Source organism: Panthera onca, chromosome E3 (genome assembly GCF_046562875.1).
Source record: "Panthera onca isolate mPanOnc1 chromosome E3, mPanOnc1 haplotype 2, whole genome shotgun sequence".
Lineage (NCBI taxonomy): Eukaryota > Metazoa > Chordata > Mammalia > Carnivora > Felidae > Panthera > Panthera onca.
Window position 1 is genome coordinate 220,952 of NC_138354.1, and position 71,613 is coordinate 292,564.

The following is a 71,613-nucleotide window of genomic DNA, read 5'->3' on the forward strand; positions in this document are numbered from 1 at the left end:
TGGCGGGGAAACTTAAATTAGCCCTGTAAGGTAAGATAACGAATGCAAGGCAGGTTGTAAAGCTGCTGGGGTGGGTGCAGGAGGGGCTCTAGCTCTTGAGTGGGCGTGGGTGAGGTCAGGCTGTGTGAGGAGGGGTCACTTGGTTGATGGGAAGGAACCGGCCAAGTGCAGACCTGGGGAAGGAGCACCCACTAGAGGCACAGCACATGCAAAGGTCCTGAGGTGGGAATTGTACGGTGAACCTGAAGAGCAGCAAGGAGAGCTGTGTGGCTGCAGAAGGAGACCAGGTGGGGCAGGGGAGGCATGGAGTGCAACCCCCAGGTCGGGGGGGATCATGCCAGACGCTGTAAGCCTGATGTCAGCACCTGACGTCAGCATCTGCACAGCGTTGACGACAATTTTGCAGCAATGAAAACAGAGCAGTTGCTTTCCAGTGTGGATGGGGAGCTCACCATGACCTGGGACTGTCCTGAGTACTTAACAAAGACCTTCTCATATGACTTCCCCGTAAGGAGGCACAACAGCGACCCTGTTTTACAGAGGAGGGAAGTGGGGATGACGAAGGTCAAATGATTTTCCCATTGACCCTCGGTTAACAAGTGGTGGCGTCAGGATCTGAACCCACGTTCGCTGTTACCCCTGCCCCACACCGCCTACATCTCGGCTCGAACACCACTAGTGATGAGGAGCCCTTTCCCTTGCCCCCTGCAGCCCTGATGGGGTCACGGCATCTGCTTTAGAGGAGAGCCCCCCTCCCTCAGCTCTGCTGTGGTGCAGACACCAGGTGAGCTGACAGACAGGTGGGTGTGGCTGCGCAGCGCTCTGGGCAGCACAATTCCCGGGGAGGTGGGACCTCCGCCTTGCCCAGTTCTGGGGGCACCCTCCGTGGTGGGCACCGTGTGATGCTGCCCTCTGTGCTTGGCGATGCGGTGGCCCGTGCCCAGCACAGCCAGGAGCAGGAGGGGAGGCAGAGCTGAGAGCTGCTTCCCCTCGGGGCTGTCGGGCTCGGTGGACTTTGCCGTGGGCACCCTCCAGCCTCGCAGCGTGGCCAGAACTAGTGGTCTGTGATGGGCAGTGTTGGCTCCCTGGCCCCCCAGGTGACACCTCAGACGCTGATGGTCCAGGGTGAGTGCACTGTGCACCCAGAGGTTGAGGGACAGCTGTGAGTGGAAGGGATTCTGAAGAGCCATCTTCCCTGTAAGAGAGGACATAAGACAGCCCCACTCCTATCTGCCCTCCTTGGCCCCCACTGGGAGGCTGGTGTGACAGACAGCATGCCCAGAGACCTGCACACCCCAGGCCACGCAAGGCAGAGCTGGGCAGCTGACTGCACTGTGATTCTCAGCTCCCACGTCTGGCCACACTTCCCATGACTACACACGCCGGCGGCAATCAGACACACAGCCACTGGCACCTACAGGTTCCAAATCGCCAAGGGCCAATCTGAAGCTAAGTATGATCAGAAACAGCAGAAAAGGACTGATTGGCGGATTCACAGACACTAGGGCATCAAACGGCTTCCAGGGGGAATGCTAATGTTGACAACACCATCCATCCATCAGAAGTGTGGACGGAGACACTGCTGGGTTTGTTCTGGGCTCTGGGGCGCAGCCAGCGGCCAGCGAGGCATCCCTGGACACCCCACCCTGATGGAGATCACCAGGCCCAGAAGAGTGAGATCGCACACCCGCACTCACGGCTCGCGCTCATTCACGGCTTAGGTACGGGCACATGTGCACACACAGCTAGCACAGACCCAGGGGCCATGTCACCAGGAGCCTGTTGGGGACAGAGGACCTCTAAGCCAATGAGATAGCCCAGTAGAGACCAACTCCCCGAGATGTCATGTCTGAGCTGCTGGCACTGGAATGGAAGGTCACTCTTGAGGACTGGAGGGGACCTTTTGAGAGCCCTGGGTGGCTCCTGGGAGCTCACTCGTCTCCCAGGAGTGCGCTGTCCGGACTGGGTGCAAACCCACAGCCCCGGGGACAGGTGTGGCATTCCCCCTGCTCCACCCCGGTGGCCACCCCACTTCCATAGCTGGGGTTGCCTTTGGTGCCCTCCACCTGAGGCTGCCCCAGCCCAGCGAGGCTCGTCCTGGGTGTCCAGCTCCTTCCTCTGCGTCCTGGGGAAACTGCAGGTCTCATCTCATCGTCTCACCTCTGAACTGCTCCGAGGCTTGCAGAGAGCCTGATCGGTGGCTTAGATGGCAGAGAGAATGTGGACGCTCCAAAAGACGGATCCCTCATCTGGCAAAGAAAAAACGCGAAAACACCAATGTGTTCATCCATTCCAGAACCAGAGGGCCATGACCGCAATCCAACTCCGTTCAAGAACACAAATTGATGACATTTATTTAGTACCGTTTCTTGAGTACTCACAATGAACTCATTGCTTTGTAACTCTCTACCAATGACTATAATATAATCTGTCCTTCTTGCCAGCCTCGTCAAGCAGGTGCTGTTGTACTTCAAGCAGACGAAGAGTCTGGCGTGCTGAGAGCTGAAGTGACTCACCGAGGCCTGACCTACCTCTGATGTGGGGTCCAGGGATGGGTGTTGGCCCTCCGGACTTGCAGGGCCCACCGAGAGACAAGCCTTGGGTTTGACTCACGCCGTCATACGAGGATGAGCCAGAAGCGTCAGGCCCTCCAGGACGCACACAGCTAAGCCCAGTAATCACTTAACATGATGAAGATATTAGAGTTTGAATCCAAGTGATAGAGACTGGGTCCCTGCCCCAAGGGGCTTAAAATCTAGAAGAATTACAGAAGTAATCCAAAGTGTCGTCAGAAAGAATGCTAAGAGAAGAGAAGGGAGAATCTGAGGCTGGACGGGATCCTCCCTGAACTGCGCCAGACGGGGTGGCTGGAACCTGGGGTTCTCCCGGTAGAACGGAACCTCCCCCGTCCATGCACCCTGGGAACGGGCTCGAAGGATGAGGCCAGGGCCAAGGGGAGCTGAGGCGCCTCCTTAATCAGTGAAGAAGACACCTTCACGAAGGTGCATGGCAGGTTTGCGGCCGATGGAGGCGGAGGCTGGGCTGGAGCCCACCCCACCTCTGTCGGAGCTCCTGACCACCTGAGGCCTTGTCCTCCCTTCTGATAAAGGACGGGTAAATATCGTCCTGTGGAGAGAATCCATGCTATACTTTCTCAGGAGGGATCGAGGGTGGAAGAGGACACAGTGAACGCACATGCTCACAAGGGTCTGGTACAGCAAGCCTCCTGGTGGAGGTGAGTGGGAGGAGTCCCTTCTCCCAAGAAGATGAGAGACCGGTTTCAGGCGGGTCTTCCTGGAGCGTCTGTCCTGCTGGGACTAGAGTCAACACTCTAGTGTTGAAGCAGGAAGACGCGAAGATCGGGCGAGCAGGACGGGCAGAGTCTGAGGCCCACGTGGAGAGGCCTTGCTGGCACCCTCGATGCAGGGATGTCAGCCCAACGGTTCACACGCGACTGTCCCTTCTCTGGTGCCATGGGGCTCGTGGCCCAATCCCACCTGTGCCACACTCTTTGTCTCATTCCCTCAGCTTCCACACTCCAAGCAGCTGCTCAGCGGGCCCTCCAATCTGCCCCTTGGCTGAGCATTTGCACAGACAAATCTCCAAAAGCTACACATGCCCTGGGGCCACCCCAGGGGCTCTCATGGACCGTGCCCTGTGTGTGTGCCCACAGCGGCTCTCCCACCTAAAAGCCACGGGATCCCCTGGCAGCTCCATACCGAGAGACTGCAGGGAAGTGTCAGGTCCTGTGTCCTTTTCCACCTTGTTTCCTACCTATCTGGGACTAACCACATGGGAACCAAAGATGTGTGAGGACAAAGATGTCCACGGAGATGAGATGAGGGCATTCAGGAAGCCTGGGCAAGAAAGGGCATCACAGCCGAAGAGACAAACACCAGCTTCCGTGAACACAGTGAGCGGCACGTTGCCTGCCTTTGCTGTTGGGGCAAAGCAGGACCTGGCAGGAAGTGAGCAGACGAAAGGTATCCATGGGAACCCTGAAGAGCCCAACTTCCCCCTGACCAGACAGTCTCCCAATCAGATGCACTGCTGACCACGGCGTGGTCTCCTTCTCCCATGCTTCACGACCCTGTCTCGCTTTCCACAGTGGTAATTGATCTTTGTGATTTGGCCTTGATCAATAAAGGCCATGGAGGAGATTCATACGTTCAATTTTCACAAAAGGGCAGAAACAAGCAGGGATCTGTGCAGAGCTTTATTTGGACCCTTCTAAAGGAAGCAAACCCATCAGAGGAAATACTTGCACTCCAAAATAGATCAGCAATTTCCTTTTCCCTGTGGGATTTACGTTAGCAAGTTTGCAAACGGAAAATGCATTCGCAACCGCCGGAGTCTTTACAGCACTCAGCTGGGAAGTGGGATGTTAATCCTGTCGCTATTTTAAAACCTGTCTCAGGGTTGGGAGTACCTGCCTGAAATCGTCTTGGACTTAATTCTGCATGACGATGTAGCAAAGCGTGTCAGGAAGAGAAAAGGAGAAAATGCTGGCGAAGGAGAAGCAGTCCTAAGAGGGAACCAGAGTCAGGCTGGGCTCAGAGAAGCAGGAACCACGGGGCTGGAGGCTGCAGCCAGAGGGGGGTGGACGTGGGTGTGGGTGTGGGTGTGGCTGTGCTATCCAGAGAGACCACAGGGAAGCTGAAGCATGACAGGAAGCACAGGGCTGTGATTACAGCCCCTGGGGCCCGGCGTAGACGAGGCCTTGTGGAGGCTGCTCCTTGTGCCGGGGTGACATCTGCCCTGGGCATGATCTCTGGGTGGCTTGGCACATGGCCAGGCACCGCCCCACCCATCCTTTGCCTTCTCCCCATGATGTCTGGGACAGATGAGGAACCAAGGAAGTGAGGGCATACGGTCAGCCTAGAATAAAACCCAAGACCAATGCTATGGTTGCCTTCAGCACATTCACACGTGTGCACACTCACACACACTCACACACGCCCACATGCAGAAACACGCCACATTCACATCACATTCAGGCCCACATGCTCCATCCCACGCTTCTGGGTCTGCCCGCATGTGCACTGGGCACAGCCCGGGCCCGGCTCACAGGCCCGAATAGAACCCGCCACAGGTGAGGGTTGGGTTGGCAGTCCGGGCCACCTGGGTGTCCTGGCACTGCTTACGCACCTGCCTCCTTCCCCGCAGGAGCTCATTACCTTCTTTTTCCACCAGCATTCTCTGCCCCTCGTCATCCAGGCCTGTGGCTGGACATTGCCCTGGGGCGAATGGGCCGTGTTGGGTGAGACTGAGGGGAGGGCAGCACGCACCCCCTCTGCTCCACGAGGGAGACTAGTCCAGCTGAACCCCTCGAAGGCGCCCTGCCTCATGTAGCCCATTTCAAATTCTAGCTGCTGTGATCGCCAAGAAACCGGTTTTTTAAAGAGCTGAGCTAGTTACTTTTTACGCTTCTGTAGAAGTTCTGTATCGCAGAGCAAATCAGAGTTGGCTTTCAGTGGCATCTCCTCCCTGCAGAGAGATGCCTGGTCCACCAGCACCTGTCACCATTTCTTCTGACAGGGAGCACTGCTGAACGGCGCTGGATGGCCGGGTGAGCATATGGCAGCTGCTTCCAGCGTGGTGCTTGAACAGCCACGTTTCTGCTGACGGCATGAAGCAGAAAGTGGGGGAGATGTTCATTTCCACTCCTATACTCCGTTGGGTTTGGTCGTGGGAGGAAGTGTCTCTGTTCCTTGCTTCCCCTACATGTGTACTTGCACTCGGTCAGTCACGCCACAGTGGCTCAGTAAGTGGCTCTCTCGTGTGCAAATGCCATGCCGGGCCCCGGAGACTCGTGGGAATCACGGCGCCCGCATGGTCAGACACACGGCTCCATTCAGACAGAGCAGGATCCAGCCCAGAGCAAGGCCACATGCTCCTGGGAGGCTGCAGAAGCCTGTCGAGCGGTCAAGACCAGAGGCTGGGGGTCCCAGCTCCACCGCTCACCCACCGCGGGGTCCCCAGCTGCACCACTCTGTTCAGGTGGCACTGTTGATACCAACCCGCTAGGACTTCGTGAAAACCGCTGCTTGTCTGGAGTCTAATGCTCAGCGAGCAGCGACATCACCGGCCCTCAGAGGCGCCGAGAGGGAGAGCGGCCAGCGGAGATGGTGCCCCAAAGACTCGGGCTCCAGTGGCAAGTGGCTGAGCCACGAGGGGCTTCCTGTCCGAGCTGCCCCCACAGGTTCCTGAGGCCATGTGGTCATCTCCTTCAACCACACATGCTGGGAAACACGTCAAGAGGGTCGTCTGCAGGGGCGAAGCCTAACCTGGACAAAGGCGCTCTCATGGCCACACGACAATGAGGGAAGAGCCTGAATTAGGCAGTGACCTAACTTATTCCAGTGCCGTTAGAAGAGCCTTGTGTCTACCCTCTGACCCGGGGGACCTCTGCATGAGGGCCCCCGAGCTCACCACGGGCAGGCCGGGTGTGAGCACCAGCTCCTGCACCCCAATGACCTGCCACCCACCAGTGGTGCCAGCCGAGAGGGCCCCAATAGACCCCGCAGTGCAGCAAGACTGGTGGTCACCTGGAAGCCTCCCTCTCAAGCCTTCCCCACCCCTACCCAGAGCCAGGTGAGCCAGATCTGGGCCTACAGCAGGGACGGATGGGGAATCAGCGGACGGGGTCTGTTAGGGACCCTGGGAAGTGTAGTGAAAATCACCTGTTCCAAGTTTGGTTTCCAGGAGACGTGCGCTGGCTCACGCGTTCCTCAATTCCCTATTTGTTCATTCAGCGTATTTGTCTACACCAGACTCGAAGATCATGCAGGGTTCGTGGTCAAACCCCCAAGTCTCCCAGAGTCCTGCTGCCGCCCTAGGCTGCGGACTCCCCTTGAGGCCCTAAGAAGGCCTCAGTAGATCCCGGACCGCCCAGCACTGCACTCAAAGTGGGAACCCAGCCGTCACCAGACACCCCTGCTCAGGGGGACCTGGCCCCACCCACAAGAGGATCACACATCCACCGTCCCACAGCCTGTGAAAGGTCAAGACTGCTGACAGGCAGCATGGGAAGCAACGGGTGCCTCCCAACAGGCCCCTGTGGGTGACCATTAGAAGCGAAGCGGCCCCCAGGGGGTTTGGTGGTCTTCCCAGCTGGAGGGTGGAGCCCCAGTCATCCTTGTCGGCCCACAGAGCAAAGGCCTTCACTGGGGAGAGAGCAAGCCCGAGTTTTGAACATACCTGAATGGGTTCTCCTGCAGCGTAACCAGTCTCCCAGCTCTGGTCCTGGAGCAGCCCTCTGGAGAGGCCCATGCAAAGTTCTCAGCTGGCTGCGTTCGGCACCCCAAGGAACAGAAGCAGAAGGGCCTGGCTCTCACTTAGCATGTTTCCTCCCAAATCCTTCTCACTGATTTTACCCAACTTAAGGCCTGAAATTTTACATCAAATTCCAAGAAGCTACTCCTCTGTCCTTGCTTTCTGCTTATGTATTTGTTTCCCGAGGCGCCCAGGCCACCTGCTTGTGAAGAAGGAAGGGCAAAGGGGTGAGCAGCGCCTGGTGGGAGAGGAGGGGGAAACTCACATTAAATCTCAAAGCCCTGCACCCTTGCCTGGAGCTTACACTGTATCTGACCCACAATCGATTGTCAGGCTGCTGCTCTCTTCCCTTCTGATTGGCACATACTTGGTTCTCACATTTCCCAGGATGGGATTCAGGTGTCTCTGCCTCGTCCCCGATGAGGGAAGCTGGTGGCTCTGTCCTGGGATAGGATTCAGGTGTCTCTGCCTCGTCCCCGATGAGGGAAGCTGGTAACTCTGTCCCGGGGTGGGGTTCAGGTGGCTGCACCTCGTCCCCGATGAGGGAAGCTGGTGGCTCTGTCCCGGGGTGGGGTTCAGGTAGCTGCACCTCGTCCCCGATGAGGGAAGCTGGTGGCTCTGTCCCGGGGTGGGGTTCAGGTGGCTGCACTTCGTCCCCGATGATGGAAGCTGGTGGCTCTGTCCCGGGATAGGATTCAGGTGTCTCTGCCTCGTCCCCGATGAGGGAAGCTGGTAACTCTGTCCCCGGGTGGGGTTCAGGTGGCTGCACTTCGTCCCCGATGAGGGAAGCTGGTGGCTCTGTCCTGGGATAGGATTCAGGTGTCTCTGCCTCGTCCCCGATGAGGGAAGCTGGTAACTCTGTCCCGGGGTGGGGTTCAGGTGGCTGCACCTCGTCCCCGATGAGGGAAGCTGGTGGCTCTGTCCCGGGGTGGGGTTCAGGTAGCTGCACCTCGTCCCCGATGAGGGAAGCTGGTGGCTCTGTCCCGGGGTGGGGTTCAGGTGGCTGCACTTCGTCCCCGATGATGGAAGCTGGTGGCTCTGTCCCGGGATAGGATTCAGGTGTCTCTGCCTCGTCCCCGATGAGGGAAGCTGGTGGCTCTGTCCCGGGATAGGATTCAGGTGTCTCTGCCTCGTCCCCGATGAGGGAAGCTGGTAACTCTGTCCCGGGGTGGGGTTCAGGTGGCTGCACTTCGTCCCCGATGAGGGAAGCTGGTGGCTCTGTCCCGGGGTGGGGTTCAGGTGTCTCTGCCTCGTCCCCGATGAGGGAAGCTGGTGGCTCTCAGCATCTGAAGCCCAGGCGGGGTGGGCTGTGGGTCTGAGCGGGGGCCCTCCCTCACCTGGTGCTGGATGCGTAGCAGGACGGGGCAGGAGGGGCAGGGCTATGTCCCCGCTGCCCTGGGCTGAGACAGCTGCTCCCTGGTCCACAGGCTGTGCCCTCAGCCCGAGGCTCGCAGCTCAGACTTGCGCCCTAGCCTCTGGGCTGGTCCCGGGTGAGGGAGGGTGGTCTGCTTCCCGCTGGCCGCAGCCGCCCTCAGACTGGAGACCTGGCAAGTCAGCACATCAGCTGCTTCTCGTCCCCGTGAGCCGTGCGACGCTGCCCTGCTGGCACAGAGCTGTGGACACCAGGGAAAGCGTCCGGACCTTCGATGTGCCCAGGTCCTGTCTGCCGCTCCCTTCACGCGAGTAAGGCAGGATGCCACGGAGAAGGCCAGCGGGGCCACACCAAAGCCTTCACCCTGTTAACAGACCCTCGGGGCCACAGGGCGGCAGAGAGGTGACCTGATGAGAGACCGGTCCAGTCCCTGGGCGCCGCTGGCTCCACTGGGCTCTCATCAGCCTGGACTGAGGAATCACTCTTCTTGCAAAAGCCTTGGGGGATGGGCTGGCACTTGATGTCTTAGGAGATGAAAGAGGCAAATGCTGCCAATTACGTATCACACAAACACACGAAGAAGGCCTGTCAGCACACAGGGCAGGCTGCAGAGTTCGTGCACCACCCCTGCCCCCCGCCACCAAGGAGGCGCTTCTGTTTTGCTGTTTTGACAGAGGGTGGCCGAGTACCAGCCCTGCGGACTTGAACCCTGGAGGGTCTGTCGGGACCAGGGGCAGACCCCACCAGCCCTGCACGACCTGTGGGAGCAGAGGGCAGGGGTCCGGAGTCTGTTCTCCAGTGATTCCCTCGGAGTCCTCTGTCCCCTTGAGAACTTTCCGTCTGGCCGATGCAGAATGTCCACATCCCTGGGGGTTCTGACCCAGGCCCTATGTCCGGGCCCACAGCAGGCTCTGCTGCCTCCCAAAGGCCCTGTCCTGCTGCTCAAAGTCCCCCTGAGGTCACCTTCTTGTAGACTAGCCCTTTGAGGCTCCCCTCTCCATTGCTGATGAAAACCTGGCCACCAGCGATTTCAGCAGGAGCCCCGAATGGCTTTTTTGGAGCAGAGGTTTGAGTAGGGCCTGGAGAGGGGGCAGGAGTCCCCGAGGAGAGGGGCAGCTGGACACGTGAGCTCTGGGGCTGCACAAGGAACCGCTCCCTCCTGCTGCCCCGGAGCCCACAGGGCCCAGTTCTCACCTTGTTCTGGGGATCCCACCCAGCAGAGGGTGCCATTGGCCACGAGCGAGCAGTGACTGCTGCTGTCTCTGCCTGAGGGCCTGTGTCTGCATGTATCTCTGTGTATGTGTCTGTGGGTATCTAGGTCTCTGTCCTGTGTGTCTGTCTGTGTCTGTGTCTACTTGCTCACGGGACAGTCAGAAGCCACAGCCCACGCCTTTCTCTGTCTGGCCTACTTTGGGGGCCACAGGGAGGTCAGTGTCTTGGAAAATGAGCCCCAGAGGACCTCTGACTCAGAGCCACTTCCTCCTGCCCCCACCCGCCCCCAAGGCTGGGAACACAGGCACCCACAATGCAGACCCACAGCCTGACTCACCCACCTGCTTGTGTCTAGCTGGCTTGGGTCCCGGGAAGGGCAGTCGAGGACATGGGAGGGAGCCGTGAGGAGGCGGATCCCAGGGTCCCTCTGCGCCCAGGGACCTTGCCGCCTTGGGGCCTGCAACACCCTCTCTGCCCAACGCCCTGATTGCTGAGAGGAGAGGGGTAAACCGTGGCTCCCCGGGGCTGACGCAAGTGCGGCTATCACTTTGTGTCCGCTCCTTCTGGTGTGAGCGTCTCATCTTGAACTCCCCCCTCACTTTCTTTAAGGTGATTTTCATTGACTGGGTTTTTAATGTATTCCAAAGTATTAGTCTCTTATTTTATAGTTAGAGCTCTTCACAGTGTATTTAAGAAATGCTTACTCCAACGTCGCGAATAACTCACTGACACATTCCAGGCAAAGTTTTTGAGAGCACCCCTGAATTTATGCCATGGGTCCAGGTGTGGCTGGTTCTGTGTATGTTGGGAAGCAAGGGTCCTATTTCTTGTCCCACAGCCAGCGATTCCTCTCTTCTTTCCGGAGGGAAAACCCCGCAGGAGAAAAGGGCAGTCAGATCCAAAAACATCCTTGGAGAAGGACAAAAGGGCTCCCAGGCCAAATGTCCACCCTGGGCAGGGCCCCACGTCTGGGGAGACGTGAAATTCTCCAGAATGAATTCCGTGTGGGATTGGATTGATTTCAATCCACTGTTATCCGAAGGATAAACATGAGAAACTCTCTTCCGGGGGTGAGTGTGCAGTTTTCACAATCAGCTAAATGCCATGGATGCCAGACTTTGGTGGTTTTTGTTTCCTTCCACTGTAAAGGTCAGAGCAGGGGACTGTGGGCCCCAAGCTGAAGAGAGGTGTGTGTTTCTGTATATGCATGGGTGTTTGTGTGTGTGCGTGTGTGTGTTGCATGACCCTGTGTTTGTGCGTATGTGTCTCCCTGTGACGGAGCTGATGGCAGAAGGGTTTCCGCTCCAGACCCCGTTAGGCCCCTTATCCATGAGTGTAGAGACACCGGCCCCCACATCTGTGTGCCCGGGGGAGGGGGTGCGGTGGGGAGTCAGAGGGCGACCCGGGGTCTCACATGGAGCATCTGCTCCCAGAGCCACGCGGTTTTCCTTTTGGAGGCAAACCCCACCTCCCCAGCCAGGAATCCGGCTCTGGGGGCTTCACCCTGGGCCCAGCACCTTCTCTCTTTTAGAAGCAGGAGCGAGTCCCAGGCCCGGGGAAGGAGCAGCCTGTCTCATGCAGGTGTAATGTCTACCCCACGCATCTTTTCCCCAGCTCCTCGGGAGGTCCGGGTGTCCACGCGACTGCTCCCCTCCCTCCCTGGCACCCTCTCCCCTCCAGGACAGCCTCACGGGCCAGTCCACCCACTCAGGGCCTCCTCCACTGTCACTCAGGCGGGAAGATCCAGGGTGCTCTCCCTTCCTTTCCCCCTTGCGTGGGCCCTGCCTTCTATGTCCCAGAAGGGCTCCTGCAGGGTAGCTTCAGGCTGACGTCTGGCTCTGCCATTCCCAGCAGCTCATCCTCCTCTCTCAGGTGGGACACATAACACCTGCCACAGAGGGTAGCCTTGGGGGCAGGTCTCCCGGACGGGGGGACATGCAGGCACACATCCCCAGGTCGTGGGCAAAACCCCTAAGTAAATGCAGAGGAAAGAAGGGATGTGTGAGTTAACGGTTGTGGGCCCACAGCGTAATCCTGGTCCCTAGTTAACTGAAACCCCCTCCCACAGAAAGCTGCTCTCCACACAGAGGCTGGAAATGCTTCTTAATGAACAATTTGCTGCAAACACCTTTCACTTCCCACCTCGGTCTTGGAATCAAACCTGGCATTTGAAACAATAATACAGAGAAGGGAGCTCTGTTAGCCAGCAGGACATTAAGACAATCAAATTAAGTCATGCATTTTAACTCCCTTGCCTGCCTGGGCTCATCGCTGGAGAAAGGGAGAGAGAGCATGCAGCTTTGTGTAGTTTGCACAGTCCAGAGTTTTACTTATAAAACCCAACAGAGCTGTGACCAAAATGGGTAGACCAAGCAATTCATTACAGATGAGGATCTTCAATGCTCATCTTTGGCCAGTGCAGACGGAAGGTGCTGGGCTAAAGAGTTTAGTCTGTACAAAAAGGAAATTCATTTCATTTAGGAGTTTCTCACTGATAAACCCCCGGGCAAGGGACGCCTCTGGCCACCTGACAGGACAGCCCATATGTGGTCCCAGGAGAAGGAAACCGACTGGACACCCCGATTAATTAATCTTTGGAATCTGAAGACACCAAGGCTTCAAGTCACAAGACCAGTTGAGTGTTTGCCTGTGTGGACTTGGGCACGAGAATAAGCAGATTTGTGGATGATCCAGGAAATCTGAAGACAAATGATGTCGTAGCTTTGTGGCTCTTTGGACTCAACTGGCCTGGGAGACAGGTCGTGTTCTCACCTCTTCACAGTGGACCGGGTGGCGTACGTCACAGCCCAGCCCGGGCATCTCTTCTTGAAATGAGCATATTTTGTGTGGGGTCTCTCCATCGATTTTCTGCATGAACATATCCTGAACACATCTTTCTTTTCTAAAATCTGTTGAGATCTCTAGTTTGCTCATAACTTCTGTCTCTACTGGAACCCTGGTTTTTTTGATGCCGTGGACATTTCTTTATATGCATCAATAATTACACTTTGAGTGTAGATATGCTGGAGGCAAACATGTTGAGCAGTCCACCATCATGAACTGCAACAGTGACGCCCAAGCAGTCGTCATGGACACACGTTCGCTTCAAAACCTAATGAGCACAGGCAACGTTTCAGGCCAGTTCTCTGGGTTCTAAGACCAGGATGTGGATGCCAAAACATGGTCAGTTCCTCTGAGTATTTTAGTGTTGATGTTCATAACGTTACATTCTAGGGTTTCTGTACTGAGCATAGACTGTGTTTAAAGTCAAAAGAATGTCACACAAGTAACAAAAAAGAAAGAAAGGAAAGGAAAGGAAAGGAAAGGAAAGGAAAGGAAAGGAAAGGAAAGGAAAGAGAGAGAGAGAGAGGGAGGGAGGGAGGGAGGCAACCAAGCCCCTCATTACCTCGTACCCATTAGGGAGGCCACTATCAGAAAAACAAAAAGCACAGGAAACAACCAGTGCTGGCAACCCGCATGGAGAAATGGGGACTTGTGCACTGTTGGTGGAAGTTGTGAAATGGTACAGCTGCCATGGAAAACAGTAGGGTTGTTTTTGTTTTTGTTTTTCCAAAAAGCTAACAATAGATCATCATGTGATCCAGCAGTCCCACTTCCCGTCTATCCCCAAAAGCACTGGCAATAGGGTCTTGAAGAGATATTTGTAGGGGCGCCTGGGTGGCTCGGTTGATTAAGCGTCCGACTTCTGCTCAGGTCACGATCTCGCCGTTTGTGATGCCCGAGTTCAAGCCCCACGTCGGGCTCTGTGCTGACAGCTCAGAGCCTGGAGCCTGTTTCGGATTCTGTGTCTCCCTCTCTCTCTGTCCCTCCCCTGCCCATGCTCTGTCTCTCTCTTAAAAATAAATAAACTCTAAAAATTAAAAAAAAGAAGAAGAGATATTTGTACAGCCATGTTCACAGCAACACTATTCACACAGCTGATAACTGGAAGCAACTCAAGACATCGGCGATGGATGAATGGATAAGCAACACAGGCACACAATGGGATATTACTGAGGCTTTAGAAAGGAGGACATCCTGTGATGTGCCACCACATGGGTGAAACTTGAGGACATCGTGCTGAGTGAAAGAAGCCACACAGAGAAGGACACACACCAGGACCTGCTCGCATGAGGTCCCAGAGTCATCAGACTCACGGACACAGAAGGACACACACTAGGATCCACTCACACGAGGTCCCAGAGTCGTTAGATTCACAGACACCGAGCAGACAGTGGAGCCGGGGCTGGGGGAGCAGGTGGGGGTCTGTGTGTAACAGGGCCAGTGTCTCAGTGTGGGGAGATGGAACATTCTGGAGATGGACCGTGGGGATGCCTACACAATAGTGCGAATAGGCTGACTATCCTTGAACGGTTGGTTTAAAAAGGCTAATATAGAAAATTTTATGTTGTGTGTTTTTACCACCGAACAGCGAGTCCCCTCGAGCTCCCGTCACAGATCACTCAGCCTGAGTGGCTTAGGAAGAGCGGACGATTATCCACCAGTCTGCGGGCAGAAGGTCCAAGATCAAGGAACCAGCGGATCTGGTGTCTGGTGAGGTTCACAGACGGCGTCTCCTCGTGTTTGTGCAGGCTCGGTGGGAGGGGTGAGGGGCCTGCTTTACAAGGGCGCTAAGCTCCAACCCATGACCTAAGCACCCCAAAGGCCTCAGCATCTAACAGCACTACACGGAGGGTTCAGTCTCGGTGTGTGCATTTAGAGGGACGCAAACATTTGGTCTGTAGCGGACCTCTTTTCTCTCCTAAATATGCTGGGTAGGGAATCTGTCCAGAGAGTCGATTCCTGTGGGCCGGGCCAGGCTCAGTAGGTGCCCCTGCCTTCTCTCCCAGTCCTGCCAGGAAGCCAGGACGGTGGATGATGTTGCCTGAGGCTCCATGGTGGTGACATCGCCTCCCTTTCCAGGAAGACAGCTCCTCCCTGGGGCGTGGGGAAGGGGGACGGCCACCTGCCTGAGGCCTCAACGCCGCCAGGAAATCAGGGTGGTGGCTCTGGCTCAGTGTAGGATCTTCAGGCATTAGTGAGTAAGAGGGGCTCCTTAGCTTGTCCCCCACCCCCACCCCCATCTCCCACACCCCTATCACGTCCTCCTGGCAAAGTAGCAGGCTGCTTTGACGCTCTCTGCTTTCAGAGCACCCAGGCCTCTGCGGGAAGTTGCTTCCCGTGACCTCCCAAATTCAAGCTCAAGTAACCAACGGCATGCACAGCCTCCCCAGACTGACATTTGGGGGCACACGATTGTCCCTCCACATATCTCAATAAAGCAGCTTAAGAAATAAAGACATTGCACGCATAATGACTGCTCTCCAAAGAGTACAGCGTAAGAGGAGGGGAATCAGTACCTTCACGGTGGAGAAATCTGACAGACACAACCTCAGTCAAGTGACCCAGGTCACATCCAGAGTGACGAGTTGTTTTGACAGCATGAACCCTACAGGGTGTGGTGAGGGTGCCGCTTCCCTTCTGTGGTCTGTGTCCCAAATGCCACCCCAGTGTAATCCTGAGAAGAGCACAGAAAAGTCCTGACTGAGGGACCTTCCTCCTTAAAACTGCCAAAATCACCACAAAATGGGAGAAGTCTGAGAATCTGTCACAGCCAAGAGACTTCTAAGGGGATGTGATAACTAACTGGAAAGTGGTATTTTGGATGGGATTCTGGGTACAGATCGAGTACGTGAAGGAAAAAGGCAAGGAAACCTGACGTAATGTGTTATTTTAGTTAATAATAATATACCGATATTAGTTAATTAATTGTGACAAATGGGCCATACTAAAGTAAGACATTAATAATAGACGAGCCTGGAGGTGAAGTATATGAGAAATTATTGTCAGGATTTTCTCTAAATCTAAAAATAGTCAAAAATTAAAATTGTATTAAAAACAATTTTTTAAATAAAGGCAGGGCTCTCTGATATCAATATGTGCCATGAAAATGCATTCATTAATGACCAGGAAAAACACCCTCAATGCACCGGCATGCACACACACACTTAACATACGCCCAGGGAGCACCTACATGCACACACACACTTAACATACGCACAGGGGGCAACCTACGTTCACACACACTTAACATACGCACAGGGAGCACCTACACACACACACACACACACACACACACACACACACACACACACACACACACTGAACATATGCACAGGGTGAGAGCCGAGGAGCTGACTCTGGCATCGCAAGGAACAGAATCCAAAAGGCAATCACATTGCCAAGTGTTATGCTAATATAATTATTGGAATTCCTAGTCAGAAACAGTTAATTGAATAATTAAGATAGATTGACCTAAAAGCTGATTTAAAATTAACCTGATATGTGCATATTATCTAAATAATGACTCTCTCCTACGATCTAGCCTCTCATTAAAATAAAATCCCTTTGGGATAAATTATACACTTCGCACATGATTGGGAAGAACAAGCCACACTCAGCCCCCCACTGATGAATGTGAGGGAACCAAGTGAAAGTGAACAAGCCTGGCCTTCCCGGTGTGGTGCCGCCTCTCGCTGTAACCAACTAGCCTCCCTCCCACCTGTCCTCAGGAAATGCTGGGGGCCCTATAAAATGGCACCAGCGAAGGACCTCAAACCACTAGGTGTGCTGCTGAAGCTCCTCCTAGAGGGGAGTTGGGCAGGGGAGGACCCATGGGGCTGGGGTCTTACAGGTGCACTGATGCCAGGGAAGACAAGTGCACACCACCAACACATAGGCACCTCTCGCATGATGTGGATGCGTCCAGTTCGATTTTCCAGAAGCGAGGACAGCAGGGCCAAGGAAGAGGAGGGGCTTATTGGAAACCCATCAAGGAACCTGTGGCCAGGGTGAGAGCAGAAGCTATGCTCAGGGTCGTGTTCCCCACTGCACAGCTCCTCCTCTTTCCCTCATGATTTCCTACAGGAGCCCATGGTGAGGTGTGCCAATCTATGAGGTCCTGCTGGAGCACTCCAGGCTCCCAAGGCTATGCCCCGGGCTTGGCCCACGGTAGGTGAGCTGTTTTTGCTCTCCCTGTATCTCCAGACAGCTGCCTGCCGGGATCCCGTGCTCCTGGCGGAAGACCTCACGGGGCACGGGGCTGGGTCCTCATTCATCGTGAGCCGGAAGTTACCTTGATAACATCGTTTAAAATGGGTCTCCCTCTCGACATTGTTAGGAGACAAAGAATCTCCCTCCTTAACATCATTCAGATTCTTAGCAGAGCGAGGAAACACGGGACACTACAAAATGATCTATTACTGAAAGGGTTTTTAACATTCTACTGAGGAAAACCACTCACCGCCATGCGTCCGTCCTCCTGGCCATCAGCATAAGGCAGGGATTGGTGGCATTCTTTCTGTATCGGTCTGATTTCTCCAGAACCTTCTCTTCAAAGAGAAATCTCTGTACCTCCGAGACAGGCCAGAAGAAAAGAGGGGGCGGGAGGTGGGAAGTGGTGATAAGGAAAAGCCGGCCGTCACTTTCAGTCGCAGGCTGAGCGTCTGAGCTCATCTCCAAATCTCCAGAGAAAGTAAACACCACCAGGAGTCAGAGTGGTTGGCCCTGACACACAGCGTAGGGCAGACGGAGCCACCAGCCAAGCCGCCACGGCCACTTGCAGAGAAAGAAACCAGAGTGGGGGGGGGGGGGGGGTGGGTGGCGGCACCATCAAACACAGCTTGAAAAGGGTCACTAATGTAAACAAGAAGACACACTTCTCAGAAAAGTGAAGACAGTTTCGTGGCTCTCAGAGATTTGCAAATACTGCGTGCTCTTCAGGAAGCACACCGAGGCAATCGGCCCTTGAGGGTGATAGTGGAAATGGCTCCGAGCTCAATCACTGTTTCTGGATTACGACAATCCAGCACTCACTCCTTAACCACGCTGAAGATGACCAGGGCCCACTCGCCGGATTCCGAGGGGAGCAGGAAGCGTGACGGGGCGGCCCCCGGACCACAGACGGCTCGGCAGATGCGCGCTTCACAAATATTTTCTGCCATTCTGGGCTGTGGATTGTGAATTATCCTTTTCCTTTCTTAATCTTCTCCTTTATGCGCTAAAGTTTCTCACTTTAAGGGAGAAAAATTATCTGTTTTTCTTATGTTCCTGGAGCTTTGATATCATACCTAAGAAATCACTGCCAAATCCAGGGAGACAAAAGCAAAATGAACTACGGGGACCTCATCAAGATAAAAAGCTTCTGCACAGCGAACGAATCAGTCAGCAAAACTAAAAGGCAACTGATGGAATGGGAGAAGATATTTGCAAATGACATATCAGATAGAGGGTCAGTATCCAAAATCTTATCAAACTCGACACCCAAAACACAAATAATCCAGTGAAGAGATGGGCAGAAGACATGAAGAGACACTTTTCCAAAGAAGACATCCAGGTGGCCAACCGACACATGAAAAACTGCTCCACATCACTCATCATCAGGGAAATACAAATCAAAACCACACTGAGATACCACCTCACACCTGTCACAGTGGCTCACGTTAACAACTCAGCAAACAACAGATGCTGGCGAGGATGCAGAGAAAGAGGATCTCTTTTGCACTGCTGGTGGGAAGGCCAACTGGTGCAGCCGCTCTGGAAAACAGTGTGGAGGTTCCTCCAAAAAATAAAAACAGAACTACCCTACGACCCAGCAGTTGCACTACTAGGAATTTATTCAAAGGATACAGGAGTGCTGATTCGAAGGGGCACGTGCACCCCAATGTTTATAGCAGGACTTTCAACAATAGCCAAATTATGGAAAAAGCCCAAATGTCCATCGACTGATGAATGGATAAAGAAGATGTGGTTCATATATACAATGGAGTAGTACTCGGTGATCAAAAAGAATGAAATCTTGCCATGTGCACCAACATGGATGGAATTAGGGTATATTATGCTGAGTGAAGTAAGTCAGTCAGAGAAAGACAAATATCATATGGTTTCACTCATATGTGGAATTTAAGAAACAAAACAGATGAACCTAGAGGAAGGGAAGCAAAAACAATATAAAACCAGAGAGGGAGACTCTTAAATACAGAGAACAAACTGAGGGTTTCTGGCAGGGTGTTGGGTGCGGGGATGGGCTAAAGGGGGGAGGGGCACTACAGGGGGCACTTGTTGGAAGAGCACTGGGTGTCGTGTGTAAGATTCTATTCCTGAAATTATTATTACGCTATATGTTAACTAACTTGGATTTAAATGTTTAAAAATAATTAAAAACTTGAATAGAAACTCAATGAAATGGAAAAAAACAAAAAAGTCACTGCCAAATCCAAGGTCATGGAGGGTTATGCCTATGTTTCCTTCTACAAACTTTATAATTTTGCTCTTACACATAGGCCTTTGATATATTTTGAGTTCATTTTTTTATGGGGTGAGATAAGGGTTCAACTTCATTCTTTTGTATGTGGGTATCCAGTTGTCCCCTCACCTGTAGTAAGTGTTTGCAAGTTTTTTTAAGATTTTTTCCTGGGGCGCCTGGGTGGCTCAGTCGGTTGTGTCTGACTCTTGATTTCGGCTCAGGTCATGATTTCACGGTTCCTGAGTTCAAGCCCTGCATCGGTCTCTGTGCTGACAGCATGGAGCCTGCTTGGGATTCTCTCTTTCCCTCTCTCTCTGCCCCGCTCCCAAGCTCGCTGGCTCTCTCTCTCTCTCTCTCTCTCAAAATGAATAAAGAAACTTAAAAAAATTTCTTTATGTATGATTCTGGATACAGATGTATTTATGATATGTGCACAAAGAGGTGTAAAGAGGCGATTTACTTCTCCCTTCCCAATTTTTATGATTTTGATTTTGATTTTATTTCAAACTATCCGTGTCTTTGTATTTAAAGTGCAGCTTTCGTAGACAGCATATACTTGGCTCTTATTTTTGTATCCATCCTGACAATCACTGCCTTCTAACCTTAACCTTGACCCACAAACGCCTACAATAAATATGAACCCAGATGGCAGTACAGAAGTTACCAGCACAGGTTGTTCAGGCAGTAAAGTGGGAGGCTTCCCACTACCTGATTTCACATGTACTAGAAAGCTATAGGAATCAGAACACCATAGTACTGGCATAAGACAGACATTTGGAGCAACAGAACAGAATAGAGGGCTCAGAAATAACTCCCCACATTTATGGTAAATTGACCTTTGACAAAGGTGCCGGGAACACACAACGGGGAAACTCTCTTCAACAAATAGTGTTTGGAAAACTGGTTTTCCACACACAGAAGGATGAAATTGGATCCTTAATTCACTCCCCATGTAAAAATCAACTCAAAATGGGGGCGCCTGGGTGGCTCAGTCGGTTGAGCGTCCGACTTCGGCTCAGGTCACGATCTCACGGTCCGTGAGTTCGAGCCCCGCGTCAGGCTCTGGGCTGATGGCTCAGAGCCTGGAGCCTGCTTCCGATTCTGTGTCTCCCTCTCTCTCTGCCCCTCCCCCATTCATGCTCTGTCTCTCTCTGTCTCAAGAATAAATAAATGTTAAAACAAAAAATTAAAAAAAAAATCAACTCAAAATGGATTAAAAACCTAAATTTAAGACCTGGAACCATAAAATCATTACGAGAAAATATAGAGGAAAAGCTTCTTGAGATTGCCCTGTACAGTGCTTCTTGGCTATGACCCCAAAATTACAGGCGCCAAAAGCAAAAATAGACAAATAGAATTCAGTCAAACTGAAAACCTACCTCACAGCACAGGGAACCATCGACAAGTGCAGAGACAGCCTACAGATGGGGAGAGAATATTTGCAAATTGTACATCTGGTAAGAGGCTAATATTGAAAATATAAGGAACTCATACAACTCAATAGCAAGAAATAAACAACTCGATTAAAAATAAACAAAGGATGCAAAGAGACATTTCTCAAAAGAAGACATGCAGATGGTCAACAGATATATGAAAAGATGCTCAATATCACTAATTCTCAGGGAAATGCAAACCAAACCATAATGTCACCTCGCATACGTTAGAATGATTATTATTGAAAAAAAAAAAACAACACTCAAGATAGCAGGTATCAGCGAGGATGTAGAGAAGGGAACCCTCATGCACTGTTGGTGGGAATGCAAACTGGTGCAGCCACTCCAGAAAACAGTATGGAGGTTCCTCAAGAAATTAACAACAGGCCCAAACACCTTTGGGGTGATTAGATCATAGGGTTGGAGTCTTCATGAGTGGATCGGTGCCTTTTCAGAAGAGGCTCCAGAGAGATCTCTGGTCCTGGTCACCATGGGAGGACACAGAAAAGGTGCTGGCCATGAACTAAGAAGGGGCCTTCATCAGAACATGACCATGTTGGCATCTTGATCTTGGCCTTCCAGCCTCCAGAACTGTGGGAAACAAACTGCTGTTCTTTCGAAGTCACCCAGTCTGTGGCATTTTGTTATAGCAGCCCAAATGGACTAAGACAAATTCCCCACTCAGTTTATTTTTTCCATCAGTTTTTGTGGTCTTCAGCATATAGATCCTGTTTATATATGATTTATTCCTAAGTATGTTATGATTTAGAAATTTAGAGTTTAGAAATGTCAATTTCTAATCATTTATTGGTAGTGTATAGAGAAACAAATGATTTCTATATGTTGACTTTGTATCCTATGACCTTGTTACACTCATTTATGAGTTCTAGTAGCCTTTTTAGTTGTTTGTATCTTTTAGCACTTTATACTAGATATCATGCCGTCGACGGAAAAAGTTTTATTTCTTCCTTTTCAATCTGTTCTCCTTTTATTTATTTGTCTTGCTATTTCACACTTGCTAAGAACTGCAGCACGATGTTGGATGGAGAAATGAGAATGGATATCTTCGCCTTGGTCCTGATTCACAAAGAAGGCATTTAATCTTTTGCTATTGATGTTAGCCGTTGGTTTTTTGCAGATGCCTATATCATTTTAAAGAAATTCTATTTCCACTTCTCTGGACTTTGTTTTATTATGAATAGATGTAGAATTTTTTTGAATGTGTTTTCTATGTGCCACGTTCTTTTTTTTTTAACCTGCCAATATAATGGAAGTGGATTGCATTATTTTATTTTTTGTCCCACTGGCTTCTATTCTTAGTCGTTTCTCCAGAGTTCACAATATCCATCTTTAACTTTTCAGGTGCCGCTTACAATTAACATTTTACCGTTTCCGGTGAGATGTAGACATATTGCGGCCATCTTGGCCACACCTCCCCCCCTTCATGCTGCAGCATGCAATAATACATCTACACACCTGATAAAGCTCAGGAGAAATATTACAGTTTTATCTGAAGACTTAATTTTTCTAGAGCAGTTTGGGGTTTACAGCAAAATTCAGAGGAAGGTACTGAGATTTCTCATATGCCCCCTGCCCCCACACACGCACAGCCTCCTCTGTTATGAGCATCCCCCGCCAGAGAGGTACCTGTCCTCACATATCACACTCACCCACAGTTCACGGTTTACTCTCAGTGCTGTACGTTCTCTGAGTTTGGACAAACGTACAACACGCAGGCATCCATGGTTATAGCACCACACAGAGCAGTTTCCCTGCCCCGGATATCCCGAGCTTCACGTGTTCCTCCCTCCACACCCCCAATGATATCATAGGTTTTACTTTACAGAAGTTAGGAGGAAGAAGCAAAATAAAATGAGTAGCCTTTTACATTTACCTATATGTTTATCATTTCTGAGGCTATTTATTCTATTCTGAGGATCTAAGTTTCCTTTTTCTGGTATAATGTCCTTTATCCTAAAGAACTTCCTCTAACTGTGAGGTTTTTTGGTGATAATTTCTCTACGTTTTTTAAAATCTGAAAAAGTTCTATTTCAACAGTCACTCTTTAAGGATATTTTTACTTGATATAAGGGAGATACAGAGGAATATAAAGGATATGGGGAAACATCGAGGACACAAAGGGTATAAGGGGACATAAGGGACATAGGAGATATGGGGAACATAGCAAATATAGGGGCACACAGTAGATACAGGGTGACATAGGAGAAATAGGGGCATGTAGTAGATATAGGATGACATAGGAGATACGGGGGACATAGGAGTATAGGGTGACAGGGGACAGAGGGGGACACAGGGGACACAGGGGACATAGTAGATATGGGGGACATAGGAGAAATAGGGGTACATAGTAGATATAGGGGGACATAGGGGATATGGGGGGACATAGGGGTATAGGGTGACAGGGGACATAGGGGAACATAGGGGCATGTAGGGGGATATAGGGAGACATATGGGATACAGGGGATATAAGAGATATAGGGAGACATAGAAATAGGGGGACATAGGGGTATAGGGTGACAGGAATATAGGGTGACAGGGGATACAGGGGGACATAGGGGAATGTAGGAGATATGGGGAACATAGGGGGATATAGGGGACACAGGAGATTTAAGGGGACATAGGGGCACATAGGGGAATGTTAGGAGATATAGAGGGACATATGGGATACAGGGGACACAGGGGACATAGGAGATATAGGGGGACATATGGGACATACCGGGAAAATAGAAGATACAGGGTTCTAGATTGAAAGGTCTTTTTGTTTGTTTTCTGCACCTCAACTCTCATTTGTCATTCTCTTCTGATCCCCATAGAGTCTAATAAGAGGTTGGCTGTTGATCAAAGCATTATTTCCCTCTATGTAAAGTGCCACTTTTCCTCTTTTGCTTTCAATATTTGTTTTTGGGCTTTGCTGACCATCTGTTTGATCCTGCTGTGTCTGTGGCAGTGTCCTTATTCTGCTTGGCACGATCCGTCTTCCCACACGTGGATGGGTCCAGCCACGATTCCTTCCAATATTTTGGTCTATCGTCCTCCCTCTTCTCTCCTCCTCTGAAGCCACTGCATGCACATTGGAGTCTGATCTTACTAAGGGTGCCTGCGACTCTGTTATCTCCCTACCCTTTTCGCTGCTCTTTCTCACATTAGACCATTTCTGCTGCTCTATTCATTATCTACTCTGTCACCTCCGCGTAGCTGTCAAGTCCATGTCATGAATTTGCTATTTCTGATATCGTATTGTTGAATTCTAGATTTTTTCAATTGTTCAGATTTTTCTGCCAACATTTCTGACTTTTTCATTTTTTACAAGCATAGTTATTTGTCTTCACTGAAGATATTTATGACAACGGCTTTAAAATCTTTCATACTTCCCCTGTCAGCCAAGACAAAGTTAACAAGGAATAAATTCACCCTTCTTACTATAAAACTAAGGATTGTGGTGGAGGGAGAGATATATTGAATAGTTGTTTTTAGCAAGTGGGCCTCAGGCAGCACCAGACAGAAACCACTGGTACGTGCAGCTGACAAGGTGAGCCCTGTACTGGGACTGCTGTCTGCAGAGAAAGAGTTCCGGCTTCAGCGCAGGGTGGAGAAGCCGGTGATCTCCCCGTGTGAAGGGATGGCCCTGGGAGTCCGGGAAGGGTAGGTGACTCATGCTTGCCTGGAGGACCACGAGAGAAGAAAGAACTGTGGCAGGAGGGAGAGGGCTTTGCAGATTCTCAGTGGGTCCCCTTGAGTCTTCAGCTGAATACTGAACTGTGTGCAAATGTAAGGGAACTGCCCAACGGTACAGAATAAAATACCAAACGAGAATGAGAGGGAATAACCCGTGAAGCTCACGCGGAACCGAGAATGGCTTTGTGTTCCAACCAGGTAACCTGTGGCTCAGGAAGGCCTCGTAACGCAGAGGGGACCGTGTGGAGCATTCAGAATGGCGTTACCCCAGGAGAGGAGCGTGATCAGCCCGAGACTGAGGTCACTCCGATCCCATCTCACAGTGCTTAAAATCAAACATAAATGTACAAGTTGTTCAAAGTCACACAACTCTATCCCAGGAATAAAGCTCAAGAATGGTTTCAGGAATACAAAACCGTCCAGGAGCCAACGAAGAAAATATGCAATGTCTATCAGCCAAAGGGAAATCACCTGGTACAGAAAACAGCAGGCAAACACATCACGTGATGAGAAAAGTCATTGGTTGAAACCGACACACAAATGGCAGATGAAGTAACTCAGGGACAAAGACGGAATGTCATTGCTGTCACCGTATCCCGTGCTCCAGAAGCTATGAGAACATGGATGATGCTCAGCGGAGACAGGGAAGAAATGAAAAAGACCTAAGTCAGACTTTGAGGGACGAATCCTACAGGGTCTGTGAAGAAAATTCACCAGATGAGATTAAGAGCAGATCAGGCACTGAGAAAGAGAAAGTTAATGGACTTGAATACATTTAATAGAAACCATCCAAAATGAAATACGGAGAGAAAACAGACCAGAGAAAATGAGCAGAAAGTTAACTGGGGGATGTCTTCAAATGGCCTAAAATACATGTCATCAGAGTCCCAGAAAGAGAAAGAAAAGAAGACAACAGGACAAAATATTTGACGAAATAATGACTGAAAATCTCCCATATTTGATTTTTAAAAAACTGTAAACCTGCATGTCCAAGATGCTTAATGAACCCTGAGTCGAAGAGGCCTGAAGGAGGCACATCATAACTAAATTGCTTATAGAGGATTATAACAAGATAATCTTAAGATCAGATAAAGACACATGCTACCCACAGGAGAAGGAGGGAAAGGTGAGGCAGATTCCTTATTGGAAATCGGGCAACAGGGGGAGGGGACCAAGGCCCGCAAAGCACTGAGAGAAAAGTGTTGATTCATGATTCTATGCCCAGCAACAAATGGTGTGAAGAAGGTAAAACAACTTTCTCAGACCTACAGAATCTAAAATAATTCATCATCACCAGCATATCAACACTAAGAGATGTTAAAGAAAGTCCTTCAGGGGCGCCTGGGTGGCTCAGTCGGTTAAGCATCCAACTTCGGCTCAGGTCACGATCTCACGATTCATGAGTTCGAGACCCGCATTGGGCTTTGTGCTGACAGCTCAGAGCCTGGAGCCTGCTTCGGATTCTGTGTCTCCCTCTCTCTCTTCTCCTCCCTGGCTTGCGCACTGATCTGTCTCTGTCTCTCTCAAAAATAAATAAAACATAAAAAAAAAAAAAAAGAAAGTCCTCCAGGCAGAAAGAAGATGATGCTGCACAGAGACCTGATGTGATGAAAGAGGTGCATTCTTGGGGGGCGTCTAACAGAGGAAGGACAAAATGCACGGGGATAGCACCACTGAGGCCACAGGCAAGGGAGGGAGCTGTGGCGCTGTGAGGTTACCAAACTGTCATCAAGGGGGAGTGATATTACGTGAAAATGGGCAGTGATAAGTTAAAGCTGTGCATTACAAACCCTGCAGCACGCGTGTGAGCGCGCGCACACACACACACACACACACAATTACAGGGAACCAGGAAAGATATGATTAAATGGAATCATAAAAAATGCTCAAGTTATTCAAAAGAAGGCAGATTAAGAGGAAAAGGGAAATGAAAACCAGATGGACAATAACAAAAAATAGCAAGATCATAGATTTAAGGCCGACTCTACTCAACAGTAGCATTAGATGAAAATGCTCTACAAACCCCAATCGAAAGGCATAATTTGTGAGACTGAGTAAGAAAGCAAGACTCAGCTATGTTCTGCCTGCCCCATATCCACTTTAAATAGAAAGACACAAATAAGGGGCTCCTGGTGGCTCAGTCGGTTAAGAGTCTGACTCTTGATTTCAGCTCAGGTCATGATCGCAGGGTTGTGGGATCGAGCCCCATGTTGGACTCCACACTCAGTGTGGAGCCTGCTTGGGAGTCTCTCTCTCTCCCTCTCTCTCTCTCTGCCCCTCCCTCAAATAAATAAATAAATATTAAAAAAATTAAAAGAGACTGGAGAACCCTACCACTAACGCTAACTGAAAGAGCTGTAGTAGCTGTGTTATTATGAGATGAAATAGATTTCTGACCCAGGGACAAAGAAGGTCCCGGTGCAAGTCCTACAGTGTCACTTGTCAAGGGGACATAAGGCCAACGTCTCTGCAGCTAGCCGCCGAGAGTCGTGGTGCATGAAGTACAAGCCCCACCTGCTGTCCTCACCCTGGGGCACCCTGGGCTCTCTCTTCGTTCACGTTCCTTTCTCTGAGGAATATGTCCCACTGACTTAGTCTTTTGCATGTCGGGTGGCGATTTTGAATCGTGTCCACATGGTGAATGTGGTCTGGAGGCGGTTCTGGATTCTGTTATTTTTTGCCGGTGCTGTGTCTCATTTGGTTCAGCGGGTGGTGATGTCAGCTGCGCTAACCCAGGTCCCTGGGGCCGCAGCTCCAGCCTCCGTTCAGGTCTTGTCCTTGCCCGGTTGCTTCCGGAATGCTGTCTGCATGTGGTCCGGTCAGTCGGGAAGGTGGGCAGGCAGGGGTGCAGGTTCCCTGTACATTTCTTCCCCAAACCGCAGTGGCCAAGCTCCGTCAGCCGTGTTGATCTCATTCTCCAGGCCACCAAGGCCGGCTTTCCCCTCAGACTGGCTCCCGCACGGCCCAGCTGCATGTGGCCCCTGCGCGTGGCCCAGCTGGAGGTGGAAAGGAGCGTTCTCTTCTGCGCCGTTTGCTCCTCAGTACCCTCACGAGGCTCCTGTTTGCACTCTGTACAGATTTTCTGGTTGTTTTCTGTGAAGGAGTGAGTGTGGTGTGATCTTACAAAAACCATCACAGGAAGCAGAAGCAGCAGTTACCCGTCCAATTTTAGAACTGCCTCCGGCATGAGCTTCACATCCTCTGGGTCACGCTTGGGGAAAGCGCACATTTCATCCGCTTCAAAGTCACATGGCTTCGTGGCACTGACGAGAAATACACTGCTGTCTGGCAGGGGACACTGCAGCCTCGTAAACAGCCATAGTCCGCTGGTCCAGGGCTGGGGCTGGGGCGGGCACCGCGGGGAGAAGGCAGCGGCAGAGGGCACCCGGCAGGCCTCTTCCATTTCAGGTTCCGGGTCTCGGCACAACTTCCAGCTCTGGCCGAGGAGCCACGCCCCTCTTCCCGTCAACATCATCCCCTTCCACCCCGACCTGAAGTCTCCCCAGGACCTGCCTGACTTAGTCTCCCCTCCACCTCGTGGCCGCTCCTTGGCCCAGCCCCGCGCTCAGCTCCTTGCCACCTCTACTCCCCTCCACACCCGGAGGCTTCTCCAGACGGCACCCCACCCCTCCCCCACTCAGTGGCCCTCACAGGGCTCTCCCGGCTCCCTCCGGGCCCAGCCCCCACCCTGCCTCATCCACCAGGACTATCTCAATGTTCCTTCTTCCCCCAAGAAGCCTGTCCTGACTCCCCAGCATGAGTTAGGGGCCTTCCACTCTCCTTACACTGCCCTTGTCTTCTTCAGCGCTGAAAGTCTGAGACCCAGGCGAGGCGAGCTTCCCTGTCCCAGCCAGACCCGTCACTGGGAAGGGGCACGGAGAGCCACACAGCAGCTCCGCCCCGGTCAGGGAGAGTGAGAGGGGCCCCATGCTCTGCTTGCCCCGTGCAGCCCTCCGCTCGGCCCAGCCTGGCCATCTCTAAAGGAGGCCCCGCAGACCCCATGGGGTTGTCCAGTGGTCCCACTGAGCTGCCTGGGTGACAGAGTGGGAGGAAGTGAGGAGGGGACCTGGGCCGAGAGCCAAGAGCCTCAGAGTGTGCTGGCCGTGCCACAGCCGAGGGGCTTTGGGGCCTCAGGACCCACACGCAGAGGGGTGCTGCCACCCCATCACCGATGGGACACCCTGGCTGGGGTGGCTCAACAGCTTGGCCAGTCACATGGCTCCAGAGTGGGGAGCAGCCAGCCCAGTGGGATGGAGACGCTCCTGGAATGCTGCAAGCTGGGCCTCGGTCCGACCTCCCCGCCCTTCTCTCAGGAGCAGCTGTGGGGCCCAAGAGCTCTCTCTCTCATTCCAAACACACTCGACTTTGCTCCTGTTTGAAGCTGACGGAGCACAGCTCGATGCCCCAGGAAACGCTAGGCTTTGTGAGGGTGAGCGGGCCCACCCACCTTGCAGAATAAGTGTGGCACGTAGGTATTCTGTAGACACCTTCGTTTTACCCAGCCCGTCTGCTGGCTATGAGTCTCAGGGAGGGAGCAGCACCTCGGCACACCTGACACCCTCCAGACAGTCACGGCCCTTGCCCCCAGTCTCCAGCCCTGCCTGCTCTTGCCAGTACACTCCCCACCTGCCCCATCCCCTTCCCTCCTACCCCCGCCCCCAGAACCCCGACCCCTGCTCCTCTAGGGCCAGTCCACAGAGTCACCAGGTCTCTTACCGCAGTTCCTGGGCTGTGGCCTTGACTCAGCCTAGCTCTGCTTCCTGACTCATTGCCCTGTGACCTGCTGGAAAAACAACAGTATCAGCCGTGGATTAGTCCCCATTCCCTGGGCTTCTTTCTGATGCTCTCTGGAAGTCATGTGAAGAGCCAGGAATGTGTGTGTCCATCTTTTCTTTAACTATTTTCTGAGCAGGGCTGATTTTCAAATCATAAGTCACGCCTCTTTTGGTCAAATGCAGCGATTTCTCCCAGGTTGCAAATTAAATATATTTATTAAAAATAATTCTGCTGTGGGGCTGGCTCAGTCGGTTGAGCGTCCGACTTTGGCTCAGGTCATGATCTCACAGTTTGTGGGTTTGAGCCCCTCATCAGGCTCTGGGAAGACAGCTCTTGAGAGCTGACCTGCTTCAGATTCTGTGTCTCCCTCTCTCTCTGTCCCTTTCCTGCTCTCTCTCTCAAAAATAAATAAACACTTAAAAACATTTTTTAAATAATTCTGCTACAATGAAAACAGGGCTGGAGCAGATCTGGCCACAGTTAGTGTCAGTCCCCTACCCCTACATGCCAGGCCTGGATTACAGCCAGAGAAAAAAAGAAAGACAAGAATTGATAGGGAGAATGGGATGGCCAGGTGGGTCCATGCAGATGGTCACGGAGCAGAGAAGGGAGGAGGAAGGACAAAGACCTCAGTGCGGGGCCCTCGGGTTGGGGAGGGGGTGGCACCCAATCCCCGCGGAGGCCGGCCCGCCTCAGGGCTGTGCCTCAGGGCTGTGCCCAGATACAGGGGCACCAGCAGCTGTTCTGCTGCACTGACTCCACTGGCAGGAAAACAGAGTGGGAAATGGACCTCAGTCGGTGTCGTCCGGGGACCCCTAATCAAGGCCAGACCTGCAGGCTGTGCCCGCTGCACCCGCTCAGGTGCCCCCGGCCGCAGGGCATCGCCACGGCCCTATTACCGTAGCGATAATGCAGAGGTGTGATAAAAGCCACCTGTCATTCATAAAATGTGGCGTCGCCTTTTTGCAAAGCCATAAGCCATCCTGGGGCTCAGCCAAGAAATGGCCTATAAAATCCTGAGTAATGACCTCAAAGCATGCTTTCCAATATAAGGAATATTCTAGGCAGCTGTTTGCAGAATATTTATGTGCAATAACTTTACACCCCCCCTGACTTTTAACATGTTCATAGTCTGACTCCCTCCGCCAGCAGCTCCCCACCCCCCCCCCCCAACCTTAGTAGCAGTAAAGCATCCAGAATGTGCTTGACAGTCCTGGGAGCACAGGGCCCTGTCCCCTGGGTGACAAGTGGCAGTGCTGTGCTCAGGTGCAGTGCCCTTTGCCATCGGATGCCTCGGCACGGCAGGGGCCTAGCAGAATGCCAGCTGCCTTCGGGATCTCCAAGTTACCAGGGAGGAGGAGCTCAGCCCCGTCCTGAATCTGTTCCTACGGTAACGCTGGGAACAGCAGGTTTTGTCTGGGTTGGACGAGGGTGGGCATCCTCCCTGGCGAGGGCTGGGGGGGGGGGGTGGGGGGGGACCCCCTCGGACCACGTGCCCCAGACAGAGCCTGAGGTGTGCAGACGACAGGGAGCCTCAGGAGGAGGGCCCACCTGGGGCTTGCACCTGAACGTCAAGGGATGATGAAGCTGGTGAGTACAGATCTTGAACTCCATCCCAGATGGACTCATTCCCAGATCAGCTGTCTTCCCAGAGGAGCCAAGCCTTGCCCGAATGCACTGGGGGAACAAGGCGGGTGGGCCCATGCCTGCCTCGGGCACCGCTCTGCAGCCAGAAGGCAGCTAAGCCTGCTGGTGCCCCGAAGTGCTTTCTCTGCCCATCCTATGTGAGGGTTCCTTCTGCCTGTGGGCAAGGGGACGCTGCCAGGCCAGCAAAAATGTCTGCATGCTTCACTCTCTTGAGCCACAGCTCCTGGATGAAGGAGCAGGGCCAGCGGCAACCCCAAATCCAGACTCAGCTGCCCAGGCCCCACAGTCTGTCCAGGGTGTGTCTCTGGGAAGGAGGGGGCAGTGGTGCCCAGGGCCTTACAGCCTCGGCTCCCAGGGGCAGAGAAACTGCAGGGTGGTGAGCACAGGCCAAGATGTCTGCCAGCATAAAGACACTGAGGCTGAAATGGGCATCCATAGAACCGATCGGTCAAATCTGCAACAGCAAAATCCCCATCAGCTCCTGTCACATGGGCTCAGTGACTTCAGTAATGTCGGGTGCGGGGCTTCACTGCGGGCCCCCAGCAGTGAGGTGGTGGCCACTACCAAGGGACTATGCTCTCCTGGTTGGCAGGCTGTTGACTGGACAAGTGTGGAAATAATCGCCCTTCACTTGCCTAAGGTCTCAATCCTTGAGGGCCTGATTTTGATTCACAGAGGGCCTCAGTAACTATTTTAACTGGGGGTAGGGTCCCTGGGTCCCATGCCACGTCAAGCATCCACAGCCACCATGGGAGGTTTTAAGGCAAACTGTGCTATGACCTTGGAGAACGCAGGGCAGGTGCCACTGCAATAGTTAAGATGAGGCCTGTCTATGCGATTCCTATTTTATGTTGGTGTTTTACCCAGGTCTGGACCACTTTATTGAGGCCCCGGTCCCACATTCCTGCCCCTAAGCAGGCATTCTGTACCAGGAGCTGGGCAGGGCTGGGAAGCACAGCAGAGCCGTAGCTGAGCTGGGTACCAGCAAGGGCAGGTCAGGGTCCATGGCACCAGGAGCCAAGCCACAGGTGGCTCTCCACGACACCTGGCCAACTGTGGCCGTATAGTCACTGTGGACTGCTAGGTAAAGCATACGGGCACCTGTGCTGGTGAAAATGTTCCAGAATTTACCGTGGCCAGTGGTTACGCATTTATGAACACACTAAGACCACAGGAGTATACCCTTTAAATGCGTGACTTGGGTGCTAGGTGAATCGCAGCTCAGTGAAGCTGTTTGAGTGAACAAAAGGAAGAAGGAATGAACAAGGAAACTGGGAAAAGGAGCAAATTAGTGAGCACTGCCTGACGTTGGATGCTGGGGACTGCGGCCAGCACCGGGGCCACCTCTGTGAGGCTGAGCAGCCTACCTCACTCGGGGAGCTGCGTCTGCCCTTCTGTGAGACGGTGCTCTTGCCGCCTGCAGGCCTGGGGCCGCTCCGGCGAGGGGATGCTTTGAAAGCAAACGCGATAACACAATTTCAGTCTGTAGCACAGACTGACACGTGTTGTCTGGGTGTTTATATGTTAGTAAAAGATTTCCTGAACCAATGGGCATTTCAGCAACGGTCAGAGGCTCCTTCTCAGCTACCGGGAGTGGGTCTGACAGAAAATGGGAACTGTGCTCCTGGGTGAAGGTCACGGCCTCAGCCTAGATCTGTGGGCCTACCACCCTCTCGGCAGTGGAGGGTTCACTTGGAGGCCCCTCTCTCTCTCCAAGTGGAAAATGAGATCAGCCTGACAGATGGGCCAATTCTAGACAATCCAAAGGAAGTGGGAGTCTGTGGACTCCATGAGTCATGGGTGACTGAGCCAGGCTGCTCAGGGCCATGGGGCCCTAAGGTCAAGGTCATGGTGAAGATGCCCACGGACAGGGGCTGGGGCTCTGATGCTAGTTGCTGGCCAGATGCAAATGGACACAGTGTGGAAAATGCTACTGCGTCCATACACAAGAATGGGACGTTCCAGGCCCTCGGGGGGAGCCGTGGCAAGAGCCGTGGATCCCGCAGGCATCCCTCTCTCCCTGAACAAAATGAGGAAAACCAAAGGAGTAGATAATACTGACAAGAGACTTCTGCAGGGCCAGCAGTGAAGGAAACATTCCTGTGCAATCAGGGCGCAGGGGGAAACGAGGTCTATTTCCAGGCCTGATGCTTGGCATTTGTGCGAAACTGGGTTTTGTATTAGTGCCCGCACGCTGGAGCCTGGAGCCCCCTGACGTTTGCTACCCCACCGCTCCAACATGTGCTGGAGCCCCTGCCCACGTGGACGGTTGTCTGGGGTGGCCTTGCTCTCAACGGGTCCCTGGGACAGTGTGCGCTGGTGGGTCCCACCTCGGAGGGGTAATTGGGGTGCCACCTCATTGTGTCAGAGTAACAGCAAGATCTATGTGGCCTCCTCTGCTCTGCAATTGTGAAAACGAGTCCCAGAGCAAGAAAGGGGCTGTCCAAGGTCACAGAGGGGCCTCGCACAGGTCAGTACTGCAGGCCCCACTGTCAATGTGTTTTCATTTTTTTTTTTTTCTCTAAATACACATTTTTGGGCACCTGAGTGGCTCAGTCAGTTAAGCATCCGGCTTCGGCTCAGGTCATCATCTCACGGTATGTGAGTTCGAGCCCCGCGTCAGGCTCTGTGCTGACAGCTCAGAGCCTGGAGCCTGCTTCAGGTTCTGTGTCTCCCTCTCTCTCTGCCCCTCCCCTACTCATGCTCTGTCCCCCTCTCTCTCTCTCTCTCTCTCTCTGTCTCAAAATTTTTTTTAACATTTATTTTTCAGACAAAGAGAGACAGAGCGTGAACAGGGGAGGGGCAGAGAGAGAGAGAGAGACACAGAATCCGAAGCAGGCTCCAGGCTCTGAGCTGTCAGCACAGAGCCCGACGCGGGGCTCGAACCCGCGGACCGTGAGATTATGACCTGAGCCAAAGTCGGACGCTTAACCGACTGAGCCATCCAGGTGCCCCCATTAAATATTTTTTAATACAATAAATAAATACATGTTTTTACTGAGGTGTGGCTTACATACACAAAAGCTTTATAAAGTGAAAACACGTGTGTACTTTGTACTCAGATCCAGAAATAAAAAAGATCCCATGCACTTACAAACATCCACTTGCAGGCCCGCAGAATCTCAGCAGCTACACACCTGTGCTGATACTTAGGACTGTCAGTCTTTCCATTTCAGGCACTGGGTTCACTACGTATGGGTATTATAGAAGATAGTTGACCTGGAACGACACGGGGGTAGGGGCACCAATTCCCCACACAGTTGGAAATCCATGTGTAACTTCTGACTCCTCAGAAACTTAACTACTCATACCTTACAATTGACCAGAAGTTTTACTGATAACATAAACAGTTGATTGCCACATATTTTGTATGTTACACGTATTATAGACTGTATTCTTACAGTAAAGTAAGCTAGAGAAGAAATGTTACTAAGAAATCATAAGGAAGAAGAAATGCATTTAAAGTACTGTACTGTATTTATTGAAGAAAAAAAACCCTTGTATAAGTGGACCCATGCAGTTCAAACCCATGTTACTCAAGGGTCACCTGTAGTTTTACTTCTCCTTTCCTAATGCACGACAAATGCTGAACTTATCAGTGATTAGGTGTTCCTATATTCTCACATATGCACTGAGGCTACAACTTTCCCTCTAGTTCCAGCCTTACCTGCATCTCTGTGCTGGGGTCCGCCTGGGAAAACTGCAGAGGGTGGCAGAAGACCACTGGCCAGTGAGCCTGGGCCTCGATCTGGCCAGAAAGCGCACATCCCTCATCCTCATTCCACCACTAGAAGTGCAGGTGTCCATCCAGTGAGACTCCTGTCAGGAGGAGATTCCCCCAGGCTGGCTATCTCCTGGGAGCCCAGGGACCCCTCGAGTTGGGCCACCATCAAGGAACACATCCCAACACCACTGCTTGCCCCGTGAGTCCAAGGAAGGGGAAGCAACCTTGTTGTGAGGCCCAGGGCTCCAGCCAGTCCTTGCTCCCAGATGGGTCAGAAAATACCACTAAGGAGAGCTGCTGAGGGGCTGGGCCTGCTAGACACATCCATCAGTCCACCCTTGGCTGCGAAACGCAGGTCACAGCCCAGCTCCCTGGCCTCTCATGGTCCAGGCTAATTAGATCAATTACAGGGGCACCTGGGGCACCAGAGCAGGTTGTGCCAAATGGTTGGGGTGAGTGGGGTAAACCTGGACCCCTCTCACTCTCTATCCTTTAGGAAGCAACCAACGGGTAGCTGTGTTTTTTATGGGCAGTGACAAAACTCCAGCCCAGAGCCCTTCACCTGCTCTGCACTGAGTGGCCAGAGGCCAAGTAAGGGCCCCACACATGCCTGGTGCCTACTCTGTTATTAGAACTGACATTAGGCTGCTCTTACAGTCAGCTAACATTTCAGAGTGAGTTCCCTCCATGCCAGCCTCTGCTCTGGGAGTTTCTACATATTGTAGTTGCTTCTTAAAAGGTCTATGAAGTAGTAAGTATTGTTATTACACCCACTGCAGAGTTGGGGAAACTGAGGCATGAAGAGAGTGACTAACTGCTGGGTTCTGAACTCCTATAGCCTGACCCCAGGCCCACAGGCACCAGCCCTGCTGTGGAAGCCCAGATCATTTGGGGCTGCTTCTCTTGCACCTGAATCCTCCTCTGAGCCCCCCACTCCACACACGCTGGACCCAGAGACCCCAAGAAGCAGCATCACAGCCGCCAGAGAATGGGTTCATGTCCTTGCAAATCAGGCTTCGATTATAATCCTTGTCGGGAGATTCGGGTGTTGGAGAGAAACAGAGCTTGACAACTATCTTCTCATTACAGAAGCTCCCCGTCTCCAGTTCCTGGCAGATGACAGGCTGGCGCAGGCAGGGCCCAAGACAAGCCAGGCTGGAGACACAGACGCTAATCAGGGTGGACACGCCCAGTGACAGAGACCTGTCCACAGCACCTGTCACCATGGCCCTGCGTTGGCTGCTGGCTGCTCCTGAATGTTCACTATTGGCAGCTGTGCCTGGAGCTTCCTCCCAGAGCCTGGGCCTGCACTGAGGCTGCTCCCTTCCACAGAGGGATGGGGTCCACTCAGGACAGGAGAGTCATGGTGGGAGTCTGGGGGAGAGTGCTGTCCTTCCAGAAGGTGGCCGTATGCGGAAGGAGCAGCATGGAGGTTGGGGAGCATGTGGTCCAGCCTGGGGAACGCAACACTCCCTGAGAGCCCCAGCTGCAGCCCAGAGGCCATGGGAGACATGAGAGCCACGTCCTTGGAAGGCTCACTTCCTTTCGTGCCCGGCCCTGGGAGTGTGCCCAGCTTGGGGGGCTTGTGAGAGTCCAACCGCCACCAGACTCTGAGTTTGAGCTGATCCTGGGGCTGGTTTCCCAAGGGAAGGCCCAGCCATAAGTAAGCCTGGGAGGGTCCCCCGTCGCCCTGCTTCCTAAAGGTGCTCTAGCCCCTCCCCCTCCTCCATCCTCCTGTCTCTGTGTGTGCCGAATCTCATACCAAGTCCGCCTGCTGTCCCAAACCTCCCCGACCTTCACATCTCTGCGTATTTGTTTGACTGGGAAAACTTTGGCTACACTAGTCTGTAAACTTACCTCCATGAACAGCATGCTGTGGACAGATTCCACTGTTGTCGAACATTCTTCATAAACACAGCTCCTAGTGATGAAACAGACATTCACCACACGATTGCGTCAGGACGCACCTCCTTGCTAGTAGGCACTCACCTGGTTTCCAGCGTGTCACGATAATGAAGTGAACCTCTTCCTGCACGCAGCTCGGGTGGGGACTCTAGCTACTGTCCTAGGAAAGATTCCTGAAGGACAACTGCTGGGCCAAAGAGCACGTCTGTTTACTCCAAGGCTGCATGTGTGTGCGTGTGTGCATGTGTGTGTGCGTGTGTTTACGTGGGTGCGGGTGACAATCTCAAACCTACGCAAAGGTTGCAAGTGTGGTGCAAGGGTTTTTGTCTGACTGCCCCAAAAATAAGCTGCTGACTGGAAGGCTCCATCACCCCCAGAATCTTTCCACAAACGAGGACACTGTGCTACATCAGGGCGGCACAACCATCAAAATCAAACCAGGAAAGGGACACGATGCTTTGTTAATCCCGTTACACTGCACTAACCTAATCCTGGGCTCCATCCAAGTTTTGCCATTTGTCCCCATGCTGCCATTAGAGAAAGAAGGTCCAGCTTAGAGCTGTGTGCTGGCTTCTTTACCCTCTTTCTTCTCAGTCGGGAGAAGCTCTTAGTCTCGTCGGGACTCTCGCGATCTTGGTGCATTTGAAGAATACAGGTCAGTTATTTTGTGGAGCGTCTGTCCATTTGGGTTTGTCTGATGTCTCGTCATGATTAGATGCACCTCTAGCAGGAATCCTGCACAAGGAACTGTCCTAATCACACATCAGGTGGCAATTTGTCCCCTTACGGATGATGTTCCTGTCACCTGACTACCCCCGTGTCCCCTAGTCTTCTCCACTTATTTTCTTTGCAGTTAATAAGAATTTTGAGAGAGGGGCACCTGGGTGGCTCAGTCAGTTGACCATCCGACTCTTGATTTCAACTCAGGTCATGATTTCACGGTTCGGGAGTTTGAGCCCTGCACTGGCCTCTGTACTAACAGTACGGAGCCTGCTTGGAATTCTCTCTCTCTCCTCTCTCTGCGCCTCCCCCCCCCCCCACCCGTGTGTGCTCCCTCTCTCTCTTAAAATAAATAAACTTAAAAAAAGAAAGAATTTTGAGAGGAGGAACTTTGAGTCTATTTCAATGTTCCATTTCTCATGGAATTTTGAACTTATTTGTGCATTTCTTTACATCAGTTTAATGTGTGGTTTCTAGTATATGCAAGCTGTCCCTAATTTTACTTATTCTGATGCTGCAATTGTCCTACAGTTGGCAGGTGGGACCCTCCATACTGGCTTCTGTGGTGTTTGATGTGTTGCCACCATTCTGGAAACATTTCCTGTCTCACACAGTCTGATGTTTCCTGCTCATCTTTCCCTGCTCCAGCGCCAAAATGAGCTGTCGGCCCAAAAAGTCCTCATTTCTTTTAGTGCAAGGGGTACTCGGGCCAATCTCTCGGGGTGCTGTGTGCAGAGTGCCAGGTTGCCTACTTGCGGGCTCCCCAGTGGATGCTGCCTCCTCCAAGGAAGCTCTGAGTGATGACCCACCATGCTGGCCTCATCCTGCCCTTGCCCCTGGGCTCATTCCCCGAAAAGAATGGCCCTGAAATCTTTAGGAAGGGACTGAACAGTGAAAGGGAAGTAGAAAAAGAGGAGCCGTGTCAACATCTCTCATTAATTAAGGCTGAAGAAAGTCTGTATTTTCCTACCACCAGTACCACCACGAGAACTTGAAATGCCTCATTACCAACGCTGCATACAATCCTCTTAAAGTCAGTAACAATTTCCTATCTAAGTCTGATTTGCTCAGTAACGATGCTAAACATTTTTCCGTGTTTACTATTCTCATTTTTGTGTTTGTCTTCCATGTCTTTTGCCTTTTGATAATCATTTCTAAGAAATTCTTACATACTAGGGGAGCATGCCTATAAATTTTTTATAATTAAATTACCTTCCTAATTTTTCATCCTTATTTTCGTCTTAATTTATAATTTCAATGTCAATTCAAATCTGTTTTTTGTGTGCTCGCTTACATTTTTTTCTTAAAAATGACATTTTCATCTTAGAGTGGATAAAACTTAGAGTTTTCTACTTAGAGTCCTGTTTTGTCTTGTCTTCTTGTTCTTTTGTGGTTTTATTTTGAAATCAAATCTGCCTACAATTTACTACATTCTAAGTACATTCTTAGCACATTCTAAGATCTACTTTTAGTGTATGTAATTTATTTCTTGGTCCCATATGATTGACTGAATAACTGTTCTTCATCGATTAATGATGATCCTATTAACATTTAGTAGATTGTTACATGAACACATAAGATTATTGCATAAATTCGGATTCTTTCCAGAGTGATCTATGATCTTCCATTGATATAAATGAGGGCTCCTGCAGGCACACTACCTTTCGTGGCTGATTGTAGCTTGGACCACAGCTGGAGGTCTGATAAGTAATCTCTGACCTCAAGAGAGACCTCTTCTCTTAAAGTGCTTGTGGTTCTTCACATTCACTTCTTCTCCAGGTGAGCTTGAATCACAGTAGCAGGCTTCAAAGATCGAGATATAATTTTGTCGTGACTCATACGACATCTTTAAAACCCAGGAGAATTAACGCATATGCTATTCAGTCTTTGCCTTCCGGTGATGGTGTCTCTTTCACTCACCGTTTTAATAACCTCAGTGAGATAGTGAGCATTTTCCACATTAAGCCACTGTCTTTCTGGAGAAGTTAATTCCTAGGTACTTACCACTGAGATCAGGCCTCAGTTTGTCCCTATCACATTTTCCAAATCACTACTGACTTTCTTTGGAAACATGCTCATTTCATACATCTTGTTGCCATTGTCCTCACTACAAAATACTATGCATTTCCCACCTCCCCCCACCGCCCTGGCTCTATACCCCAGACACATTTGCTCAGGTTTGCAGTGGCCAGCCATGTAGCCAGCTCCCTGCATCTGGAAGGAGAGGTCCTGATGGGAAGGGCCCACCATGGTGGACTTGGGGAAGAACCCCCCAGAAGACGCCCAGGCAGCCCTACCCTCTGATGTGCCCAGAGCCAGCAGGGACCCTCTTCTGCCAAACCCACACCCACACACCCACCCGCAGTCCCTGTGCTCTTTGCTCATGGAAATACCTCCGTGGTCTGTGATTACTCACCCACGTTCCCAACTTCCTGTGCTGTAGGCAACTTGTGTCTCTTTCTTTTTACTTCATTTGTTCTTTACATATTTTTCAACCTCCCAGAATCCCTGTGAGAAGGAAGGGCAGCGAACAACACTGAACACCACCAGCTCATCATAGCCTGCCGTCTCTTACAGGGGAGCCTTAGAAACCGAGACCCTCCCCACACTCACTTAAGGAGCAAATACGCAGTATGAAATGAAGACCTATAGCACACACACCTCCCTCCCGTCTTTTCACGAAAGACCGCGCTCAGTGGCGGTCAGAGCGACACTGCATGACGGTCACCTCTCGCTCATCTCTCAGGATAACAGAGGCCCGCGCTCCCACTGTCAGCCTGTGGTCATGGGATCATGTGCCCCTCCTTGCACAGGGGGCAGACTAGGCAGAGACCTGGCTTCCGAGGTCCCGGGGCCCTTTGGCCCTCCTATGACCCCTGGTGATCTGCATCTGGGCGGCTTCCCGAAAACCCATCTCGTCAAGTGTATCCGGTCTCCAGCAATTGTTTCCTGAAGATGTGGATTACAGAATGGAGGGACCTTTGGTGAAATCTGCATTGTGCATTTTCCTGCAAGGACATCTCCAAAGACATTTTAAAAATACATGTGGAAAAAAATCAGGTTTTCAAAAATAGTAAATGTTACAAACTAAGCTGCACATTTCCTCTTTTCTGTATAAAACAGAACACGCGTGGTTATTTTTAGCTCCTGGAGCTCCACTGGGAACGTGGAGCATTAGTATGTGCCAGTGTATACACAGAGAAGTCCTTGTTTTGTCAGCCGCTCAAGCCCTGTAAGGGCACGTGTCTTCCTAAAGGATGCATGTAAGCAAACCACTGTCCTCCCTTATGCTGATGCTGGTCTGAGCGTGAATGGGCTGAGGCGGGAAGGAGATGGGTGGGTGCTGTGGACACAGATCATTTACTCGGCAGACAGTCCCCACTTCCTGCCCGAGGGGCTCTGGGACTGAGGAGTCAGTGGGAGGGAAGCAAGACGGACAGGGTCCTGCGCTGGAGGCACTCCGTCTGGTGGAGGGAGGAATGCCGTTCTCTCAACCCTCTTGGGGTCTCTGGCCTGGGCCTGAGACTTAGCAGGAGAAAGACACACAAGTTTATTTTACATAAGTTTTTCATCACATGGGAGGGAGCCCTCATAAGGAGAATGAAGACCCAGGAGTGGCAAAAACGAGAGGTTTCATGCTAGTGTGAACAGAAAGGGACAGTGGGAAAGTATGCAAAATACCTGGATAGGAGTTATTTCAACAAGAATTCTCTCGGCCTGGGCTCCCGTCCCCTTGGCAAGACCACTTCCTTCCCCCTGGTGCAGGGACAGCGACTTCACCCTGGTCTGTGTCCTGCTCTCAGGAAGAAAGGGGGAGGTACGGACGTTCTTCTTGTACCTGCTGTTTTTCAAGTGCCTTTTGCTCAAATCATCTTATGCCAAAGTGGGGTGGCCGTCTTGGGGTGGCGTGTTTGGCCACCGTTTATGGTGAACAAGTAGGAAGACGAGTGACAGTTTGCACCGTGCCGTGTTCTGGCTGAAAGACACATAAGGGAAGCCCTTCCAAACCTGCTCCAGACAGACTCCAGGCACAGGCTGGGGGTGGGGGCTGTAAAGGACGTTTGTTTTCAAAGTCATGAGTCCTACGCAAAAAAAAAAACAAAAACAAAAACACGGCAACACGGCACATACTTTGTTTAACTTGTGAGGAACACGTAAGATATTACAACCAGTTCAAGGCAGAGTTCACACACATTTGTATACAGGCAATCAGAAATGCTGAAATAAATCTACAAATAGATGTCAGTATCAACAGGGCAATTGCATTCCAAAGGACAAAATTTAGTTGCATTTCTATGGGCAATAATTAGTTGCATTATTATAAGTTTTCCTACAGTTTAAAAGCTGTAAAATAGCTCAAGGCAATAAAAGGCACAGGCCCGAACTGAATCACAAAACCTAGAGGGGGAACGACAATAATTTTTTTGGTTTTCTACCTTAATGTTTCACATTTTTTTCTAACAGGGCAAACATTCAGTTCTGTCTCAGCATGGCTAGGCCTCTGCATGAGGTGATATGGTGTCTTTCAGAAAACTGAGCCAGAGACCAGTGCACTGGGAATGGGGTGAGGGCTGCAATCCCAGGGAAGGAGTAAGAGGCAGGAGCAGGAGTGTCAGTGGGAAGAAAGGGGAATAAATACAAAGTGATGCCCTTTGGTTTTGTTGTTGGTGGGTTTTTTTGGGTTTTTTGTTTTTTTGGTTTTTTTTTTTTTTTTTTTGGCTTGCCACAGATTATAAAGGAAACAGCAAGATGATGGCTCACTGAGTTATCTTCAGGGAGACTTTAGGGAACCACTGCCTCTCTAGACCTTCTAGAGAAAAGGCAAGCCATTTATCTGCCCGTCTCTTCAGGTTGGTCAAGACCCTTCCAAGCATCTACTGGCCTTTGCCCTAAGCAGGAGCTGTGACCACCGGGGAAGTCATCACAGTAGAGGCAGGCTTCTCGAACCATAAAGAGGTGCACCTGCACACACTCTGGCTGGGCCACGTGAGGTGGAGCGGATGGGGTAGACGGAAGGGGTGGGGTCGATGGGGCCAGTGAGGCAGGTGGGGCGGATGGAAGTGATGAGGGAGCTTGGGGCACGACCAGGGCAAACACAGGCTGGCATCACCCCCACCTCCCTCCCCGGTGGAATATGTGTGATATTCCTCGGACACTCCTGGCTGCCCAAGAACAAAGGAAAGGGGTTTAAGTGCTTGCCATGGTGATGTGGGAAACTGCAGCAAATGAAAAATTAAATTTCCTTACTGCCTACAGCCCATTGACAAGTCCTTGAGACCCGCAGAATGACCTCCCTCTAGGAGCTCAGATGCCTCGATGATGACACTTTGCCGGGGCCAAAAGAGAACCCTAGCTTAACATTATCCCAACCTCAAGGTTCCTGTAAGTCTACTTCCTTTATCTCAACTGCCCCAAGATACATGCTGGCAATCACACTCCAAACTTATGGCCCCCCGATAAACATCTGGGGGGGTCTCATGACCGAGGTTTTACTAAATGGTAATAAATGGTGTTTACCTAGCAACAGCTAACCCCTCAAGGTCCCAGAAACCTTGTTTCCAAAATTCCTTAGAGACTTACTCTATCCCTGACCCCCTCCCAACCTACGGGTAAAGAATGAGTTACCTGTCACGACCCCAGAGCAGCTCTTCCCGCCATGGGTCCTGTCCACACACTTTAATAAAATGAACTTTTTGCATCAAAGATATCTTCAAGAATTCTTTCTTGGCTGTTGGCCCCAGACCCTATGAACCCATCACCCCAAAACATCATCAGGACGGATGAGACAAGTGGGACAGACGGAGAAGATGGAAAGAGCGGAATGGGCGGGCCAGACGGAAGGGCATTCCTGCCGGCAGAGATCATTTTACCTCTGTCACCATGTTCTACTTGCCTGCTAACAGTACCTGGGCAAAGTCTGAGCTTCTGTGGCATCTAAAGGAAGGAAAACACCCCCCAACCCGACCATCCCTGCCCTGCTTGCCAGAGGCCAACACCAAAGCACATGTGGCCCAGGGGCCCAGTGGCCCAGTCTGGGCTCTGGTGAGGACACGTGGATGCCAGGGAGGACTGCTGTCCACAGACAGCTGGGAGCTCTGTCTGGACTCTGCCCTGTGGCCTTCTCCTTGTGTTACGTTCGCCTGTATCCCTCTGCTGTAATAAACCACGGCCCTGGGGTGCCTGGGTGGCTCAGTCGGTTAAGCGTCCAACTTCGGCTCAGGTTATGATCCCATGGTCCGTGAGTTCGAGCCCCGCGTTGGGCTCTGTGCTGACAGCTCAGAGCCTGGAGCCTGCTTCAGATTCTGTGTCTCCCTCTCTCTCTGACCCTCCCCCATTCATGCTCTCTCTCTGTCTCAAAAATAAATAAACGTTAAAAAAAATAATAAATTTAAAAAAATAAACCATGGCCCTGAGTACATCAGCTCTCACTGAGCTCTGAGAGTCCTACTGGGGCACCCCCTACTTGCAGTCTGTTCCCTCAAACCCTGCAATAATGTTAGCTCTATGTGCATGAGAGCACTTGAGAGCCCGGAAAACTATCTGGAAAAATGCTGAAAGTAGATACCTCTGGGGTGCAGCACGCACATGTGTGTTCTCATCAGTCTGTATGTGTATGTAAAGCACCTGTAACACACCCGCCTCTGCTCTGCCACTCACGTGGTTGCGGGCTCAGCGGGCTCATCACTTCAGTGAAACGCAGTAGACCACTTCTTACTGTGAGCTTCACCAGGACACTTAGGTTTGCACCCAAGCACGTTTATGCCGCTTGTCCACACTCTCCCTACTGCTGAGCTCGTTTATTATTATGGAAACCAGCTTCCGGCTAGTGCTAATGAAAGAAAGTGGTTTCTATGAAAACCAGGATAAACTTGACTTGGAAAATCAAGATAAAGGCAAGTTGAGGTTCTTTTAAAAATGGATCTTGAATTAGGTATAGACAAGATAACTATTAAACAGAAAATAATTTTTGAATATTTGGAAGAATTCTGGTCTTAGACTGCCTTACAAATACACTCGATTTCTCAGTCCACTTTAGAAAAACACTGAAACCACACATCTTAGGAAGACAAATTAAGGATGCGGTTTATACTAAAAATGGAGACTAAGAATCCAGTTGTGAGACAAGTGCTCACTCAGACTCTTCAGCCCCATACAGAAACATCCAGAGTTGTGACAGGAGCCAGAAGTGGCCACATTAGGAAGGCGGTTAGGGGTGTGGTGACCTCTGGGCGGGATACTGACCAGGAAGGAAGCAGGGGGCTTTCTGGAGCCATGACATTGTCATGCATCTTGTCCGACTTTCCACATTTGTCACAACTTACCAACATGTGCAGTTAAAACCTGAAGGTTTCACTCTATGAAAAGTGATCTCAATAAAGTTGTTAAAAATTAATGCACAGATAGCTACAAATTTTAAGTCAAAATATATGTAGCCTGTATCTCCTTCCTGTCTATTACCTATTTTCACAGCTTTTATATTTAAATGACAGATCATGTTGGCTTCACAGAACTGTTTCTTCTAGCCATATATGAAAGGCCCACACTAATATCATCTTCAATGGGGGAGAAACTGAGAGCTTTCTCCCTGAAATTAGGAACACGACAGGGTTGGCCACCCTCACCACTGTTGTCTAACATAGAGTTGGAAGTCCTAGCTACAGCAATCAGACAACAAAATGAAATAAAACGCATTCAAATAGGCAAAGAAGTCAAACTTTCACTTTTCACAGATGACATGATACTCTACATGGAAAACCCAAGAGGCTCCACCAAAAAACTGCTAGAACTGACACATAAATTCAGCAAAGTCGCAGGATATAAAATCGATGTATAGAAATTGGTTGCATTTCTATACACCAGTAATGAAGCAACAGAAAGAGAAAGAATCGATCCCATTCACAATTGCACCAAGAACCATAAAATACCTAGGAATAAACCTAACCAAAGACGTAAAAGATCTGTATGCGGAACACTATAGGAAGTTTATGAAAGAAATTGAAGACAACACAAAGAAATGAAAAAACATTCCATGCTCATGGACTGGAAGAACAAATATTGTTAAAATGTCGGTACTACCCAAAGCAATCTACACATTCAATGCAATCCTTATCAAAAGAACACCAGCATTCTTTGTAGAGCTAGAACAAACAATCCTAAAATTTGTATGAAACCACAAAAGACCCTGCATAGCCAAAGAAATGGTGAAAAACAAAAACAAAGCAGGAGGCATCGTAATCCCAGACTTTAGCCTTTACTACAAAGCTATAATCATCAAGACAGTATGGTATTGGCACAAAGAACAGACACCTAGACCAATGGAATAGAATAGAGAACCCAGAATTGGACCCACAAATGTATGGCCAATTAATCTTCGACAAAACAGGAAAGAGTATCCAATGGGAAAAAGACAGTCTCTTTAGCAAATGGTGCTGGGAGAACTGGACAGCAACATGCAGAAGAATGAGGGGCACCTGGGTGGCTCAGTCAGTTAAGCGGCTGACTTCAGCTCAGGTCATGATCTCACAGTTCATGAGTTCGAGCCCCGCGTCGGGCTCTGTGCTGACAGCTTGGAGCCTGGAGTCTGCTTCGGATCTGGGTCTCCCTCTCTCTCTGCCCCTCTCCCACTTGCACTCTGTCTCTGTCTCTCTCTCTCAAAAATAAATAAACATTGAAATAAATAAATAAGATGCAGAAGAATGAAACTGGACCACTTTCTTACACATACACAAAAATAAATGCAAAATGGATAAAAGACCTAAATGTGAGACAGGAAGCCATCAAAATCCTAGAGGAGAAAAGAGGCAACAATCTCTTTGACCTCGGCCATAGCAACTTCTTACTCAACATGTCTCCAAAGGCGGGGAAGTAAAAACAAAAATGAACTACAGGGACCTCATCAAGATAAAAAGCTTCTGCACAGCAAAGGAAACAATCAGCAAAACTAAAAGGCAGCCGACGGAATGGGAGAAGATATTTGCAAATGACATATCAGATAAAGGGTCAGTATCCAAAATCTTATCAAACTCGACACCCAAAACACAAATAATCCAGTGAAGAGATGGGCAGAAGACATGAAGAGACACTTTTCCAAAGAAGACATCCAGGTGGCCAACCGACACATGAAAAACTGCTCCACATCACTCATCATCAGGGAAATACAAATCAAAACCACACTGAGATACCACCTCACACCTGTCACAGTGGCTCACGTTAACAACTCAGCAAACAACAGATGCTGGCGAGGATGCAGAGAAAGAGGATCTCTTTTGCACTGCTGGTGGGAAGGCCAACTGGTGCAGCCGCTCTGGAAAACAGTGTGGAGGTTCCTCCAAAAAATAAAAACAGAACTACCCTACGACCCAGCAGTTGCACTACTAGGAATTTATTCAAAGGATACAGGAGTGCTGATTCGAAGGGGCACGTGCACCCCAATGTTTATAGCAGGACTTTCAACAATAGCCTAATTATGGAAAAAGCCCAAATGTCCACTGACTGATGAATGGATAAAGAGGATGTGAGTTATATATAAAGTGGAATACTACTCAGTAATGAAAAAGGATTGAAATCTTGCCATTTGCAACAACATGGATGGAACTGGAGGGTATTCTTCTAAGTGAAATAAGTCAGTCAGAGAAAGGCAGATATCATGTTTTCACTCATATGTGGAATTTGAGAAACATAACAGAAGACCATAGGGGAAGGGAAGGGGAAAAAATGGTTACAAACAGAGAGGGAGGGAGGCAAACCATAAGAGACCCTTAAATACAGAGAACAAAACTGAGGGTTGAGGGAGTAGAGAGGTGGGGGAGAGGGGAAATGGGTGATGGGCATTGAGGAGGGCACTTAATGGGATGAGCACTGGGTGTTGTATGTAAGCGATGAATCACAGGAATCTACTCCCAAAGCCAAGGGCCCACTGTATACATTGTACGTAGCTAACCTGGCCATAAATCATATACATTTTTTTAAAAGTGCTACTTCTGTTACTTTCACAATGAAAGAATAAGTGTATTTTAAATAAAATAAAATTTAATGATTTTCATCATTGTCAGGGGTAGGAGCAGGATCCTGTATGAAAGGGAAATACCATCCACCTTAGACTAAGAACTTTTCCAGTTAGAGATTTAAGTGAGGTTGAGGGAACACAAATGTCCTGGAGAGTTGCCTAAAATACAGAAAATGTTCCATCTTTTAGATTTCTAAGCAGAGGGCAGAAACTCACCCCAACTCTCCTTTCGTGGTGGGTGACGGGTGCCCAGGACCCAGGAGGGGAGCCTGCGTGGCCACAGCTCTCTAACAGGCCACCTGGGGCCATGACAGGACCCCTGGAAGGCACCCAGGTGGGCTTCCTTGTTGGGCAGAGGGCTGCCACTGTCAGCAGTGGTGAAGACGTGCTGAGTATAAATGTGACAATGTTTCTAAACATTGTTGGAAGAGCCAATTTCACCCTCGCACGCGCTGCAATCGGACATGTGGCCTCTGACTGCAGGAATGATCACAGAAGCAAACGAGCCTGCGAGGGCCCCTCCCTCTCCTCTACATCGGCCTCAGTGTTCGCTTCTCATCCTTCCCTCAGAAACAAGTCCCCAGGCCCCCGGCGGGCTGCAGAGACCCAATACCAGGCTGACCGTGATGGTGTTGACTTCTGGAGGGAGTCCTGCAGACGGGACAGTCAGTGCCTTCTCTGCAAGCCCAGGTGTGACACAGGGCGCAAAGTCCCTTTGCCAGTGAGGCAATGAGGCCAGGGGCAGATGGCTGTGGCTCTGGAGGCCGGACTGGCCCTCCTGGGCCTGGGACCCTGGTGCATCTCTGGTGGGGACACTGCACTACACCTGGGTCCACAGTGGCCCAGCTGACTCACATTTACAGGGAGCAGTGGATGGAGCCCAGGCCAGTGTTCTGGGCAGTTCCAGGCAATGCTGCAGCACGGGTCACTTCCCACCCTGCACCTCCCAGACAGGGGACCTCGAGCCATTGAGATTCTTCTGCCCATTCCAGAGTTTAGACACTACTGGGGGGCCTGGGAGACCTGATGGGACAGACTCACTCTTGTTAGGACTTAAGGTAGGAAAAGCCCTGAAGTAGGCTCCCTAGGAGAGAGAGACTGATTTCCTGACCTCGGCCTGGGAGTCCAGCGCTACCTGTGGGGCTGATTCTGGCCTCACCCCAGGACCCAGGAGGTACCTGAAGTGAACGTAGAGAAGCCTTCACCAAATCCCAGTGAAGAAGAAGGATGCTTCACTGATTGGTGGGATAAAGGAGTGAACTGCTGAGAGGCGCTGGGTGCAGGCCCTCTATGGGTGGGGGTCACTTGTGCTGGTGCAGGACCCCCCCATACACCCCCACCAAAGTCAGGGCTCAGCACAGATTCAGCACAGATTCAGCATAGACTCAGCACGGACCCAGCACGGACCCAGCACGGACCCAGCACGGACCCTGCACAGCTGTGCCTGGCCTTGACCCTCTCTGATGCCAGGCTCAGCTTGGAGGCTGCAATCTAGTCCCTCCGCAGCTGCTCTGGGGCCAGGCGCCCGCTGCATTAATCCGTGCACTTCCAAGATCCCAGGGTCCGAGACCAGGGAAGGCAAGGAGGTGAGTGTATGGCGATGTCTGGAGACAGCAAGTCCAATGGGGCCACAGAGGGGACGCCCTTGGACAGTTCGGGGAGCGCCAGCAAGTCTGGGCCACTTTTAAGGGTGGTGTGGGGGTAAAACAGACACACTCTCACTTGCAGTACCTGCAAGAACACTCCTTCCAAAGGAACAAGTCATACGCAGTGGACACCGAGGAGTGGCAGCTCCTCCCTCTTACTCGGCCCTTTTCAGTGTTGGCATCACCGGGATTACAGCCTTTTCAGAGGGATCTCTGTCTGGTTTTCAAATTGCTGGTGATCACTCTGTATGAAAGGCAATCTTGCACTTGGGGAGAGGACTCAGAAAACGTATGAAGGCTCGGGCAGAACTTTGAGAACACGCTCTGTGCATCTGCATGGCTGGAGCGCAGGGGCTCGCGGCCTGACTCCGGACACGTCCAGACAAGTCTAACTGCTGTGGGCAGCGCTCAGCTTCATACCAGAGAAGCGGGCCCCTCCAGAGGGAGGAGGAATGTGTAGGCTTGTGGTTTTGTCCTAGCATTCCTGAGTCTAGACATGGGATAAGAACTTGGGAGGATTCTCAGCGTGGGGAAAGAGAGCTAAGGGCATGTGATAGGAGCACAGCGCCTGCAGAAATGTGGGCAGCAGGGATGGGAAGGTCTGTACGGCCATGCACCTGGGCCTTTGTGGATCCTCTCAGCCATCGCTGCCCCTGAAAAGGCCAAGAAGCCACACTTATGCGTGATTCCTGAATCCTCGCGCAGTGGAAGCCTTTTACGCCGGAAGAAACTGAAGAAAGTCTTTTCAGCTTGGTGGCCTCACGTCAGGGAGGACAACCCTGGGTCCAGGGGAGCATCCCCACTGGGCACGACCACTGGCGACCAGCATCCTGGTGGCCTAGGTCCTGTGCCTGTTCCAGCTTCTTTTCCCAGACGCTTCAGGGCCCCCGTCTTGTACAGGAGAAACACGCAAATCAGAGGGCAGGGGGACAGCAGGGCGAGGGGACCTGCCATCTGCCCACAGAAAATGCCACAAACCAACACGCAGTTTTCCGTGCGACTTACACAACCCTGCGTGCCAAACGGCCCCACAGTGGCTCTTTCTTCACCCAGATGCCCTGACCCAGGCTACAGGAGGTCATCTGGTTTCTTTCCAAAACATCCCAGGTGCACAGTAGGGCATTCTTCCATGTATTTTAAGGTCTAGGTGTCCCCCCACACCCCAGTTTTGTTGATCTGTGGTGTACTCTGCTTAGGGAATTCCCTCCTTAAGCTCCCGGAGGGACCTGGGGCTCCCTGGGAGGCCGGGGTCCTACCTACGCTCAGGCCGCTGGTGTCTACCGTCCAAGCAGGCCCGCAGGTCCAGGGCAACAAGGGGAGGAGCGGGTACTCCCTTTCCTCGCGAAGGCAGGGCTGCGACTGAGTCAAAGGGAGACCAGCACCTCAGCCTCCCAGAGAAGAGCGGACTCCCATGCCCCTGCACCCACACTCCCAAACACGCACAGCTCTCAGATGGGACTAGTCCCTGGCTGGCCTGACCCGGCTCCAATGACCCTTCAAACAACCACAGAGAAGCCAAAGAGGCCCAGGATGAGCTAAAACCCAAGTGGGGAGGAGACCTGAAGACATTAGCAACCGTCCACGACACAACACTGGCCTGTACCTCCTACGCTGCCTGTTCGTGACATCGTGCCGCACCAGCCATTTGACGCCAGGTCCCCTCCTCAGGCCTCCCCCCGAGCGAACGGAAACCGCTCCCAACCTTCGTTTCTCCGTGTACTGGTCTGCCCCTGTCCCTAAATACAAGCTGCAAGAGGCTGAGGACTGAGCCCGTCTTACCCTGAGGCCACCAGGTAGAGCCGGACAGTGTGTGCCACCAAGGGGGTGCTTTGTCCACCAGGCCTGGTGCCCAAAGGGGCACACCCGCCGGAGTGGGCACACATCTTCTGGCCACCTCCCCAGTGGAGGCCTTCTTCCATCGGCACAGAGGGTCTGTATGAGCCGGAGGTGGCCCTGTGGCCTCCTCGAGCACACAGGACCCACCCCAGTCACCACTCCCGGTGTGTGCAGATCCCCATCACTGTCACGTGGGGGTGAGGTCGCTCCTGGGAGCTGCCCTTCATCTCCTCCCCATGACCAGCCGCCCTTCCTCATTTCTCAGCCACGAACCTCACACACGTGTTAAGATGCAGGCCTCCCGAGCAGCGCCCAACAGATGAGGAGTCTCCCCAGGTGTCGTTGTCAAGCATGGCCTGCCCACACGTTTCTGGCACGTTTCAAGCACCTTCTGAGCATGTTTCAAGCACAAGGTAACCAGCGTGACTCCAACAGGCTGAAATAAAACATAGTGGACACATCAGCAAGCGTGGCTACCTATGGATAAGTGCTGGAACTTCCAAAGCCTTTTAAAAATATTCAGACAAAAACTGGAAGCATCCCATTGTCAACCTCTTCACATCCCTAAGAGGTACTGGAATTCATAACTGGATACCACTACTTTAAGATAATGGGTAAAAGTAGAAACCTCTGGGGGCACCTGGGTGGCTCAGTGGGTTCGGTGTCTGACCCTTGCTTTTGGCTCAGGTCATGATCTCACAGTTTCGTGAGTTCGAGCCCTGCATCAGGCTCTATGCTGGTGGTGCAGAGCCTGCTTGGGATTTTCTCTCTCCCCCTCTCTCTCTCTGCCCCTCTCCCCCTCACACTGTCTGTCTCTCTCAAAAATAAACTAAAAAAAAAATTTTTTTTTAAAGTAGGAACCTCTGACTTAAAAACATACGTATTTTTCTCAAGGTGTATGAAAACTTTCACACACACATAAAAGATGTTTTATAATGTACAGGGGTGCATGGTTGGCTCGGTCGGTTAAGCATCTGACTCTTGATTTCGGCTCAGATCACGGTCTCACAGTTCGTGGGATTGAGCCCCATGTCAGACTCTGTGCTGCTGGCCCAGAGCCTGCTTGGGATTCTCTCTCTCTCTTGCTCTCTGCCCCTCCACCACTCACGCTTTCTCCAATCAATCAACATTAAAAAAAAAAAGACTTATAATGTACAGACATATAGGGATACTCCATTACTATTACTAATTACCATTACTAATGATATTGTTATTAATACTTTCACTACATTAACACTTTGGTTCGTCACGCAATTCTATTTTTTCCATCCTTCTACGCATCTATCATCAGTCTTTTTTTGCCAGCTACCGCTTCACCCAGTGTTGCTCAACAGCAAACACATGCCGAGTGAAGAAACCACCAACCGGTACGTGCTGTGTCATTCCACTTACACAACATTATGGAAAGCGAGGCCAGACACTTGGTTCTGGGGCCTGCTGAAAGCAGAAGCTGTACGATAGTCATATTACTAACCTAGCCTCCCATCCCATTCTTTTCTTGTTTCCCTAAGCCCTGTGCATGACTCATCATTGACTGTGCCCTTTCCACTTTATCCCTTGTTTGCACACTGATTATAAGAATCTGACGGAAAACAGATAACATTTTTCTTAAAACTATCTGATGTACCAGGCAGATCCCAGATGGCGCCTCACTGTCCAGAAGAATGCATACCTTCAGTAGTTTCAAGACTACCCTCAACTTTCAAGAAGCCCATAAACTTCCCTTCACATACTCGCATTCCTAACTGATCACATATAAACTGTCCCTAGATTCAACAAGGCAAGGCAACTTTGGGAATGACCCCCTGCCTCCTCATTGGGCTGCCCTTCTGATAATAAAGCTTTCTGTGCTTTAAGAACTATGTCAATCATTGGCTTACCACGCATCAGGTGCCTCAACAAAAGGACAAATCTCTATAGGGACAGAAAGAGGACGGGGCGCCTGGGGGGCTCAGTTGGTTGAGCGTCCAACTTTGGCTCAGGTCATGATCTCACGGTTCCTGGGTTCAAGCCCCACGTCGGGCTCTGTGCGGACAGCTTGGAGCCTGGAGCCTGCTTCGGATTCTGTGTCTCCCTCTCTCTCTGCCTCTCCACCACTCACCCTCTGTCTGTCTCTCTCAAAAATAAAAGGAAAGAAAGAAAGAGAGAGAGAGAGAGAGAGAGAGAGAGAGAGAAAGAAAGAGGAAGGGAGGGAGGGAGGGAGGGAGGGGATCAGAGGTGCTTGGGACTGGGGTATGAGGGCCTGGTTGGAAAGGAGCACATGGCAACATCTCTGGTGATGGCGAGGTTCCACGTCTCGAATACGGTCATGGTTACAAGAGTGCTCACATTTGCCTAATTTTGTCAAAATGTACATCTAAAGTGGCTGCATTTTATGTAAGTTATACCTCAAAGAGTTTTTCTTTTTTTTTTTTCACGTTCATTTATTTTTGAGACAGAGAGAGACAGAGCATGAACGGGGGAGGATCAGAGAGAGGGAGACACAGAATCCGAAACAGGCTCCAGGCTCTGAGCCGTCAGCACAGAGCCCGACGTGGGGCTCGAACTCACTGACCGTGAGATCATGACCTGAGCCGAAGTCGGACGCTCAACCGACCGAGCCACCCAGGCGCCCCAAGAGTTGATTTTTAAAAAGAAGTAAATGCTGCTCTGGACTCAATACCTCTTCATCATGTGACTCCTCTCTTCCTCTCGCCTGCACACCACCCACCAAGTCACACCTTCGCTTTGTGTCTACAGTCCCGGAGCACTGTCTCGACAACATCAACACCCTCTTCGTTCTCTCTAGGTGCCTGCCTTGCTGCTCTCTCCTGTGCTGAACAAGACAGAAACTTCAGAAAACAGTACATTCATTTATTCATTCATTAAGCTGGTCAGGCAGCAAGTATTTATTGTGTCTGTCAGCTCCGAGCCCTGTATTAAGAGAAGCTGGGAGTACAAATGACAAAGTCCACCCTGTACTTTAGAAGAGGTAAAGAGACACAGAGTGAAATCAGCACAGTACTGCTATCAGTAACCGGTTGTGCCAAGTTCTGGAGCACAGTACGCCCACGCAACAGGGACCCGCGTCTTCTCCACTGTCAGGAAAGGCTACCAAGAGATGATACCTGAGGTAGGTCTCCAAAGACACAGTGCAGATGGAGGAACGAGGGAGCATCCGAAAGGGCATCAGACAGACGATTAAAATTAATGACGAGATGGGAAAATGGATGAAACAGCATGGCAGTTAGGGGGAGCACAGCAGTTCAGTAAACCTGGAATGCAGGGAGCAGGGCAGAGGCTCCTTGCAGGCAGAGAAGGGAGAGAGCGGGGGAGGAGGGGCAGGCAAAACCAGTCCATCAAGCAGGAGCTTAGGCTGGAGGAAAAAAAATGTATTAAGGTACAGATATTTACACAAACACCCTATACACACATACGTGTGACTTCATTCACAGGTGCTGTCTCTGATAGTACCAACTTCCATTACCCAATTCTTTTTATAGACATTATGGTAATAAACAGTACAATTTTAGTACTTTAAAACCAGCCATTCACACACTTGAACATGTTTATCTGCCAACCTGACAACTCCACTTACTCCTGAAGGGACAAAAATGGAGAAGGATAAAGTGACCAAAGAATTTTTGGGTTCATCCAGAATACCAACTCTTCCCTGGGGGGGGTGGAGGGGAGGGGGGGAATCAGAATTGCCAAGGAGAGTTACACAAGATTTGTAAAGGCAGTGGTTTGATAATACATGGGTATAATTACAAATAGATTAAAAAATTACTATTTAAAACCCTAATGTATGCTCATGATCGAAAAATATCAAAAAATATACAGTGTTCTTCATTTCCATGTAAGACGTTATTTTTCTCAGCCAAGTTGCTTTTAAGGAACATTAATGAAAACCACATTCTATCATAGTACACACGAAACACGAAATGCCCACAAATGGATGAGGAGGAATGCTGCCTATTTTCCTTTCTTTAAACACAGACAGTTGACAACAGTCAGGCAGTATGTCCGGGCCACGGGGACTCGGGCGCGCCGTCTTACTCCCTATTCTCTGCAGTCCTGGGAAGGCTCGGTCCCCCGGCGGGGACACGGACAAAGCGGCGCAAGAGAGGGGCGCGGAGGCAGACCCGAGCGCTCGCAGCCGGGGTGGGGGGAGGACAGAGCGGCCACCACCGGACGGCGGGGCTCTCCCTCCCGAGGACACCGAGGGGCACCACGCCGCCCGGGAAGGGGGTCGTGGCTAGCGACTGGAGGTGCCACGTTCACGGGGGCGGGGAGGGGACGAGGGGAAGGTGACAGGAGAGGAAGGGAGCTGGACGGACGGGACGGGAGGCACCTTCTCGCGATGTCATAGGGCGGGGACGCGGATGGGGGCCGGGGGCTTCCCGTCGCCTCCCGATGGAGTCACAGGCCTGCGCGCACCCTGAGCGCACAGCGCGTCACCCTAAGGCTCGCCGACTGGAACCCGGGCCCAAGTCGAAGCCGGGGCCGGCTCTCGACGCGCGCTCCTGCCCCGCGGCGGCCACGCGCAACAGGCACCAATAAACACCTGCGGAAAGGGGACCTGCGGACTAGACGGGCGACAAACGCTGAAGGACAGAGGGCCAGCCTCCCCCTCAGCCCGCCAGACTTCCATAGTCTTGGCCTCCAAACCGCGCCTGCGCAGGGGCTGCCGCGACAGTACGCCTGTGCCGGCCTGAGCTACACTCCGCGCCTGCGCAAGTCCAGCTGCAAGCGGCGTCTGCGCAGCGCTGTCTTCAACGCGTTTTCTCCTCAGGCACATTCAAGTTTCTCGCTGAGCAGCTACACGTCGTCCGCTCAGTTCGGAGGCACACACAATATCTGGGCTTTCTTTAGCTCGCTCGACCACCATCTTGACCCGATCTTCCCCCACCCCCCCCCCCCCCCCCCGTGTCTCCGCTCGAGAGCGCAGGAGCCGCCTCCCCGTTTCCTAACGTCCTGCAGCCCTGTTGTGCCGCTCTGCGCGTGCGCGGAGCCCCTCACCCCCCCCCCCCCCCCCTTCAGCCGTTTGGGGTGGCGGTGTCGTAAGGCAGTCCGTTCTGCACGTGCGCAGAGCCTCTCCTTCCTCCCTCAGCCGTCTCTACAAGAGTGTCGTGCGGCGCCCTGCGATAGGCTCTACGCGTGCGCTGAGCCACCCCACGCAGACGGCTCCTGTGGTGGAGTCATGTGGCGCTGAGCCTTTCCGGTCTGCGCGTGCGCGAGACCCCATTTTTTTTTTTTTTGGGGGGGGGGGGGTTCTTTTGTGTCTGAGTTTGCACCTGTGAGGGTCGCCACCTGCTCGGACACACAGTTCTTCGAGTTTTTCATTTTTAGTGTAACCCTTCACAAGGACGTCATGAATTACGTTTTCTTAAACACTAATGATCTGTTTTGAACGTACATAGGAACGGTCACACTTTAATGCCCTCGTGGTGGCCTCGGTACCACTGATCATCTTGGCCTAATTTGAGTTCCAAAGGCCCGAGGCCAACGAAGCTCCTCACTACCTTGCGGGGTCTTTGTGGGGGAGGTCGCTACTCCGCAAGGTTCTCAGCCACCAGGAGCCCAGTTTGGACTCTGTGGGGAGCGTGGGGTCAGACCACGGGGGACCTTGGAGGAATGAATCTGGGAAGTGGGTGGAAGCCACTCAGAGCTGGTTCACTGACGAGTTCAGCACCAGAAGGGACTGGAGCATTTCCAGTTTTAGATGGGGAAATCTGCGGGGGAGGGAGTCAACTAGGGGTGTCGCAGGAATCCCTGCCTTTGCTCCAAACACAGAGGGCAGCCAGGCTTCCTTTGATGGCCCGCGGGAATGCGCGGTGCTTCACAGTCCAGAAAGTGGGTGGGAGAGGCTGGGTCAGAAAAGCCAGAGAACATGGCCCAGCGTGCAATACAGAGGTGCCTGTGTCAATCCCGGGGATAAGTTAACCTGCACATAATGGACAGAGAAGGTACACACACCATGGCCAAATAGGCTCTGTGCAGTCTGGGGCTGAGGGGACAGAGTGATGCCTCCTTTACCCTTAACGTGAGAGATGGGCTGGGTGGGGTTGCAGAGGCTTCTGTTCAGAGTTTGCCCCCTGTGATGGTGCCGGGGAGCCCCCTCACACTCCACACCCCCTGAGAAGCCCAAGCTTGTCACCACTGTGTTTCTTGAGATGTGGGGGCTGTGGCTCTCGGGTTCGTGGGGATGGGAATGGGGAGATGAGTGGGAGGTAGGTCTTAATGACTGTACGTGCAGGAGTGATGTATTCGTAAAAGACAATGAAAACAAAAGCCAGAGAATCATGGCCACTCCTGCAGCCCAGTGTTTGAAATGAGACTGAGCAGTCGAGGCCCAGGCTGAAACGGAGGCTGAGAGAGAGCCTTCAGGAGGAGGGTGGGGGACCCGGCACCTCCAGGGTGGAGGGGAGGCGAGGAAGCCTTGGACCTGGCAGACTGTAGGGGCCAAGCAGCCGAAGCAAGGTCCTCATGGGCAAGTTTGAATGTGCCCTGCCTTACAGGTGAGAGCAATGTTAGACCAAGATAGATATGTATCAGTCCCAGAACGTCTTCTGGCATTTCTATTATAATTTGGTTTTAGATTATATTTCTGCTTGATCTGTCTCTTTCTCCTAAAAATGGAATACAATATAACAATCCTGGCTATTTCAGTTCTGGTTCTTCAAGATTTTAGAGCACTAAGATTTTATTAGCTAATTAGAATTAATTATAATTCTGGGATACTTAACAATGCCATTAGACAATTTTCACTGTTGCAAATGGAGAATGAAATCAAGTGCATGTGACACTAACAGGATCTGTTCATCATCAGCAACTTTAATGGAGTTAAGTAAAGTAGCCCTGGGCGGGAAGACCCAGTCCATTGAACTGTCTTCACAGCCCTTGCAGAAGCCCCTAACTTAATTCTGGGGTGATGAAAGCGTTTCAGAGATCAAGGGAATAATGATGGACATAGATGAGACAGCTCGCAGAATCCTTCAATACGATCTTTTCAAGATCCATCAGCAACAACGTCTAACCCGGATGGCTTGGTCCTGAGTTCCTTCACGATCAATACACCATTTATCCTGGTTTATCTGAATTATTTGTGCAGAAAATTTGTTTGGCTTACCTGGGAAGACTTGTTTATATGCACATTTCTTTTTAGACAACCCTCTCTATTGTCATAGATTATTTTGTATCTATTTTTGAGTAATTCCTGGGAATAATGCAGAAGAGGCATTAGAAATGACCATCACCTGTATTCAGGTCCCAGTGTTTCCTCCAAAGTGCTCTGCTAAATGAGGTGAGAATAGAAACTGCTATATTTTTAGATAAAATTTCTTTGGGAAATAGCTTCTGTTTTGTCAGTAATCCTCTGGCTGATTTTTTAAACTGATATTTCCAATGCTACTGAAGAGCTTTGGGATAAATGGATTGTAATAGAGAAAAGCTGTTCTAGAGTGCTGCATTGCTGGTGGGCCTCGGGAAATAAGGGAACGGAGGAGATGCCCACAAACGACGGGCCCCCCGGGCCAAGAGAGAGCACCTGAAAGCAAGGCAGGAGTGAGCACATCGGCGGCAGGGCCACACCGGTGCCTCCCATGAGGGGAACTGGATTATGCTAGCTGTGCCGCACGTCTGGGACCAGTCTGTTCTGTCCGTTTCTGACAACGTGAGGAGTTTGGTGCCCTGCCGGTCCCTCTGCCTCTCCCAGCTCCTATCAGATGGTTATTTTTATATTGCAAAGCTAGTAAGATATCTCTTTTGTTCCGTAACCATAGTTAAGTCTCCCTTGGCCTCAAGTGTCTGTGTGGCAGTGTATTTAGGGCCCAGGACAGCAGTCCCTCCCTGCTGGCCCAGAAGCACGAGCCTGAGCCAGTGGGAAGGAAACCTTGCCAGCACTAAGGCCAAATACTTTTTCCATCTGTGCCATTTCTTCTCTAACATCATGCCACATTTAAGTTTCTTCATATTTACACTAATAGCTTTAGTTCTTAAAATTTATAAGCGCTGTTCTTTTTGGTACAAGGATTAAATAAGGCTGACACATCACAGTCTCCTTCTCAGCAGTCTCTAGGAGGCTGGTCCTAGATGGCTCCACCTCTTCTCTCCCCGTCTGGAGTCTCCAGGATTCTGGGCCATCCCTTCCCCGAGCCGTCCCCTCCCTCCCACTGCCATGCTCTCTTGGTCTGGGACCTGCTCTGTTCCACATCTGTGCTCACAGGGAGCTGAGAGGTTCCTGCAGCAGCAGCTGAAAAGCACCAAGCAGCCTTACGGCTCACACCTCAGTGGCCTGGTCTTTCCGGAGACTTCTAGGGGAATACTGATTCATGGGCACTCCTGAGGGGGCAGAAGGCTGGCCCTGGGAGCACGTAACCAGTCCCTGCCCAGAATACCGTGTGGATGGCAAGGGTCACCTCCGCAAATGCCAAGACCGGGCTAGGCTGGCCTTCCCCGAGCACAGAGTTGGAAGACGTTGAGGGTCTCACGGTGCAGGAGTATTTGCCCAGGCTGCTTCTGAACAGACCCCCCGCCCTCCATGGAATACACGGGGCTGTGTGTGCGACATGGGGTACAACTCACAATGCCCAGGATAATCCCGGAGACATCAGGTGACGGGTGGTCATGGGAAGTCTGTGAAGCTAGAGACAGTCCCCACAGGCCACCCAGCCACAGCCAGCTTCCTCTTGGGACTGGCCCAGGAGGCTGCACAACTGCAGAGTGAGGCCTGGATGGAAGGAGGGGAGGAGGGCTTTCCGGTCACTTCTGGATTCTCCTTGGAATGAGGAGGCAGCCCGTAAGACCCGCATTCAGGCCCCGCCAGCAGCTGCAGGAGCTTTTCCTCACCACCTCTCTGCCATCCACACGGACAACGTTGCTTTCAGGATGTAATTGAGGAAAAAATACACATTGCTGGAAACATTACAGGATGTGACACTTGCTGCCCTCTCTTTCCAAAGCTGTAAACGTGATGGATGACCCATTGTTGGATTATTATGAAAGATGAACCAGCTTATGAATTTCAACAAAACCTAAAAGATCATCAGTGAGCCCAGTGAGCTTAACGGTTCATAAGCCAGATGCTTAATTGTTGTGACACAGAAGGTCGAGAAAGATTGCCTGGCCTTTTTCCAAAAGAGGTTAGCCCAAGAACATGGACTTCCTCAGTAGCCTTCCGGTTCCTTCTCCTCCACGTACTGCAGCCAATGTCCTGGAGTGTCACAGGTCCTGAAGATAGGGCACAGGATCTGCTGGCAGGACAGGTGTGAATGGGGACACACAGAGTGTGGACAGAGAGGGGACGGCGCCTCTCAGGACGGCAGGCTGCCGGATGTTTACTGCACGGGGGACTGTGGTGGGTCGGGCCGGGGGAACATGTTGGAGGACACGGCCAGCATGCCTGTAACCAACGGGACACGCCGCACAGGCAGGGGGGACGTGGACCTGAGCGCATGAGGAGGCTGGGCGGAGCGTGTGAGCAGAGACGGCAGTGTTGAGGGAGGAAGGCCGTGCAGGGCTGGGGCCGCGGGCTCTGCTGCTGAGGTCCCTAGGGGAAAGGAGCCGGGAGGCCAGATTAGAGCAAACAGAACCAGGCACGAGGTGAAGGGGGGAACCAGTCAGGGGCAATTCATGGTGTAGAGTGCCGCTGGTCAAGCACAATCAGAGGGTGGCAGAGAGGGACCTCACGATGCGGAGGCCATGGCTTTGTGGAAAGAGCGCGTCACTGCCACGCAAGGGAGGTGTGGCCCTGTGCAAGCCTGCCGTGGGTCTGTGTGAGGCGCCGTGGCCACCCTGTGTGGCCTTTTACCTCTTCTGAGCCCAACCACCAACCGGGCCTAGGACTTTTCAATAATCGGTTTACACTGAGGACTGTGAAACCTCTTATCACGTTGTGCCTCTGGCACAAGGCTCTTCCCACCCTCTTGCCCCTCCCCCTTCTGCTGACCTGAGTTGTGCTGTGTTACTCAGCTGTTGGGAAACAATTAACCCTAAATTATTTGCATCCCTTTTATTTAGGAAGAGCCTATGAAATATGAATTTTAATGGCGCAGTTCTGATGATCAAAGCTGTTCGCGCTCAGCAAATTTTCAGGTCTAAACAGACGTCCTAAATTATGAGGTGCGGTTCAAGGCGGCCTGCTTCTGATACCCATTCTCATTCCAAACTGGGCTTGTCTGAGGCCCCTTCCAGAAAGCCACACAGCGTACATGGTGAGGCACAGACTGGAGGGAATCAAAGGGAAGAGGAAATATGCACACAGTGACGTTTTTCTCCTGGGTTCCCCCCCAGCCTCCAGAGCCGAGCTCCCAGCTGCCTGTGGGGGCTAAGCTCTGTCACGGCCCGAGGACAGTGCCGGTGTGGTGCTCAGCCTCAGAACTGTCACCTGGCCTTCCCATGTACATCACCTTCCGGGAGAGGCGGCAGCTGCTGAGCACAGGCCCAGAGGGACCCGCAGAACTGCCCAGCAGCTGGTGGGGAGGCCGGTGGGGCAGCGAGCCCCTCCCTTCTCCCTGGTCCTCGTCAGTGCGGATCCAATGAGAACACTCAAGGCGTAGAGATAACACATGGGTCACCCAGCAGATTTTATCCTCGGTGACACGGGCCTGCATCAGAATCACCTGGGGTGTTCGTAGAAGACACAGACTCCAGGGACCTGCCCGAACCTACCAAGAGAATCCGTGCCAGTGGGCCTGCCGTTCCCATGAAACAGGCCCCTTCAGTGAATCCCAGGTTTGTTCCAGCCTGAGAGCCACAGGCATCTGAGTAGCGACTAAGGTGGCTGGAGGTCAGGGAGGCTGCTCCTGTTCTAGCTGGTGACTTGGGCAAGTCCCTTTGCCGGTCCGTCCTAGTCCATTCTCGTCGCTCCCATACAAATACCACAGCCTGGGCGGCATATACACAACGACATCTATCTCTTGAAGTTCTGGAGGCCCAAGATCAAGGCGCCAGCGTGACTGTGTGAGGGCCAGCTTCTCACCGCAGTCCTCACCCGTGGAAGGGTGGAGAGCTCGCTGGGTCCCTTCCATAAAGGCATTAATCCCCTCTGAACACCAGCACCTGAGTGTTCTTAACTTAAAAGGCACCACATGAATTTGGGGGGCACTCGAGCATTCAGTGCAATGCACCTTCAAAGCTTCAAATTTCTCTGATGCGAACTGGAGTGACATCTTCCTCCCATGGTATAGAACTAAAGATTCTTCTGGTTCTAAGCGGTAGAAATCAAAGCCAAACCAACAGCCAGAGAAAATAAAAGTTAAAACATAATTTTATTGGCCCAGTTCATTGAAAACTTCCTAAGATCCCAACAGTGTCCCTGGGCCCCCTCTTCTGTCTGCCTCACTCAAGAAGCCCCTCGCAGAGGGCAGCCAGGGAGCAACACTGCCCCGGGGCTGGTGTCACCCTTGGAGCTGGCGACCTCCGCCCCCACATGTGCGTCCACATCAGCCCGGGAGATGGTCTGACCCTGGACCAGGCGTGTGACCAGAGGGACGGGGACTCTGATGGGCCAGCCTCTGCAGGGAGCTGCTCCCACAGGTGCCCCCGACCCCAGCGGGTGGAAGGGAGAGAAGAGGGAGTGGCCCCAGCACAGCTCACTCAGGGCCACCAAGGCCGCGGCTGCCCTCCACAGGGTAGAACTGGGGGTGCTGGTGCCATTCCCTGGGAGCCTTCCAGCCCTGCTGACAGGCCAGGTCACGTTCACAGGTCCTTCCAGGACACAGGGGCCTGATGCGGACGTGCTAGAGCAGAGGGTATCACCATCACACCCTGTTCTGATTCTGTTGGCCCCTCGGGTGGGTTTCCCGCCCCTGCTGGATTTGGGGTCGGGCACTGGGGTATCGAGGCAGAGACCTCCTGCGAAGTTATGCATCGCCCCTTCCCCCGAAGCCTGTGAGAGAGGTTGTACTGGCAGCCGCCGGGGAAGGATTCAATGAGCAATCTTTTATTCTGCAAAGTAAATATAAAACGCCCAGGTCCCTGTTTACTGGAAGGTAAAGAAATCATAGTTATCAGAGGCAGAAAAGTAGTCATTTAACTTGATATGAGGCATATACTTAAAGTGTCTGAGTGTTTCCTGATGGAAGTATTTTCAAGGGTACTCGTCTCAGCTGCTGGTTCTGTTGGCCAGCCACACAAGACACTCACACCCACCTTGGAGGAGGGCCCGGGGGACGGTTCACAAGGACACGGGAGCAGGAGAGCCGTGCTGCCCAGGGCCACCCCTGCAGAGTGAGGAGCCAGGGCCTCTGTTGGCAGCAGCGCCTGGTGGGGGCCACCCCAGGGGGCCAGCTCAGGCCCCCAGCACCCAGCTTCACCAGCACGCACCTCAGCTCCCCTGGGGGAAGACCTTTGGGGCTCAGGGAGCAAACCCGTCACCAGCCCAATGTTCTCATTTGGACTGCCACCCGCATTGACATCTTTTCATGAGGTCTGAGCCATTTGCAAGGACTGTGTCCTGTGTGCTCTGAGTAGACACCGTTACCGATGCGGACTGGAGTTCTTGGGCAACACGTGCCCTCCTCTTACATCACCCTTGGCTCACTGGGTCCCAGAGGACAGGGCTGTGAGGCAAAGCCAGGTGAGCGACCAGTTCTTCAGCAGTGAACTGGGAGGTCAGCTCTCAACCCAACCATGTGTGGAAGCCATGTGCGGGTGCTCTTAGAGGCAGCTCCCTCCCTCCCCTCCTGCCGTAAGAGACGACGATGCTCTCCCAGCTGTGAGCTTAATTTGCAGAGGACTCTCAGCTCTGGAGCCAGATCACACACACACACACACACACACACACACACACACACACGGTGGTCGTCTGGAGCACCAGACAACCTGGCTGGACAAGCTCCCTGCGCCCCAGACAGAACTCCCCTCCTAAAGGACTAGAGACGTTGCTTCTGGCCAGTTGCTAAGTGCCTCACATGACCCCCACCCCCATTTTCCCTCCACCTCTGACCACCCTTTTACGGGAGGGGACACGCCAGCAGGGAAGGACGAGGTTCTCCTGCCAAGCCTCCAGCCCAGACAGGCTGAATGTCTCTCCCCCTTGGTGGGTCCCCTCACCATCACCCTGGGGGGTGTGACATCGCTGAGCAGTCTCACACACAAGTTGGTTGGATAGATACCTAGGGCGGCAGCAGTCCCCTTCCAGCCCAGAGGACAAGCCGGTGGTTTTTAAACTATTGTGCTCAGAAAACACTTTACAAACCAGTCATGCCGGCAGGCATCCTAGAAAGGGTCAAGTCACCCACACAGGTTGTCCCCATGCAGCACTGGGCTGCTTTGGCATAGACGCGTTTACAGCAGGGTTCCCAGACGACCTATGAACACACAACCATTTCTGATGGCAGAGCCAGGCATTCTTGAAACCGGAGCGTCGTGTCAAATTGTGCCACTAGCTTCACACGACGCACTCAGGCGAGGTGCTGTCTCGAGGGCTGGTGGTCACACAGCGTGGCACAAGCACGACTCTCCCAACCCAAGCAGGGGCTCCCAGCCCTCAGAGCTGCAGGCAGGAGGCACTGGGGACAGTGGCCTGTCCATCTGCAGCATCCCCGTGGGGGCAGCCGCCTCCTCCCCACCGCACCGTGAACACCGGTGGGGTTTGACCACGGCCCGACAGCCGAACCACGTGGGCCAGATCTGTGGGGTCTTCGTGACTGGTCACCCTTGCACCAGGACTGTGGGAGCCGATGGAGGTGCCCCAGCCTGACAAGGGCTGAGATGCAGGTTGACCCTCCAGGAGCACAGGGCCAGGGCCGGCAGAAGGCACCAGTTCTAGAGTGCCCCCCCCCCAACAGCCCTGGGTGTCACCCGCCCACTCAGATCTGCAGCTGCCCGGTGAGCACCCCTCAGCGTGGCTGTGGGTGAGGCGCACGGGCCCCTCAGGAGCCCTGAGCTGCTGGCAAGACAAGCAGAGGTTGCACAGCCCTGATAAGAAAACCGGCGGAGACCTTGTCCGGACTGGGAGGCTGGTCGGAGGCTCGTAGGGTGAATGGTTGGGGAGCTGCAGGGGAGGGCGGGGAGGGGGGCCGGCCTCTAATTTGACGTGCACGGGAAAATCTCCTCTCCGCAGGCTGTGGATGCAAAGATGCCGCAGAGTGAATTACCCAAATTTAGCAGCTCCTGTGAATGAGCGTGCACCAACCCGCGCAAGTTGAGGAGCCCAGGCATCTGCTTGGGTCTGGGTCTGCTCTCTGTGTCTCTCATTCTGGGTCCGTGGTGGCGGCAGAAGCTCCAGAGAGAGCCCAACCCCCCAAGCGCACTGCAGAGCTGGCCAACATCCCACCCACCAACGTCCCACTGACAGACGGTTTCCACACGTGGCAGCCAAGGGCAGGAGAGGTACCTGCTGAACAGGAGTCAAGTCTGTTCCCGCCTTGGCAGCGGTGAGGCTCAGCGCATATGCACGGAGCAGCCACCCACCCCGTCACACACCCCGAGGAAGGAGTAAGACTGCATTCCCAGCTCTCTGCCCCAAGGTTCAAGTCAAACTCCCTAAGGCCACGCACAGCCCCTTCCGCCCCTTTGGGCGTGCAGTCCCAGCTTGGCACTTTTGACCGTGGTGTGCAGTCCGTGCGGACAGATGCTGCTTCTTCCATCTGCACCTGGAAAGTTCTATTAACCCTCCAGGCTGGGGGAAATCAGCAGGGCGTATTTGGGGAGGGACGGGGTCCCATTCTGAGCTCCAGGCTGCCCGCCAGAAATGCTAGGAGGAAGGTCCCATGGGAGGGCGCCGAGTCCAGTCGCTGGGCAGGGGGGTTGGGGGTTTCTAGCAGAAAGACTGCGGATCAAGCGGTCTGGGGATTCCTGCCCGGAGGCCTCACACCTGCCTGACTCTGAGTGGAGTGGGAAGGAGGGTGGGGAAAGTGAGTGCCAGGTGGTCAAGGGATGTTCCCATTGGTACCTGCCCAGCAGTCCGAGGCTGTTATGCTCATGGGCAGAAACCAGAGCCCAAATGAGGGGACCGCGTTCGGGGGCTTGGGTGACAGGTCTCAGCTGCCAAGCACCTGGACGGTATCAGCTGGACAATGGCCTCGAAGCACCCTTGCCTCTGAGAACAAAGACATCGCCAATGTGCCTGGGAGGAAGGCAGCCTGGTGCGAGCCTGGCAGTTAGTTGAGCACAGCAGCTGTGGGCGCCGGGAGTGAACAAGGACTTGGGGACAAAGTTCTGGAACGTGGAGCGCAAAGGGAAGGTAGAGTGGCAGGAGTAAATACGTGTGAGGAAACTGACACCAGATTTGCCCTCGGTTGAATGTGGCGCCACTCACCGTGCTGGAGGCCACTGTGGCCACGGTGAGTGGCCATCACCTCGCCAGAGGCTATGATGGTCATTTCCTGGCCGTGAACCTTCACAAAGCCCTGTCTGGCCTTGGAGAAGAGGGAATCCAGGAGGCTGCTTGCAGTGCACACCGGGACATCAGGATCCGAGCAGACGGCACGGTGCGGCACGGCCTTGTCATTCGTCACCAAAGGCTTCGGCCTGGTGTTACGGACGGTGCTGTGAAAACACACCTCGCCAGGAGGGCTGGGAAGTGTGCATCTTTATTTTTAAAAACTTGAAATCTAGACCCAGCCTATGGAGAGAGAAAACATACTGCTCCCAGGACTCTGGACAGAAGTCTGAGCAGGGAGCTGGGTCTGGGGCCCTGAGGGACCCAGAGCCTTCCCAGAGGTGGGACAGGCTTCAGGGGGTTCCTGAATTCACCGCTCTCTTCTCAGAGAACAAAATGCAAAGGCATGTAATGCCCAAAATTGAGGTTGGTGACAGAGATGGGCCATTCCATCAAAAACGATAAATTGGCATTGTGGGGGGAAGGCTATTATTCCGAGAGCAATAATGTGGTCCCCTGAGTTCCAAAGCCCGGCTTGGGGTGCGACTTCTCTGAAATGACAAAGGAGTGACTTCCTGGTGACTTTCCCCAGGGTTTCCGTGGTGCCCGAAGCAATTCCATCTACCGCCTAATGCAGCTGATGTCCACCTTCTCTCCGGATTAGGTCCCCAGCCCTGGGCTTCACGGAAGCCCGAGGAAATATCTTTTGGTAGGCATGAGGTGATGTTGGCGGGGAGAGAGACCGGGAAGGAAGTCTTCTCTCCACGGAGCACTCACGTGACAGGGAGAGCTGGCACCAACCCAGTCGGGGGGAGCTCGCTCTGATTTGCTGTGCACCTGGGAGGTGAGGTTTGTATCAGCTAAAGCACCACATCCTGGGATTGTGTCATTCACCCACATTTGCTCAGTATCTACCTAAGTTTTTACTTAGAATATGTTCTTTTAAAATAACTGGTGTTTATCAGATAAATGTATCTACACGGAAATTTTCAGTCATGGGTTTGAACTTTTAGTAATACATTTCTCTCAATATACCTTAAAAATGAATATACAACTGTTGTCAGAAACAGAAGCTGAGACTTGGAAATAAGGCAAGCTGTCAAGAACTGCTCAGGGGGTGGGTGGGGGCGCTGAGACCTGTCCAGGGGCACTTAGTTCATGTTCTTGTTCACTGCTGAGTACAGACCTCAGGCTCAGGTACATCACCGTTACCCTGGCAGAAATGCAGTAATTTCTGTCTTGTGGGACAGGTCACCCCACAATTCTTACCAGTCAAATGATCTCATCATAACATTTCTTTGTTAAATTGCCTATAAACACCCTGCATTCCAGATGCTCTCAACAACCAGAAGTAACATCTTGCTGATTTCCTCATCAGTGAATGAGTTAACTAAAATCTTTGACATGTGACCATTTTCTGGATGTTTGAGAGTTGTTACTTTGTCTCTTCAAAAATTATATTTGGCAATCTTTAACTTTTTAAAGTGCACATAGGTATGTACCACTTTGAAGTCATTATGTACTCCTTCCAGGACTAAAGTCTGGGACAAGGAAGGAAGGGAATAAAAGCCTTTGGGTGGTCTTGTGCAGACCACCCTGATGGGAGAGAGGAGTGGCTGGTTTGTAGAAGAACACTGATTCATCTATTCATCTATTAACACATCCACCCGTCCATATATGCATGCATCCATCCATCTATCCATCTATCCAACCATCTATCCTTCCATCCATCCATCCATCCATCTATTCATTTATCCATCCAACTATCCATCTATCCATCCACCTTCCATCCATCCACCCATCCGTCCATTCATCCATCCATCCATCTATCTATCCATCCATCCATCCATCCATCATTTCATCCATCCAACTATCCATCTATCCATCCAGCTTCCATCCATCCATCCATCCAACCATCTATCCATCCATCCATCCAACCATCTATCCATCCATCCATCTATCCAACCATCTATCCATCCATCCATCCATCCATCCATCCATCCAACCATCTATCCATCCATCCATCTATCCATCCATCCACCCATCCATCCATCCATCTATCCATCCATCCATCCATCCATCTATCCATCCATCCATCCATCCAACCATCCATCTATCCATCCACCTTCCATCCATCCATCCTTCCAACCTTCCTTCCTTCCTTCCTTCCTTGATTATGCACCTCACCTGTGAGGGTCTCACAGTGACCTTGGGAGAGACCTATGGCAAGAGGCAGACAGAGGGGGGTGTGGGCCACTAGACAAGGCTGGGCCACTGAGTGGGTGGGTTGTGTCTGTTAAGAGGAAATAACATCTGAATAGGCCTTGGGGGTGGTGGTTAGTGTTTTAATGAGTGGAAGCAGGGGAAGAGCAGGTACTCACATATTTCCGGAGGAGATGGTGTGGAAGGAGGCACAGAAGTGGCAGGGCAGAGCGTGGTGAGTTGAGGAAAGTTCTGGGCTCATGGAGGATGTGAGGAGGTATGCTCATGGGTTAGCTTCACTCACTGTGCACGTGTGGGGCACACGGATGTTCATCAAAGATAGCACGTAGCAGGGCCTTGAGGCACCTGAGCATGGCCCTCTGAGGGCCCAGCGAGGGCCTGGCTGCCTCGGGGACATAGGATGCCAGGTCCTCTCCTGCCACCTTTGGGACCTGGCTGTTCATGACAGGATGACACGTGGGCTCCACACGCGCGTTGAAAGTGTCCTCCTTCTTTGCAAATGAATGCTTGTCTTGTGTCCCTGGTGACAAAGGATATTTGCATAACCAAACACCCCTTTCTCAGCCTGAGAAATGTCTGTGTTCATCTTGGCTGATAAGCAAACCCCCTCAGTGACTCTGTAGACTGCTCAAGAGGCCCAGCCCTGACCACCCCCCTCCACCCCCCACAGTGTCCTGACCTGGAAGCCGAGGTCCCGGGAGCAGAAAGGGCTGCGAAGGAGAGGGCTGGCCCTGCGCTGGGGAGGAGCAGGACTCAGGGGGTGATGGAGCCTCCAGAGGAGTGGACCCTAGGGAAGCCCCAGACTCAGCTGTCTGTGTTCTGTGACTATTCCACGTGCTGGCCTGCGGCTCCACCCGTCCTCCGCCCCACCTCGGGCCACACACAGGACATGCTGCTCAACCTTCATGGGCTTCCTCTTTCTCCTCCTGGGTGGTCCCCCAAACTCCCTGATTTTGTCACTTCTTGGCATAGCCATCAAGACAGCGTGAGGCCACCCTGCTTGTCAGTCTCAGAGCATCTGAGGGAGGCCCAGAGACAGACCCAGATCTCCTGTCTGCAGACTGGCTGAGAGACTGTGATGTCTCTGTGCACAGGCAGAGGGGGAGCCCAGGCCCCTGAACACGGGACAAAGGGTGCTGGGGGGGCTGTCGTCTGGTCAAGTCAGCAAATGTCTGGGGTGGCTCTGGAGGAGGCACGTTCCCGATCAGCGCCTAGTGGGAAAGAGGCTCTGTTTGGTTGCTCATGACTATTTCTTACAGTTTTAAAAAAACAAGCTTCTGTGGCCCCAGCGATCTTCCCACCAGGCACACACTTTCAGCCTAATCAGAGCACCACGTCCGAGAACCGAGGGGACTGTGATCCCCACTGTCCTGGTTTATTACTGTCACCTCCCCATCGGAAGTTCAGGACCAGCAATGGAAAGGCCCAAGACACATAATAAATAGAGAGAATTTGCCTTTTCCCTCACCGGGTGCCCGTGTCTCTTGTCTGGCACACGTGCTCATCACCGTGCGTGACCAGGCACGGGCAGTGTATGCAGACCCGCAAGGACGCCTGGATGAGGACTCACAGAGGCTGCCGGCTTGCAGCTTGCTCTGGCTCGGGGTTTGGCATCGTGCTGAACGGGGGCCCAGGAGGGTCCTGGTGGCAGCTGCTCGCCTGGGGAGTGAGGCGGCTTCCTGGCCACACGGCACCCTGCCTGACTGGTTAGGGGAACCAGCTTCCTCTGTTGGTCTTGAGTCGGAAGTGATGGGAAGCAACGATTCAGGCTGACCCCTAACTTTGCAGCCGCTGAGCAGGTCCCGACCTCCTGGGCCAGTTGCTGCCAATGTGTGTGTGCGACCTCTCGGTCCTGCATTGTGATCTGGCCAGGCCACACGTTGTCCACTGTCACACCTCTCTTGCAGGAAGAAGCCAGATCCGCCAGCCGTCCCAATTCAGGGTCCACTTGGAGGGAGTGCCCATGTCGTCAGGCTGGTGCACCCAATGTTAAGGCACTGCCGGGGCCTGTCAAAGTCTAGGGTCTCTAACACAGTCCCTCAGACCCTGCAGAACTGTAGGGGCCTCTCTGGAGCCATCAGATGGGGGTGAGGAAAGGCCTGGGGGAGATTCTAGGCCCCCCCCTTGGCAACTCCCTAGCGACTCTGTTGTGATTTTTAATCCACTTTTATCTAAAAACTTATTGCAAATAGAGTATTAAATCATCGAATCCAAAACACTTCGATGTGAAAAACCAAGTTCAAAGGGGAAATGGACTTGAGTTGCCCCCTGCCTCAGGGGGAGACCCTGTCTGTGAGATCTCTAAATGGAGCCTTCTGGAAAGCAAGTATCCTTAGGTCAATTCGGCCCTGTCCTGGTGCCTGAGGGCACAGGTGTGTTCTCCCCTCTGCTCTGGCTGCCCCTCCCCCCCCCCCCCCCCCGAGCACCCTGGCTGTGTAGGGGCTCCTGTGCATTGGGTGGGCATCAGATGCCTCCTGCCAGGGGATGCAATTTCCTCTTTGTGTGGGTGCCGGCCTTACTCTTTATAGCACCCACACCATTACCAGGAGGAGGAAACGGGCCCACTTACTCTGTGCAGATAAGAATTCCATTAATGTTCTAAGAATTCCATTAACGGTCGCTCTGACCTTTGCTAATTCCAGCATCATTAGCCGTGCATACGTTTCAAAATCTCCTTAATGCCAAAAAGCAGTAATGGGTGTCTGCTATGCTTGCTTAATGAGCCATAAAATGAACCAGTGGGTGATGTGTTTCTTGCCATCAAGCCCCTGGTTAAGTAATGGCCAGGCCGCTGGAATGAGGCTCTGCGTCCTGTCACCAGACAGCAGCTCAAGGCGCTGGCTCTTCTAATCACAATTGATTAAAAGGTAAAAATATTTGTGTGCACACACCTTATTTCCCATATCCTAGAAATTCTTCTCAGTAATTAGTTTCTCCATCATCATTTGGGGAGAATGTTAACACCATTGATCTTTGTTTAATTATGATAAATCCTCACGGGAGGCTCCCCACCGGCCAGGCCTCCCGCACCCCGACAGGCCTGCACCGCCTGCCGACAGGTCCTCACGCCCACTGTCAACCTCCCTGCCCAGACCCGCCTGGCTGCTGTCCCACCAGCCACCATCCCCCACTCCGTGTTGGCAAAACCTGTGTCTTTTCCTCAAGGGGAAACGAGAAAAACACGTACCGAAATTCTGATGCTCAAACAATACTCTTCTACATTTGCTCACGTCAAATAACATTCTCAGTGTGTGTGGACGTTTTAAGTGGTTTCTTTCTTAGTGCACATGTAATACTGTTTTCACAGATAACGGCACTATTTTCTCCAGATCGGAGTCATTTTGGAAACCGTTGCATTGTATTCCGGTAACTTCGAAATTCAAGATTCACCCTCCATCCCTCCAGGGCTGGGATATCCTTTTCCCTGATCCATCTACTTTACCAGGTAACGCCACAGACATCTTTAAGAACGGAAGCTTGCCTGTTTGTAGCTGCTATTATGTGTTTGTTTCTCTCTTCAGTTGAGTAATG

General features: G+C 52.0%; 1 long non-coding RNA gene across 7 annotated transcripts; it reads right to left on the bottom strand.

Annotated features, from left to right (window-relative positions):
* Positions 1-28,969: 28,969 nt before the first annotated feature.
* Positions 28,970-55,521, bottom strand: LOC145713261 (uncharacterized). Of its 7 annotated transcripts, none has more exons than XR_014136305.1 (3): positions 38,726-55,521; positions 33,810-36,360; positions 28,970-29,075 (listed from the first exon to the last, which is right to left on the bottom strand). It is a non-coding gene; the product is annotated as an uncharacterized LOC145713261 (long non-coding RNA). The 7 variants fall into 7 exon arrangements; XR_014136311.1 differs by lacking the exon at positions 28,970-29,075 and having other exon boundaries at positions 33,647-33,934; positions 36,297-36,360; XR_014136309.1 differs by lacking the exon at positions 28,970-29,075 and having other exon boundaries at positions 33,656-36,360; positions 38,726-40,013; positions 40,746-55,521.
* Positions 55,522-71,613: the final 16,092 nt, after the last annotated feature.